The 72,089-nt window shown below is 46.8% G+C and overlaps 1 long non-coding RNA gene across 1 annotated transcript; it reads left to right on the top strand.

The window, feature by feature from the left end:
• Window positions 1-15,482: 15,482 nt before the first annotated feature.
• On the top strand, window positions 15,483-40,543 carry LOC144097370 (uncharacterized). Its single transcript, XR_013306994.1, has 3 exons — window positions 15,483-15,587; window positions 29,224-29,281; window positions 40,260-40,543. It is a non-coding gene; the product is annotated as an uncharacterized LOC144097370 (long non-coding RNA).
• The last annotated feature ends 31,546 nt before the right edge of the window (window positions 40,544-72,089 follow it).

Here is a 72,089-nt window from a genome sequence, read left to right as displayed (position 1 = left end):
TGCCCAAAACGACCGCCGGTTAACTTGCGTTCGCATTAAGTGCCCTGTTCAAGCGCCCATTTCATGCTGTAGATTTCGATTAGGATGGCTTTAGCCAGCGTTTGTTCCCTCACCCACTCTGCCCTCTTCCTGTCACCTTGCCATTACACCTAACAGTTTTCTTTCCGTAGCACGCTGCGTTGTTGATAACTTGAGCTGAAGTCTTTTCGTTAGCCTCCACGTTTCTGCCACAAAGATGAGTACTAGTTAAATAAAGCTGTTGTACACTTTCCCCTTGAGGGAGCATGATCTTATCGAAACTACCAAATTAGCCATATTATTGGCCTGTAACGAAGCCTAATTGTATTATCGTGTTGAGCATTTGGTCTTATATCGTGTTTTGTTAGCCAATGGAAAGATTTTAATAGAAGCCACCTAAAATTAGGCAACATTATAATTAGATGTGGCTGCCAGCATTCAAGTATCGCCAAATAGCTATTCGACTCATCATTGAAGTATCCCGCACAAATGACCTTGCTGACTGTTATCGCATCATTTTATGGCCAAATTTTTCTCAGGGAATTCTTTTATTGGCCAGCGTTATGCTGGTTCTGGCTGCAAAGCAGAAAGCGGAGTGCCCCTCCACTGCTCAGTTATGTTCATATAGCAGTAGATGAACAGCCAAGCAGGCCTAAGAACTTGCCCAGGAGGCTACCGGTAGGTGTACTCGCTACACGAAAAACTGAAGTACCTAGAACATCAACGCTTTCCTCGGCTTCTTGCATTGCTGAAATCTAAAAGGAGAAGCTGGCCCACCTGCCTTACAATGAGACAATTTGGCAAACAGGTGAACAAACCATTCTACTTTTAACACATTACTCAGAGCAAATAACAACCTCCACACCAAAAGGGTAAACTTGTGGTTGCGCTCGGTGCAGGGTGTTTCGATTTTTAATATCACGAAAGGATTTGACATCTTGTGACGAACAAAAGCTATGTCATTCAGGAGTGCCACGTCGGTCGCATAGCCGCATTAGTAATCTGTAAGTACTTGGAACCATGTGAACTGTGAAGTGGATGATGGAGGCTAAAATGAAGTTTAAATATTATCGCATAAGTGATCCGATTTTATGTAATTCTTGGGCAAGGAAGCCCGCTAATACGTCTAAATCTTAGCCAGCTGCCGTGTTGAGCGCATAACATGTCTTAAATTTCAAGAACCGGGTTTATAACTCTGTAGTATTTTCCGCCTAGGTCTTCGTATTTCTCGGCATTTGCTCCAGGGAGAAAACTGGGGATGATTAGAAGTAATAAAAGCACAGATGATCATTGCAACTGATGCGGAAGAGTGTTGCGTTACTGATTCCCCCGTATGAAGGAGGCACTGCAGCTGACGTGTTCAGACCGTGCGAGCGGATGGCTCGACCCAGAGTTCCAACCACCGCGTTACACACCATACTCCCTCAACTCTGCCGACGAAATCCAGCAGCAAATCGCAAACTCCCTCTCGCCTGTCAGCCGTCGCCTCCAACACTCTCTTTGTCTTTCTTATCCTACTTTTCCGCTCCTTCCCACTCTTCTGTGGAAAACGGATGGACGGACGGACAGATTTTTTCAACACTGGTGTTTTAATGCTTAAGGACGATTATGTACCAGCTCTTTCGACGCCTACCAAAAATTTCACCTTGCAATAGGAGCTGTGATTTAAATTTTTATTTAAATTTTGCATCCGTCTTCCAGTGCCACAAAATGGCTGCAGCTTTTATGAGTGGCCATGGCACCATTAACAACTTATCGTAACTGATTTGCCCAAAAATTTTCTTTCGGCCTCTGCCGTGACGCGTTGCCGCTTTATATGCATTTGGGAGGGCATTAAATGATATCTTTTAATGTCAGATCGAAAGCACGCGTCGTTCCTATTATACCGCAGAGGGCGCAAGAGGATATTTGCTAGCTGTAAATTCTTGCTTGTCGACAGATCTATATCGTGTTTTCAGAAGCAACTTCAGTCTCGAAAGCAGCTTTACTTGGAACATGAAAACTGCTCTCTTATGTATGCCGTTTCTGATGGCGTTTCTTTCTTCGGCCCAGGGAGTATATATCGCATCAGTGGTTGTTCGTGTTTAACCTATGGCAACCTTCTATAGGTTTTAATATGGGGAAATTCGTTATAGTAAGGTTGTTTCACTATCCGAAGTGTCCGAATGACGAATAAAATATTTTGATACTAGATACGTTTAACGAATCAGCTAGTGCATGTTAACAATTATTCGAAAAAAGACAATCCATTGCCAAGATCCTAATTGGTCTGAACTTCGAATAGAGCGCGGCATCGTTTTTGTGCACGACTTTATTTTAATAGGGCACACTCCGACACCGCACAAGATGGTTTCACCATCTGTCAGGGAGCAATTAAGCGTTCAGCGCATTGACACGGTCTTCTGTGTGGCGGCATCAATAATGCTAATTAATACGGCTTTTAAGACTCGGGAAGCCTGCTGGGTTGAGCCAGGTTTCGAAAATTTTGTCGTTATGCCTATCGTGGAACCCATGGCTAAAACTCTCACATTTCTCGCTTTAGTTTGTACACTTTATTTATCTGTAGCGATAGGTCATTTTCGTATGCAAATCCCATTATCGGCATTAAGTTAAGATACTGACTTTACGTTGTGTGTCACCTTGTTCACATCAAGCCGCCGTGGTGGCACAGTGGTTATGTTGCTTGGCTGCTGATTTGAAAGACGCAGCATCAATAATTGTGAGGCATGAGGTATTTAATGAAGTGACTGTATTTATGCATTGATCTTCAATTTTTTAAACTTATTGTAAGAGATGTTCCTTAGTTGTAACTGTCATTGACGCTACTCCACCTTGGGAGATTACCCTACACATGTGACCATCGCTGTTCACATTTCGAGTTACTGATCAAATCGCTCACGCCGTACCATTGGCTTGCAGTGCCGGTTAGCTCAGTTGGTAGAGCGACTGCTCGAAATTAGCGGTGGTCCCGGGCTCGAACGCAGGACCAAGAAAAATTTTTCTTCAACTGCGAAATTTTTGAGAAAGCTGTATAGCTTTCATTTGTAGCCGCATAGATCCGCTTGGGTGGATGTCAATGAGTTATTAGGCGCTTGTTACAAATCTTCTGCACCTTGGGGATTCCCTTAAACATATGATCATCACTGCTGCCACTTCGAATTATTAATCAATTAGCTCTTCTCACCATACCGTAAGCTTGCCGTCCCGGTTATTATTTGCAGTATTCATCGATACTCGGTTTTGGTGGTAGCTTGTCGTGCGACGTTACCATCATGATTTTGTGACCGTTGGAGTAGATGCCTGTGTAGTTGACAGCTCTCGCTACCCTTGCATGCTTCTACTTCTTTTCCGCTCGAGAGCAGGGTCTCCTGTCTGTCGTTGACGAGCTCTCCTACGACGCCGCTGCTCGGCTTGCCTGTCTCGCCGCACGTCTTCGATGCTTTTAACGCCGCTCGTTGAAGCTCCTCTTACATGAGGCCCACTAGCAAGCACAGCTCAGTGCCCATAAGACGTCACCGGAAGCTTGAACAGAACCATTTCAACAGAATTGTGGCACATGACGCACATGCAAGCTGCTCTAAGAGCTCTGCGCCTCTTCTAAGCTCAGTTTTACTTCGCCCTTAAGCTTCAATGGTGAGCACCCACTTTGTTGCTCTCGTAGCATCCGCCCTCTGATTGCACATTCCTCCGCCAAAGTCAGAAGTTTCAAACGGTTTCTCCCCTTGGCAGCGACCTTTCGGGCCTACTTTCCCCGCTTTTCAATACAAGTCGAGAGGGGATATTCCTCCCTCCACATTTCTACACTGCCAGCCATAAAATATGACACATGGTTCTCGGAGGCTTAGAGAACTTTGCCGAAGGATACTTTTTTTCTGACATAGGGGTTCTAATGCAAAATATTAAAAATGCAGACTCGAAATTGCTCACAGGCTCAAGAAAACAACTAGCACTGCACACTTTCGTAATCTGGAGAAGTTCGTAACGGACGTTATAGAGTGTTCAGTGGTTCAAATATTTATTGTCATTACTGCATTACTGAAAAAATGTACCTAGCGCAAAATAACGCAGATGATTTTGTTCAGCTGACGTAAGAGAGGCACGTATGGAGTCGTTAATTAATGTTTGTATCTTACTTATATTATGCCTGCTTACAAAAAAAAAGATGAACTTTTTAGATTACCTTGATTACACGGTTGTGGAACCTGGTTGCACGTTTTCGTCGTCATCCTGTTTGCAGACCGTGCTATGGCGGCTTCTCGTCGCCCACATCCGGACCATCCAAAGGACACGTGGTCCTACTGCGCCTCAGCCGCTACAAAGCGCTTATGAAGATGGAGAATATGTAGGGTTGGATATGAACTGAAAAAGTTCCCCGCTCTCTTCATGTCCATTGCTTTCTTCTAGCGGGCGCTCCAAAAATTTGAGCAAAGTTTCATTGTTTTCACGACGCTGTGATAAGCAACCGCATTATGCAGCCCAATGACTTTTTAAGGCGGTGCAAAATAACGTGCACGTGCGGAAGCATTTTTGACCTTTCGTGTTTCCGCGGTAATTAGCAATTCTTGCCTTATGTTCGTCAGCAGACTTTTCAGTTCAGCTACCTGAAAATACAAACATAGAACTGTCATAGTAAGCGTGAAATGCTAGTCGAATATCGGCATTGCAGCGAATCGAAAGCCCCCTGCCGAAGGTTGCTTAAGAGAAGAGTCGCAGTTGCGAAGCGTGCCCTTATCAAATATGAACTAAGGAGCCACATGGATACGGCGCGTCTTTTGTGCTGTCTTTTGACAGATGTGCGCATTGCCAAAAATGTCAGCTACGAATATAGCTATCTAATTGTGCTGCTTGCTGTGAGTTTAAATGTGAACCACTAGCCCGCTTCAACACACACTAAGTGAGCTTCGAAACAATATTTTGGACGCTTCTAAATTCTCTGATTAGTCAGGCTTCGTTAAGAAAGCGTCGAAAGGAGACGCCAAATTTTCTCAAATATAGGTTGTACAGAAGTGCGGCACTGCTATAGCCTAACCATATTCTATACTTCGGCCTGAATCAATAACCATTTAAACAAACATAGGATCCAGACCAGGCACAGAGCTAGACGTTAAAGAAAGGCATAAAAACTTATAATAATGTAACTCGCCGCGGCGGCTTTAGTGACTTTGACATGCGGCTTCTGCTCTTAAGGTCGCGGATTCGACCCCGCTATCGAAGGCTGTATTTCGATGGAAAAAAGTAACAACAGATACGTGTGATTCTCGATGTCAGCGCAGGTTCAAGAACCTCTGGTGGTTGAATTTAATCCGAAGCCCTTCTCTACGGTATCTCAAAGCCCATGTGTCAGTTCGGGATGTTAAACCCTGAACTTTGCGGTTTGATATTCTGAGAATACTACTGGTATCAAAGGAGAGCTATATTTGTGAATAAGTCCGTATTCTACAAGCACACATTTCAATTCTAACGAGGGCTTCTGTCAGCGCTCAGGCGGCGGCAAAACCACGTCAGCGACAGAGTCACTGGTCTGTCCAGGTCAGAAGGATTTCGCTCTGAGCGAGGGCAGTGCGGCTAGGATCGTGCCCTTCTTCTTCACAATGACCCTAGGGAGAAAAGGAGCCATCCTGGCGACTCATGATGCCGACAACACAACCGGGTCGTAGACCGGCTTGAGTCGTTGGACATGCAGAGTCTCGCGACCACGTCGGCGTAGATCGGAAGACGGTGTGAAAGGTTCAATAAGGTATTTGACTGGCGATGTGCGCTCCAGGACTCAGTAGGGGCCATGGTATTTCGAAAGAAGTTTCTTTGAGAGACCGGAAGCAGTGGAAGGGATCCACAGAAAGACGAATGAACCGGGTGGGAGATCCAGATTAAGCTGACCTTCGTCATGGCGGTGCTTTTGGCGCCCCTGAGTGTCTGCCGTAAGTGACCGTACAATCTGGCCGCAGTATTCTGCGTGCAGGGCAGCTTCAGAAACAGTTGTACACTCGGATGAGGCAGTGCGGTATGGGGGAGCTGTGTCGATGGGAGCGGATGGATGTCGGCCGTAGAGCAGAAAAACTGGAGAGAAACCGGTGGTGGACTAAGTAGCAGTGCTGTAAGCGTACGTAATATAGGGTAGAACGAGGTCCCACTTCATGTGGTTGGCAGCAATATACATAACCATCATGTCGCCCAGAGTGCGAATAAATCATTCATTTTTTGGAGTATGGTAGGCTGCTCAAGTCCGATGAATTATATTGCACTCGGCGAGTAGAGCTTTAACGACGGCAGACAAGAAGACGCGTCCTCTGTCGCTGAGGAGTTCACGAGGAGCACCGTGGCGAAGTATAAAGCTCTGCACAATGAAGGACGCCACTTAACGAACTGTATCCGCCGGGAGCGCGGCGGTTTTTGCATACCAGGTCAGGTGGGCAATGGCAGCAATGGCCCAGCGGTTGCCAGCAGCGGTGTACGGCAGAGGGCAGTATAAATCTATGCCAACACGGTCGAAGGGACGAGGCGGACAATGTAGTGGCTGCAACTCTCCAGCAGAGTGACAAGGCAGTTGCTTACGGCGTTGGCATGACGGACAGGAGCGGATGTACTTCAAGATGAAGTTATACATTCCGCGTCAGTAGTACCCGAGACGGATGCGAGTGTACGTCTTGAATACGTCCTCGTGGCCGCATTGCGGGTCAGCGTGAAAACAGGAGCAGATTTGAGACCGCAGATGTCGAGGAATGAGAAGAAGCCATTTCCGTCCACCAGAGCTATAGTTTCGTCGACAAAGCAGATCATCACGAATTGCAAAATGTGAAGCTTGGCGACGAAGGGCGCGGGACGCTGGAGCCGTAGATTGATCGGAGATAAAGTCAGAAGAGAGGCAATCCATTGATCTTTTCACTGCTCAGAAGGCATGTCACAGGTGGTGAGCGAAGGCGCAGTGGATTCGAGGGCGGAGAGGCTGGCAAGCTCGGCCAGTAGCGGTGAGCGGGACATGGCATCAGCGTCCTCATGCTTGCGGCCGGCCGATATACGACACGTATGTGGCATTCTTGTATATGGAGAGCCCATCGAGCCAGGAGACCGGAGGGATCTTTTAGCGAAGGAAGCCAACATAGGGCATAGTGGTTGGTTACCACGTCAAAAGGACGGCCATAGAGATAAGGTCGAAAATTTCCAAGGGCCCAGACAGTGGCCAAACACTTTTTTTTCTGTCACGGAGTTGTTGGATACGGCTTTCACTTTTTAAGTTCAGCTGAAGGCAGTGCTTCAGCCGGGCGGATGAGTCGCAAATTCGGGCGAAAAGATCAAGATGTCGAGATAAAAGAGGAACGGCTTCCATTTCAGGCCGCGCAGAATGGTGTCCACCATGCGCCCGAAAGTATCCGGTGCATTACAGAGGCCAAATGCATGACGTTACATTCATACAGGCCATCAGGTGTCACAAATGCGGTTTTGGGGCGATCGTCTGCTGCATGGGGGCATGACAATACCCAGAGCGTAAATCAAGAGAAGAGAAGAGTTCTGCTCCTTCAGGGCAGTCTAGAGCATCGTCTATGCGAGGAAGAGGGTAAACATCCTTTCACGTGACCTCATTCAGGCGGTGGTAATCAACGTAGTAGAAACGAATAGAGCAATCTTCCTTCTTCACGAGTACCACGGGTGAGGCCCAGGGACTGTGTGAGGCCTGAATCACGCCGCTCTGAAGCATGGTGTCAGCTTGGTCTTGAATAACTTGACGCTCACTGCCGGAGGCACGATATAGGCGCTGACGCATAGTTGCGTGGTCACCTGTGTCGACGTACGGGTCAAAGCGGGTTGTGTGAAATGAAGGAGGAACGAAACTGATAAAGCAGTGAGACAAGTCGAGTGCGTTGAGGCGCAGAGAGAGAGAGGAGTCGATGGAGGGAAATAAAACGTCTGAAGGCGAAGCCTGGCATGCAGGAACTGGTGGACTTAGGGAATCTACCTCGACGGAAGGCGAACCGTCAGTCTCATCGCAAGGAAGAATGAAATCAATAATCTGGACGGTACCGAGGCACTCACCGCAACGCACAGCGGGAGGATATTGGTACTGATTGTTCAGGAACAACGCGCTAAGGCCAGCTGAGAGGGTGAGGACGGCGTAAGGCATGGACAGGTACTTGCGGCGGAAAAAGAGGGGCGATGGTGTACAAAAGTACGTTGCCGTCGCGAACAAGGTCAAAAGTGATGGACAAAAGAACAAAAGAGCACGCAGCCGGGTCAGTGTCTTCGGCAACGACGGCGTTGGGAGGAGCAGCATAAGGGGCATCGGGCGACGAGGAAGCGCTGAGCGAAAAGAACTCGAGTTCAGCACGAGCACAATCGATGACTGCGTTATGGCGCTACAAGAACTCTCCACCCAAGATGATTTCATGAGAACAGGTTGGCAAAATGATGATTTCAATCACGTAGAGGATCTCGTGAATAACGACGCGAGCCGTGGACTTCGCTAACGGCGCAATAGCCTGCGCGCTTGCGGTGCGCACGAGAATCCATAAAGTGGGGTCATCACTTTCGAAAGCAGCGGCAAACGTTTGCGGCCATGACAGAAACAGCAGGACCGGTGGCGACAAGCGCCAGACCTTCACGACACCCTCCACTGAAACGGCGATCATATTTGCGCTAGATAAATGAGCCCTTTTAGATTTCGCTGGAGGCGTATTTCTTGCCTCAGAAACTGCGGCATCTAATTTTCCTCTTGCGAAAATTCCGGGCGCCGACGCATGGGAGAAAGGGAGCGGCGACGAGGAGAAGGTGAGCGCTGGGTGGAGACGGTAGGGCGATCAGATGAAATACGGCGACGCTGTGGTGGCTCGGCTGGTGGTGAGTAGTCAATATAGGAGGAGGCCAGCAGCCGGCAACCTGAGAGATTGGCACACCACGACGGCAAAGCCGGGCCACATGACCAAGCAATCCACAATAGTAACAAATGCGCCGATTGTCACTAGCATGCCATGGATTGCCACGCCATGGAGTGGCTTATTCTATCCCGCTTTCCTGTGGTAAGATGTACATCGGCCAGACAGGCCGCTGTATAAACGAGCGGCTGTTTGAACATTGAAGGTCAGTAAAATGGGCAGTTTCGTCGAACCTTGCTGTGCACTGCCGAAAATGTAAAGACTGTTTCCCCCATTTGGACAGGACAAATATCTTGTTTAGTCACCCAGACCGGACCTGCAGGGAGTTAGTTGAAGCATTTCTGATAAGGCAGGAGTCTGAATCTTGTGTCGCTTCGCCTTCTATCAATCTGGTGGAAAAAGAGATTCACGCTCTTGGGGAATGTGTGGCGACCGGGTGATAGCTGGGTGCATGTCATGTGTTAAGATTGCTGTTGTGCTTTGTTAAAATGAGGCGATTGACGTCCAACTGCGTGCACGTACGGTTTACGGACTATCGGGATTTTATGTGCTGTGTTTTTTGTGTTTTTTCGGTTATTGCTTTGGTGCCTATATATCTAACCTTTCTACAATAAAAGTTCAGTTGTTAGAAAAGCGCTCGTGTCGTCTCATGTTTCTTCCTCGTGTCCTGTGATTCGCGCTGCTTAAAGATGTCCACAAAACTGGGGGTGTAGAATGATAAATAGACCATAACAGCAAAAAAGAGCTACTTTTGTCGATTTCTTAATATCAAATACCACTAAAACTGCGCGCAAATACAAGCTGTGCTGGATATGAATTGCGTAATTGAAATCTGCATTATGATTTTTAATGCAGCATTATGACCATAAAATTTAAGGACGTTTGTTTGCTACAGTCTGCTTTTTCGGGAATTTATATTTGAGCAAGCTTGACGTGTTAAGGCAGCGGAAACTTTAATCTTGCTTTCATTTATACGTTAGAAAAAGGCTGTTTTTGAACTTATCTTTGAGAGCGATGTTCTCTGAGCAGAAAGGAAAAGCAATATTTTTGAAGGCTGCAAGTGAGGTGATGGGGCGCGCATTGGATTTCAAAGCACCATATATGGTTTCTTGGAGTGCGCAGGAAGAACCTCCTCATCACAGTTAACAATGCGACCTAATTGCTGTGCAGCGCCTAGTTCTGAAACTTCCTTCTCGGTAGCCACACAAATTACGCTTCTCGATCATAATCACCTTGCGCTATGTCGTCGTGATTTTAAATAAGCAACAAAAATAGATCTAATTGATCGCGCCTACGGCGCGCAAAACTTAGCGATCGGTTCCTTAGTAATATTTCCCACTAATTATTGCGTAGTCGTATGCATTGTTTTAAAGAACGTCTCGGATATCAATTTTTCTGTAATATATTCTGGCGATACTGTGTTCTTCAGTGCGCTCACGTTGGCTGTCCTCTGTTCAGAACAATCTCATACCGATTAAACAACCATCGTTGATGAAATTCTGCGCCAGATCGCATACGGTATTAACTACGCACAGAAAAGTGCTGCCTGTGCGGTAAGAACGTGAACGTTGCACTGTCCAGCGCCGTAATGATGAATGGCGCGGCGGACTGTAAACGTTTGCAACAGAGCATGATTTTTCCTTGCGAGATGGTTTATGCCGGAAGTATCAAATATTTGTTAACAATCTTTATTGAAAAACGACGTGTTGCAAACCGCAATCGCAATATTTTGCACAAAAAATTGCGGTAGGTGCCAAAGCAATGCAAATTTCTTATCCAGACACTCTCTTCCGGAGTCTCGTCATGGAAAAAAAAATAGAAATCTGGCAGTTTGCATTGTGGCGGGCCCAGCCGCTAGAAACGAAGTAAGTGCATCGCCAAGACGTTGAAAATCTAACGAGGATTGTAACGGGCTGATTATAACGAGGAATTAAAAGGAAGAACCTAAAACGAGGATTAAAATTATAAGGATGCCCTTTAGTAGCATGTCCTTTCATTATATTCCGTTTCAGTTTCTATTAAGCCTCTCTTGCTTTGCATTCTCTACATTTCCCGCTGTGCTGAGCGCAAGAGTTATCCTTGCTTCCCGAATGAAGTACATGCATCACTAGAATTTAATATAGAAAATCTTTAGCCTATTTCATGTCTTCGAATACTATGTTCACAACAATCTCGCAACCCAGCCTTACTAAATGGTCGTGATTTTAAATGCGAGGCCACCGATGTTTCCCAGACTCAGTTTTTTCGTTCATCGTCATAAAAAACTTCGCTTCTTTCAGTCAGAGACCACTGGCCAGTTTTCTCGAACATTTGAAAGGGCATAGGGGGCAAATTCAACTCGGTCTCTATCGCTATATTGTCGCATTATAAGGAAATAAACGCTTCTTTAACTGATAACGGAGTTTCTATAACGTAGAACATGCTAAATATTAAGGATGGGTGCCGCCGTCTGCGGCCTATTTGGGAAGTATAATGCGTTCGCTGACAAAGTCTTCTGTTTGCGGATCGCTCAACTTAAGCCACAGGAATTGCCCACAAAACAGATTTGACGAAATCATGGAGACCCGCCCAGTGGCTCAGTGGTTAGAGCGATCGGCTACTGATCCGGAGTACCCGTGTTCGAAACCGACCGCGGTGGCTGCGTTTTTGTGGAGGAAAAACGCTAAGGCGCCCGTGTGCTGTGCGATTTCAGTGCACGCTAAAGATCCACAGGTGGTCGAAATTATTCCGGAGCCCTCCCCTACGGCACCTCTCTCTTGCTTTCTTCTTTCACTTCCTCCTTTATCCCTTCCATTACGGCGCGGTTCAGGTGTCCGCCGATATATGAGACAGATACTCCGCCATTTCCTTACCCCAGAATAACAAATTATTATTATTAATAATATTATTATTATTATTATTATTATTATTATTATTATTATTATTATTATTATTATTATTATTATTATTATTATTATTATTATTATTATTATTATTATTATTATTATTATTATTATTATTATTATGAAATCATGGAGGCAAAACGCTAAGGCGCCCGTGTGCTGTGCGATGTCAGTGCACGTTAAAGATCCCCAGGTGGTCGAAATTTTTTCGAAGCCCTCCACTACGGCACCGCTTTCTTCCTTTCTTCTTTCCCTCCCTCCTTTATCCCTTGCACTGCGTCCCGGTTCAGGTGTCCAACGATATATGAGACAGATACTACGCCATTTCCTTTCCCCCAAAAACGAATTAATATTATTAAATCATTTTCAGTGCTGGTGTGACAAGTTTAAATCGCTCTGTGCGAATGGCTTAAAATGTATTTTCTCAACAATAAAGGGGCTTTGCTGCTGGACAAACGCCAAAACAACGGAATAAAAAAAAACGATAACAACGTGCAAGTTTATTATCTGTCTAAGGACCGTTCGCCTCAGACGGCAAGGCGTTAAGAGTATAGATTTGTCACCTGCCTTGCACGTCTGTGACTTTGTCCTTCATCGAGCTTATGAAAACAGAAGCGGTAATATATATATATATATATATATATATATATATATATATATATATATATATATATATATATATATATATATATATATATATATATATATTGTCTAAATAAAGCGAACATCAAGCTAAGTAACATATGTCCTGCTTGAGACACCCGCTGCGGTGGCTCAGTGGCTTTTGCGCTCGGCTGCAGATGCCAAGGTCACAAGGTTCGATCCCATTTGTGGTGGCAGTGTTTCAATATATGTGAAATACAAAAACAATGCCCATTTACTGTGCGATGTCTTCGCACGCAAAAGGCTCTGGGGGATCTAAATATTTAGGAACGCTTTAATACTTTGTACTAAACAACCTGAGTGGCTTCGGAATGATAAAACCCCACAATACAAGCTCCCCCCTTGAGATAGGTCAAAGGAAGGCATCGCACAGTGTTTTCTTCTAAATTATCGCCGATTATGGGTTGTACAACTCGTAACAATGAATGGACAGCTTCAGCTTTAAGAGAAGCGTTTGCCGGGTGATCTACTTCCGTGAAATGGAAGGCGAGTAAGGCAGCAGGGACTAGAAAAGCACTACATGAAAACCTTTTTGTAAGCACAGTGAACGTGAGCGCGCCTCATTATGATTTTCAATGCGTGAAGACCACTGTTTGGAAGTGTTCATGAACAAAGGCTGTATTTCGCCTGCGCCAGCCAATACTTCAGCGTAATTTGTTCTAGTGTTAGCATTGCTGTTCACAGTTCCCTTCGCGTTGATGCTGCCATCTGAAGAAATGGTCCCCTGGTGAAAAAGCAGGCTGAGGCTCATTTTCGCACATGTGGCCCCATGTTGCCCCTACGGACGTGGTTTTCCTCATGGGGGCTTGAGCACCTAACTGAGCGCAATTAGTAGCTATACTAGCAGTGGAAGTTTAATGAAACTTTCATTGTGGCTAGTCAGTGCATGGTGTTTTTAAGGTGAAAACGTGAGTGCAAACACAAGGCAAGTCACAAAGAAGAGACAAGAACAAGAGCTACATACTTGTCTTTGCGCTTAGCTTTTGAGTAGCGCTTGTCCTTGACTCTTTTTTTGTGGCTTATCGTCTCTTCGCACTCACGTCTTCACCTTAAGAATAAAAGCGGAACTGACCATCGCTTCACTCCGAGCCTTCACTCGGAATATTATTTTCACTTGAAACCTAACCAGCAATGGAACAATTTAAAATCACCATTGTGAGCTGGTTAGCGAAATACTTTAGAATTGCTTTTCTTTTGGACAGTTACAAGAACGCCATGTCCAAAATCAGTAGAAAGCAGATTTATTCTTAACAACGAAACCGCGCATATAAATCGAGAGATTAAATGAAGAAGACCAGATGTGTGCTCCAAACTTAGCACTCCTTCCTTATTGCACGTGTTTTTCTGTGAATACAAAATATCGCCTACGATTCTGCAAATGTCCTAACAGCCTACAAAAAAAAACGCTATTGTGACAACCCGAATAGAGCACACTCATTTTATTGAAGGCTTGCAACTTGCTTTAGCCTGCAATCAAAGCGACGTTAATACGGAAGGCATCTTCGATTTTCCGTGCAAAAAGTTTCGTGGGGCCAAGAAATAAAAATCTCCAAATTAAAAATAGCTGTTTAGCGGCACGCTTCACACTGGGCAGCGAATTGTGGCGTAGGATAACTTTCAGGAGATTTCTATTATTCCAGACTTTTGTATACGTATCTTCCTGTCGGCCAAAAGTGCTAAATGCTGCAGGATAGCAGGATCTGGTATACCGCGCTAATGTGATACGTCACAGACTCTTGTGTTCGGTTGCACAACGCATGCTTCCCTCGTTGCGACATTTTTCGAACTTACGTATCAATAATGCAGAGGTCATGCTCACTTTGCCCTGTGCGATACAATATACGTAGGTGTAGAACTTCTCTTATGCTTCCGGCTTTGGAGTAGCCTTTAAAGAGAGGGTGATACCGCAGATGTCTAACTCTGTTCGGCCATATCCATTACAACCTTTTTTATTTGCCGTAATCATTCGTTGAAGGAACTTTTTAGAAATGGACTGCTGCAGCATGCAAGATAGCAGCATGAAAAGTTGTCTGCGTTAACTTCGGGAAGACAATAAATATTGTTCTATGCCTCAATGGACGTGACTGAAAGGCAGTTCTTTATTACATGATCGAATAATTGTTGAAAAAATAAAGCATTTTTTTTTAAACAAGGAGCGTAACGCGAGAGTACATGTTGGTTGAACCTGAAATACACGTGGAGCAAATTGAAGATGTTGCTCTTACGCTATGACTTCCATGTACTATGTTTTGCTCGGATAGTCTTTCACGACGTCATTTCCAATCCCATGACACACTTCGGTCCACAGCGTTCTAAAACAGGCATCCACGAAGCTGAAGGCAAAAAACTGCCGCGAAAGATTTTTTCACCGCTGTCCGCTCTCACTTAAAAATGAAGAGATTTATTAAAGATAATCACATAATTAGTATTGCGACTACCTGATCGCTGATCGGATGTGGCAGCTCCGACTCGCCCAGAGAGTAAAATCTTCTACGCTATAAAACTGCGCAGATCCTCCCATGGTCTAGACAGAGAGCGGAAGCAACTGAGGCTGTGTGATTTGTCCTGAAACATATTCATTTTTTTTTACCATTGGGTAAAAAAAAATCACTCATACTTCCAATATATCACAACTTGCTCTTTTACATATAGCTTCGCTCCAGTGTTATCTTCCGAACTATTTCGAGACAAGTGTTTATGAGTTTGAAACGAATATTTTAATATAACCGCCCTTAATTACTTTGCACGTGTTCAGGGCGCAGCGGCTCCGGAATACCATACTAAAGCAGCCGTTGGTTTTCCAAGTGAAATGTGTCAGGCACTCGTGAATAATGTTTGCTTGGAACATTTCTTGCGAGAAATTGATATCTCGTTTGACAGTTAGAAGCTATATATCGGTGACTATTTCGCATAATGCGGAATTCACCCGACCTATTTATCATGTAACTATGCGTTTGCTGATAGATTGAATTTCTGTTCGCCCTCTACGCTGATATTTCGTTGCTTAACCGCGTTCGTAAGGTATAAATTATAGACTTTCAGCGCAACTAAGACATGGGCTAGAACGAGCGCTTGTCGACTGAGTTTGCTTGCACGCCTACAGAATGAGATGTGTTCTCTTGTTGCTACTCCTTCTGAATGGGGTTTTGAGTCCTTCACAGTAAGTATTAGACCGGCTGAATTCTGCGCACGCTGCCTATCTTTCCGTTGTGTATGGGTAGACAAGCTTTCCAGTGAAAAATCGAATTTGAAATTTCAAATCGATGAGGAACAAAGATTACCCACGCTCTGCAGTGAATATGAATACCAGCGCGATTTCAGAAACGCAAAATCGTTGTTATTGAATTACATTCCCTTGCGCATACCTTGCACAAATTTAACCGTGAAAGCCAACAATGCAGTAACGAACATCATTCTCTCGGTGCTTCAGATGCCGGGAATTTGAAACCAAATGCGTATTGCTTGCATGCCGCCTCCATAGCACAGGCTTCGGGCCAACGCCGTTAGTGGTTGACAGTTTTCGAAGAGACTGAAATCTACGACGGCGAGCTCGCACTAGCGCGTCTCCCTGTTCCGCTCCTCAGCCCTCTGCACTAGCGGCGGACTCTCCAATTGGCAGTTTACGTTGTGGCGTGCTTGTGTTGTTACGTAACGTCCCGTTCCACTGCTACAGCGCTCGTGAGCCCGCTTGATACGCCTTCTTCAATCCTACTCCATTCATACTACACTACTGTGATAGTGATCACCTAAACACAGACACACCAACGCATACGTGGGTGTAGACATCGCAAAATCAGCAGCTTGACCTGTAAAGAGTGGAATTGAAAGAGTTGCCCGTCGACTTGGTTTCGCATCGGCTTGGGGGAGCGCGAATCGAAATGAGGTTTGTACACGACTACACACAATCTCCCAACTTTAAGTTTACTTTGAGAATCACCGAACGACTGAAGAATGATCATGAAGAGACGTCCACCAGGAGTACACATCAAGACATGTGGGGAAGGAAATGACACAAGCCGACTTTACGTCTACTTTGAGAATCACCGAACGACTGCAGAATGATCATGAAGAAACGTCCACCAGGAGTACACATCAAGACATGTGGGGAAGGAAATGACACAAGCCGAATGTGAAGAAAAAGAATTGCTCCGCCTTAATTGTGTGCGAATAGAGGAAACACACCAGGCCTGCGTATCATTTAGAAGAAGTAACGAAGTCCCAAACAAAGCCTAGTCACAACATAGGAGATGCCGCATCCTATAAACAGCGACAGCTTTTCTTGGCAACACTGCCAGAGTTACGCAATACAGAAACGCTATTTCGTTCTCCGCCCTGGAATAGAGCCCCCAGCCAGAGTTAATAGTGTCCTCTTATAACACAGTAGACTGTAACGCTTGGAATTTGTCATTTTTCGATTCTATTTACACATTATTTTCCTTAGACTACCAGACAAAGGCACTTTTCCATTACAAGTTTTTTCCCGTATGTCCAGTTACACTAGGTTTCATACATCGCGCCAGCTATACCATCAGCGAAGCGAAGCAACCGCCCTGCGAGTAACCTGCAAGGCGGCCGTCCTGCCGCTCAGCTATAAGAGGAGTGAGAAGACACAGATACTCCAGCTTTTTCTACATTGCCAATAAAAGTAGTAACCGAGTACAAAAAGGACGCAAAGAAAACGCGGCCACATTTACGGGACATTTTGTCAGGATAGTCTATTAGAATAATGCGCAGAAAGCACGCTGGAGAATAAGACGCAGAAAACAACCGAGAAATACAGTATTCTGAACCTATATAAACCTGAGCGGAACGAATATGTGTGCCCCGAAGAGAGGAAGATGCGTTGTAATTGACCGAACAAACAAAACAAAAGTGTTGAGCGCAGTCATGAAAGCAAAAGGAAACAAGACAGCTGAACGCAACATCGCAAAAGGTAATGAAAGCAAGGCGTCTAAAAGTTGTAGGCAGAGAGAACAAATAACCATTAGGAAAAGGGAACGAACTAAAAGACAGAATGTCGAGGCATGTGAACTTTTTCCCTTCGTAGAAATGAACGTCAGTTCAGAAAAAAAAAACAAAGAAGAATGCAGTGCCTTAAGTCGGAGGGTAAGAAGAAGGGATCGAAATCATCGCGGTTTGCACTGCTGAGCGTGTGATCTTATTGTGGCCTTTTTTTAAAACTATTATCTCCCTGAATAAAAGGTAACATCGTCGGTCATTGTCTCATGTTGCAGAGTGAGCAGGCAAGCATCTTCATGATGACCCTGTTAAAGGGTCACGACTTTATTTTGGCCTTCCTTTCATACAGCGACCTGTTTAGGCGATGTAAGCGTTGCCACGGGGAAGTGGAATGGAATAGGCCTAGACCTCCATGCATTTGATGAACTCGTTTTTGTGGAGGAGAATGGTGAACGGGCTGAGTTAGAGGGACAGCATGTTTGTAAAAATCTGCGCGAAACAGGACGAAAACGAAAAGCGCATATTATTTGTCTACTTTGACGCCCAGCTTTCCAAACATGCATGTTGTTGTGAGATCTGGTAGAAATTAACATTTACATTTTGGATACAACCTAGACAGCCTTTGAAGTATTCAAAAGAGCACTTCTACTGCAGCTTTTTCGGTGATTTTGTTAAGATCACGAGTTTTGTGCATCTCTGGAACAACGGCCACGTAATTGTTCCGGTAATACAGTTCAGCTGAGGTGCTGTTTTTATATGCGTTGTCCTTTTTGCAGTTCGGCAAAAAGAAAGCAAAATTCTTACGTTTCACGTTATTCCTCAAGCTTGCACTCTTGCTTTCAAAAAGGCTTCTTCTAGTTTACACTTCCATGGTATTTTAACTCGACAGCGATAAGGAGCTCGTGTTGCAGAAAAGCCGTGTCGCAGTGTCGGCATAGTGGGCGTTGGCGTTGTAACTCGACAACCCCTAATAAAAAATCTTGTAGAGATACGGCGAATCGAACGCAGATATTTCAGTTTGTGTGGCGAGCATGCGCACAACACGCTGCGAAGGCTATTTTTTTTTTGCTCGAACTGAATAAAAAGTGGATCTAGGGATTGCGCTGTGGACTTTGACTTTATTAAGTGTCTTTGTGTACTGGTGCGTACTTGAATAATTAAAAGTATGAAACGGCACCTGATAACAATCCCATTCTGCTCTTTAAGGAAACACTGAGGAGAAACCTATCAAATTTATTTGTTAGCAAAATCTGATAGTTCGGCATTTCAAGGCTTTGTTGCCGCTTTTCCGGGAGCGAAAGATGCATATATTTCAAAGAAATTTGGATTTGAAGTTGAAAAAGTTTTTCCCGCCGCTCCGATTCAAACTCGAGAACTCTTATGGCGTCACGGAAAACTCTTATGACGTCACAGGACAGAGTGACGCGAAACGTGACGTAAACGGAGACTCCGTGATTTCTGGCAGCTAGCGGTGCGGTCTAGCAGCTGCCGAAATGAAATCTACCGCCGCCGCACGTTGAAGGCATCTATCGGGGGTCGCTACCGTCACTTCGTTTACGTTTGCACCGGCGTCTTGCCAGCGTGACGATGGATCCCGTTCCCGAACCCGACAACGTACTTCTCGCAAAATCTCCGGCCGGCATTTCAGCGACCTCAGCCCCACAGAGCGTGTGAGACTTCTGAGGGAGCACGGTTAAGTTAGGCGCCAGTGGGTCGTTTCCCCCTTCTGCCGTGAGCAGCGGTTGCAAATTAAATATCATAACCCCAGTGCGGGGAGTCGCGAGGGGCCAGGACAAGGTCGGCGCGTTGCGCCCATCGGTGGCTGGCCGGGGCTTTGGGGCAACGGATTGTGATTCCTTGAACGGCGCGGTTGCGCGGTGCAGCAGGCGGCGTCGAGGTCTCCCATGGTTGCAAGGGCAACCATGGTTGCAAGGTTGTTTATTTATTTTTTTGCCACAAAAACGGATGAGTGCTCAAGGGCGCTCGCGTTTAAAGTTGGCGGCTTGAAACTTAAGCCGACGCACGACTCTTCAACGGCTTCTGCTGGATCCAACGGGTCCACTGGATCGGGCTCTCTCGCCCACTTGCATGTACCTTCAGATGTGTACTGTGAACGAATCAAATTAGGCGAGAGCTCGAAAAGAACGGCTCCGCCCAACTGCCGAAGCTATTGAATTACGTCAGAACGCGCACCTCACCGCGGAGCCGAATCGGGCCGGGCCGGCGGCGGCTGGCGCACTCAGCGCAAAATAGGCATGCTCCAAGTCTCCGCCAGTGCGGTCAGAGCGCGCCGAAGCCGCCGAACGCTTCGGCGGTCAAGCGCATTTGGAGTATCGTGGGTCTCGCTTTGGACGATGTGACGTCGCCGTGCAGCGCGCGCGCGTTACGCCGGCGTATAAACGCGCCTTAACAGAGCCTGCGCTTAACCGGTAACCTACGTATTCGGTGGCGGCATCTATGGGAGCCACTGAAACCCCCGCCCACTCACTAAATAAAAAACAAATCCTGTTCTGAGGCTAGGAATCGAGCCAGGGGCTTTGGCGCTTAAGGCGGAGACGCTACCACTACGCCTCGACGGCTAAAGGAATAACCATCAGTAAAGGCGCATCTAGTGGATGCGCTCTTCCGATGCAGATGTCTCCGTGCTTTCGCTACGTATATCCTTGCCTAATAGAGCTAGGCCATCAGCAATTTTTCTTAACTGCGTTGTACCTTGTCTCCCGTCTCTAATAAACGATTTCCGTTAAGTAGTTTGAAGTTGACTGCACAGCCGGGAATGTTTCGCCGGGCGAGCGTCCGAAGACACGTGTCTTTATACTGCGAACTACCTTGTACGATCACAGACCATCGTGATATCATAGTTTTTCATCGACCGTGACCATCATCTGACCAGCCTTAACAGGTTACTTCAAAGGTTAACTAGCACTTGAAGCAGCACTTGGAGTTCCTCTCTGTTCGGCGGTTGTAAATCGAGGCGCGTCAAAAACAAAACCACGGGGCACGCAAAGCTCATTGACGAGAAGCGCCATAAAAAAATCGAAACTCTCCTGACCGCCTGTGGCGCCGCCAAGCATCGGTTTTCTTTGCTTCCAACATTCAGGTTGTCTTTTGTCTGTCTTACTTGTGTGATAAAAGTGCACTATCGGTTTTAAAACAAAACTTACTTCAATATTGAACCGCGAAACCTTCCTTTTTTTCAGCCTCAGAGATTCGCGAAACCACGTAGAAAGTAACATTTCTCCAAGGTGGCGTCTCTTGCCCTATCACGTCATCACGCTTGCACTTGCGAGATTGGCCTGTGGCAGCGATACCGTTATTTTGCTTCTTGCTATTTTCTACCTTACAAGAGCTTTGTTTTCAGTAAGAATGGCGATATTGTGATCAGGAGTTGGTATCGTATCGATACAAGACAACTTGAATTTCTCCTTTAAAGCATTTCAATTCTGTGCCATCATCTGTGGCAACACAGCGCCATCCGTGCTGTAGTTTTAAAAGTAAATGCGAATAGCTTGCGCTGAGGTAGGATAGTGGGCGATTGACTATGCTCGATTTTTAGCTTGGGTTTATGGAGTCCCACGTTCCAAAACGACTCATACTATGAGTGACGCTGTAAAGGAGATCTTCGGTAATTTCGATGAACTGGAGTTCTTTAACGTGCACTGACATCGCACAGGGGTTGTGGATTTGAATTTGGAGGTCCAGCAGACGAAACCTTTGAAGACGTCAACTAGTCCCAACGCGGAGTCCGCGGATAACACAACGGTTTCACTCCTGTGGGCAGCAGCTTTGGTGCAACTCTTCGCGACCTCTTCGGGCTTCAGACGGCCATGCAGCGGTGACCAAACCTTTGTGCGTCATGTTTTGTGCGGGTGTCTACCATTCAGTTGTCATGGAAACCGTAGCGCCCGAGCGCTTGTGATTTATGGATCTGTGTGCTGTTGTGGTCAATGAATGCGACGCCAACGACGACTCAGACCTTCACTACGTCCTCTCTTTCTGTCTTTTCTCATTCACTAAAAACTTTCTTCCTTCCCTCACGGCGTGGTTGAGGTGTCCACCGACATAAGAAATGTTACTGCGCCTTTCCTTTCCTCCAAGATCACATCACAACAGAGCCGCACAACAGCCATTTAAGGAGGTAACATTACTGCAGCCCGTTCGTGATCGCTTCGTGTGGCGGATAGGTTGCTCTGAGAGGCTTCCAATAGAGTCTGAGCGATTCTTCCATCGGGAAAGGCGTCGCGCCAAACACACGACGGCATTCCGTGGACTCCCTTGCACCGCTGCAACACGCGTCGCGTTCCGCTTGTAAAGGCGAAACTTAAGTGTCCTCCAAATTTTAGCATCAATATATGACGATCGTAAGTTTATTTCCACTACCTTTGGATGAGGCTTTTTAAATGCCAGATTAAGCTTGTTGCACCTTTAATTGAATGCTGAACAAGCGCGAATAGGCACGGGAAATGGCTTGCCGCAATAAGTGCATCGATTTATAGTGCCACATTTCTCAGGGCATAGAATTAATGTCATTGCCTTTGTAAAGAAACTAATAACCTGAGGCAATTCCAGGGAATTTAGGAAGTCAGGAAGTTAGGGAAGTTAGGAAGTTAGATTAAGCCAACCGAAGTTATTCACAAATAATGTTGTAATCTTTTGTACACATCAGGCCACTGTATGGGTGACAGGGCCCTCGTCAGGCAGAGAGCATCTGCCTTTTGGTCTGTTATCTTTGACCGTTTCTGCCTGAAAGAATGTTACAAATAAATAAAAAAAAATAAAAAATATGAAAATCTTTAATTACCTCAGCCTATGCAGTTACTCAGAATTCTGTCGAGCATAGTAAGGTCAAGTTAAACGCTCATGTACTTTTATGTACTACAGCTCCCTTGTCTTTGAAAGGAACCGGTATCATTCCACTCTTCTCTTTCATCTTTCCGCTCTGTAAAGGTTGAGTCGAAATAAACCCGAAGTAATTCCAGTAGTCCGCCAACATAGGTGCCCCACTAGTTTTCTAAAGCTACCGTGCCGTGCTCGCCGATACACGCATTTTTTTAAATTTATAATACACCTCGAAGTTGTTAGGTATGGGGTGTTACATCAGAGATAGCGGTATTACATGAAAAAAGCAGCTGTTACATGAGTAATCTCGCAGTATAGTATTGCATACTGTCAGATCGATGGAGAATCGAAGAAAATGATTGGTTCTTCACTTGAAAGAGGTCGCCATCACAGGTCAGTCAAGTTTCTCATGCAGAAAATTTGCAAAGTGTTTTCCATGATTTCTTTTCCAAAACTATACCCCGCAGAACACCGAATCTTCTGCTAATTTGCCGAACAGCTGCCCAACAGGTCCTTTTGTTGCCGTCATTTGTTCGTGCAGGTATTGCCAGTTTAAGCTGTTTCCAAATACATTTTGCGGTACTTCCTTCATGCGTCACGGGCACGTCGGGTAATAAAAAATTTGGAGGACGCTCAAGCTTCGCCTTTAAGAGCAGGACGCGACAGCGTGTTGCAGCATTGCCAAGGAATCCACAGAACACCATCGTCCTTCGGTGCGAGCCCTTTCCCGGACAAGTTTATAAAATGAAACATATCTTGGTGGACACCTGAACCGCGCCGTAAGGCAAGAAAAATGAAAATAAATTTTTTTCAGCAACGGAAGGATTTCTTTCCAAGCCACTGAGCGGTGCGGACGTTTCCACGAACGCTCCCGCTTTGCAGCCGTTTTCGGCGCTACGCGCCATCACGATTGACTCGTGTTCAACATCGCCAGATTCGACAAGGTGAGCCGCATCGACCAACGCAAAATTTGCCCGGGTGGGCCACCATCCGGCCGAATTTCGGGCAGTTCTGACTTCAACGCGTGCGAGAACGGGTTAGGCGCAAACCCGACATCGGACGCCGGAGGACCGCCGTGGTGCACGCGGGCCCCCACAACTGCTACAATGGAGGTATACGCCGTGGAAGGCGAGTCGATCACCCCCGCAGCCCTCTCCGAGGAAGGATGGAGTACCATCAGCGGAAAATATGAAGGAGCACGCCAAATCAGGATCCGCGAAAGAGCGGAGCAGCTTGGCCTAACGCAGCAGCACGCCGGATCGCCCAACGCCGGACGCGCCCGAAACACAGGCAAGTCCTCAGTTGTGACCGATCATAAAAAGTCGTCAACGAGACGTAGGAGGCCACCACTCCCACGCCTACCGGAATATGACCGCAATGTCGTTGTCAGGCCGAGGAACTTAAACCTTCGCACAACTACCCCGGGGCAGTTGCTCAAAACGATCTGCCAGCAGCTCAACCTCCCACCTCAAGAAATCTTCACGAGCGACAGGTTGCGGATCAGCCCGTACAACAACACCCTCACGATCAGCACCCCCGTGAAAGAACGAGCAGACGCCTACCGGAGCATGCCAGGATTCACAATGAACAACGAATATTTCCTAGTAATGGCGCAATTCCCCACGCCAGAGCGATCCGTAAGAGCAGTGATTTACGGAGCCCTTGGCAACGAGACGCCGGATGAAATTCTTCATTATTACATCAATGAAAACCCACAACTCCCCATCGTCAACGCACGCCGCATGGGACGCTCCAGAGCGGCCGTTATCACCTTCGAGGGCACCAAACCGCCGAAGGAAATGATTTTCCAAACAGGCATTTTCACCTGCTATCCGTGTAAAGAAAGGGTAGAAACGTGTCTCAACTGTCGCAGGGTCGGGCATTGAGCCGATGTGTGCTACAGACCGAAAAGCCAACGTTGCCGTCGCTGCGTGGAGGAGCACCCGCCACCGGAGGAAGGCGAGTCCCCCAGCTGCGAGGCCAAATGCATACTTTGCGAGGGTGCGCATGCTACGGGAAGCCGCAACTGCAAGCACCGTTTCATCGAGAAACCGAAGAAACTCCAGGCCAAGAAGCCATCGAACGGAAATCGGTACCCCCTGCTCTCGTCGGAAAACGACGACAACTACGGACGACGCTCGAGATCCAGACAACGGTCGTCGAGCCGACGCCGCAGCGAAAGTCAGTCGAGGGACAGGTTTACCTTCTGCCCGCCCCTGGACGACCGCGGATCAAGCATGCCGAGGAGCAAGAGCAACGAGCGCAAGAAACCTCCCCTCTCAGAAAGCAGCAGCACCACCCAGAACGCCGACAAACAGGTGAGCTGGGCGGACATTGTCTCCCAAGCGGACACTATGGTGCGCGCGCCTCTGGAGCAAAATAGAAAGCTAAAGGAGGAGGATGCTGCACTCCGTAGGCGTCTAGATGGGCTTGAAAACCTCGTCAAAACAGGTCCCAATTATATACCCCTCAACAATCCGGTGCTGCGACACCTACTCGACACCATACATACCAAATCGGCTGAACGCAATAGACTTTCTCAAGTAGCACACAAATATGCAGGTAACACAGAAGAATTGATCAAATAACTCAAGGATAGATACCTAAACACAACGCAATCCACCAAACCCCTTCCCTGGTATAAGGGCGAGCCGAACCCAGAATTAGACCAGGAATTCAGCACGGCGGTAGAATGGCAAGTCATGAGCCAACTAAAAACGACATCAGCCGCAGGACCCGATGGCGTCACTAACAAAATGTTGAGAAATCTAGACCTTAAGTCAGTGACTGCTCTAACTGACCTAATCAACAAACTCTGGCAGGAGGGTGAAATCCCTCAAGAATGGAAACACGCCAGAATCATCTTTATACCTAAACCAGGCAAGAAGTTAAACAGCCGAAAACATAAGACCGATCTCCCTTACATCTTGTTTAGGGAAACTAATGGAACACGTGGTTCTAAACAGACTCCAGGGATACACGGAGGATAACTGCCTACCCCCTCCATGCTAGGCTTTAGAGCCCAATTGTCCACGCAGGACGTCATGATTCAACTTAGTGAAAATGTAATCCCCAAACGCAAGAACCCGAGAGCTATCCTCGGATTAGACTTAAACAAGGCCTTTGACAACGTGTCACACGAGGCCATCCTCACTAACCTATCGAGGCTAAATGCAGGATTCAGAACCTTCAATTACATAAGATCGTTTCTGGAACAAAGGACGGCAGAGATATCGCTCGATGGGGTGATCTCGGATCCTATATGCATGTGCTGTCAGGGGACCCCGCAGGGCTCAGTACTCTCGCCGTTCTTATTGGCCCTCGTAGAACTACCGAAACACCTCGAGGCCATCCCTAATCTCAGAAACACTATCTATGCCGACGATATTGCTCTCTGGATAACGAAGGGAAATGATGGGGAGATAGAAGAGACCCTACAAAGGGCCGTCGGTACCACAGAACCCTACGTTAAACGGTAGGACTAGAATGTTCTCATCCCAAATCGGACCTCCTAATTAAAAGAGACATTCCGAGAGGACAGCAATCCAGCCTCCCGCCATCAAACATAAGCATACAAGTTCAAGGCAAAGTAATTAGACAGGAGAGTTCCATCCGAATCCTTAGAATGATAATACAAGAGAACCGCCAAAACACCAAAATAATCGAAAAATTAAACGCCTCAGTTCACCAAACCATTAAACTGATCCGACGCATAGCGAACAGGAGAACAGGACTTAAGGAAAAAGATCTATGTCGGTTGGTGCAAGCCTTTGTCATCACCAGGATGAATTACGCCCTCCCCTATCTACAGTTATACAACGCTGAGAAACTCAAAATTGAAGGACTCATCAGGCAGGCCTACAAGGCAGCCCTAGGTCTACCAGTCAACACCTCCACTGAGAACTTACTGCAACTCGGCCTACACAACACGCTAGACGAATTGACTGAGGCCCATCGTAGAATGCAAGAGCTCAGGCTCACTAGAACCAATGCGGGTAGCGCAATCCTAGAAAGGTTCGGAATAAACGCGGAAGCGTTCAACGCGGATATTCAAAAAATCTCGTCCAACCTCCGAAGGACAACCACGGTAAAACCATTACCGAAAAATATGCACCCCGTCCATCACGAAGGCAGACGCAAGGCCAGAGCAAAAGCCCTAGCTAAGAAACTTGAACGCCGACAGGACGTAGTCTACATAGACGCGGCAGCTTACCCAACACCCGAGAAAGCATTCACGATAGCCGCGGTGACCGAGGAAGGCCAACTCATAGCAAATGCGACAGTACGCACCAACTCGTCAGAAATAGCCGAAGAAGCGGCAATCGCCTTGGCGTTGACAAACCCGCGGGCAGAAGTGATTGTGAGCAATTCAAAAGCAGCCATTGACAATTTCGCCAAGGGCAGAATATCTTCCATCTCCTTGGGAATTCTCAGGAATTACCCGAAAGGCAGGCCAGACATGGAATTGGTTTGGGTACCAGCTCACTCGTCAAACCCGGGGAACGAGGCAGCCCACGATAAAGTTTGAGGATCTATCGGCCGAGCTGTGGACGCTAACTCGGACGTCTAAATGACGAGAGACGGCCTTCATACCTACCATGACATTACTCAGCATTACAGGCTAGAAAGGCTAACCTTCCCTGCTCCGCATAAAAGCCTGAACAAAGAACAGGAGGTACTGTGGAGACAACTTCAAACAAAAATTGTCCCTAATCCAGCTGTCCTAAGCCATGTGTACCCGGATAGATTTAAGCCGGCATGCAGCAAATGCGGTGGCAAAGCCACCGTAGACCGACCACATCTTCTAGGACTGTCCAAGAGATCCCCCAACAATATCGCTCAAGAGGTTCGCGCTCCCGGGCCCGTGGGAGACCTTGTTGCTCAGCTCCGACCTGGAAACCCAAGTACAGGTGGTGACGAGAGCCGAAGAGGTCGCCGCTAGTCTTCACTGACGGCCACCTAACAAGAACAACAAACCCATTTATAACTCAAGCCGATAATAAACGTTTTCCAATGCAAAAAAATTAGCAACGGAAAGGACGCCTCTCTCACATATCTCGGTGGACAACCGAACCGGGCTGTAAGGGAAAAAAATTGAAATGAAAATTTTTTTTAAGGAAGGAAATGATGCCTGTCTCACAATTCTCGCTGGACACTTGTACCGCGCCGTAAGGGAACGAAAATCCCTTCCCTTATGGCGCGGTTCAGGTGTCCACTGAGATGAGCCATTTTTCGCTCACGGCCAAAGACGCCGACGACACCGGATTTTCTGTGACACGAGCTCCTTAACGTTGTCACGTTAAAAGGCGGACTCAACAACTTCAGCAGTCTCATACAAGTGCACAAGCTCTCATAGAATCGCAGAACCTCCTTTCGTATATACAGCTAGCTCGGCAATTTTTTCTTCGTAAAACTCGAGATCATTTTTTGCTAACGGGAGCGTCTTATATTCTGTTTTACATTTCAAGAGCATGTATACGCTATCTGCTGTATATCGATTGCTTTCCGTCATGGGCCAATAATGGAGGTTGACCGACTACGGTGAGCATTTCCGGCGCTCCTCCTCCTTAAATTCACGGTAAACTTTCGTCCACGTCTAAAACATTTGAACTGTCTCTCAGACATCCGTAGCACCTCCAGTGAGATGAGGTGCATTTACGGTCTATGTCTTCCTGGTAGACAAGAGCGCACGGAAAATTTGGAGTAATTACTGTGGTCTGGTCAGCAATGATGGAAAGCTCACGCGAGTTCTTTGTGGAAGTTTGCGTTGGCGAGCAGAAGAGCACGAGTGCCATGACGTGTTGCCGGTAAAGAGGTGCTTCATGCTTCCATTCAGAACATACAATATTCAACAGGCGGGTACAGTGCAGTCTGTGCAACCAGCCCTCAAAGAAGTCCACAGCTCAGGAAGAAGTAATTTGCAACGTATGCGGGGACCGAGTAGACATGCATTACAAAACGACGTTACATTGAATAGAACTTTATGGCAGGTTCTAGCGCAAGGCGAGAAAAAACTCCCACTGCTATTTCGTCCGCCGGATCTTTCAATAACAACGGCGACCTCCACGAAAGCCACGCCAAGCAGCTAGCGAGCACATTAGCGCTCAGTAAAATACTGTTTAGAGTTGAATATCGCAATTCAACTCATCATAAAACAGCAGATCGAGGTTGCGCTTCCGATGTGATACAGGACCATCCTCAACTTTCCTATACACGCGCCCACTGAGCGCCTGTGGTCCACGGGGCTCTGCTTATGCCTAGAAGACTTTCTACAACTGCATGGAAACCGGCAGGCGGCCGGTCTTTCCAGCGCCAAACATGGCTATGGATCTTTCAGCACGCTGCACATAATCCGCATTGATCTTCTAATCCTACGTCCCCTGGCAGACGACCTTCGTAAGTACTCCAATTCAAACCACACTGTGGCCGATTGCTACCCGAGCACACCTCCTACCCCTGTTACCCACCACATTCATCCTCTTCGTCCAGTCATTGTCGATCAGACGCTCCAGAACCGCTACTCAGAGCTTCTGGTTACCACAATGCGCATTAGAGCCAGATTGTGAAATAAACGCTGGGACCTTGCAGAGATCCGCCACTTACCGCTGCTCCTAGAATCTCTCCCGATAATCACCAGCACACATGACTTGTCGCAAGAAGCATCTAAATCCCATCGCATATACAGTGTACACTGAATTGAAGCAATCTGCATTCGCAGATACTATAGGCCGCATTTGATCCAGTCAGAGGTGATCTACAACAAGCTGCCAGCAAACATCGCGTAGACACAGTAACACTAAGGTTGACTGCTGGTCATGTTATGCATATTTCTGTGGAGAACGTTTCAACTGGAACGGCCTACCAAACTACGCAAGCTCTCATGGCCTAGCGTTTGATGTATTGTACGTTCATATCTAGCACATACGGGTTTAATAAATTGCCTATAGCACGGCCAAACGACAGACACCAAATAACGAATTTTACATTCAACATTTCAGGGCATGCAATGGATGTGATCGGAACGCTAAAGAACCTTACGAGGGTTGTTTAGGAACGGTGAGTAAAAACTGTCCTTAGTGCCAAACTGCAATCAGACGAGAGACATCATAATAATACATAATTGTATAGAAAGCTGAAAAAATTGAGGCGCCACACAAGCTCCGCATTTAGGGTATGATGCGATAGACTAATTAATTTATTCGCATATATGCAGAAGGTCACTGTATACGTTACATTCATTGATTCCTGGAAGTCCTCATACCCTTCCTGGCGCAGTGGTGCAGGGGTTAAGCGATGCGTCACTACCCTGAGAAGGCAGGTTCTCCCAGCCATGGTTCTTGTGCGGTTCACGTTAGTTTTCCCGAGCGACTGATCAGTAATTTATCTGTCACCTGCCACGATGAGACCTTTGTTCACTTTCTGGTGGGCAAGTTGTGATGACCATAGGTGGGCAACCTCATGATGTTTCGGCCTCATGAGGTCGACTTCAACCTGAAAATGGCCTCAACCTCACGTCGTGAGGTGAGGTCGGCGACGGCTAGATATTTCGTGAGTGAGGTCAGCAAATCATACCTTAACCTCTCGCGTGAGTTTGAGTTTGAGTGAGGTCGTCGTTCAGTGAGGTCGAAATTTTGAGGCGAGATTTTTGCAGCTGCCATGTCTTACTACGACGAGTGCCTCTTCCGAAGCTGAGTTGCAGAGCATCACCGCAGTGTTCATGCAATGACGCTTGATGATCGGTTTCCCCTGTTTGAACAACCGGAGGACACAGTTCCTTCTTAGCTTTCGGTGCTGTGCCGTAATATCCGTACAGTTCAAGCCTACAGGAAGACGCACCCCTCCCTTGCCCCACTGGCGTAGTACTCGTATCTGCCTGCCGGTCGGCTCAAACTCCCGAGAGCGAGCAAAGCACGTAACTTACGTTGACCCGCGGTAGCTTTGTTTAGTGCCGCAAACAAATAAGTTCAGTCCAACAAGCACGCAATAAGTTTGTCGCAGCGCGGTTAGCCCCAAGCAAGACTGCTTCGTGTTCATGCTCGTTGCCGGCGCTGACGCCATGGCTCTTGCCTTGCAGCCGAATAACAGGGATCCTGCTGTACATTACAGCTGGCTTAACAGAAACTGGAGTAGTCGGCATAGGCGAGAAAATGTGATTAGGGCGGTTCCAAGCAATGACACCTGCTGATTAGATTCAAAATGCAAGAAGCCAGAAAAACCTGTATAACACCGTCGAAGCTTTTTATTGGTGCCATCCCATTTAGAATCTCACAGTAATTCTTTATATTCCCGTTCCGTATGCAAGCAGATGCATATATAGTTTAACTTTTTTGTTCTTCCTGTTTTGCCTCCGGTTCTTTTTCCTTCTCGCAAATTCGCTTGTTATGCCGAAACACTGCAACATGAGGCGAAGGCAGAGGCATAGCGGTGTTACAGCGGCGAAAAAATGCAAAAAGTATAATGAGTGTACGGTGATGTGGTACCTGATTCCTTTTCCTTTTTTTTTAGTGAAGATGTGTGAATAGAACTGATTACATGCTCGCGCTGTGCTGCTGAGTCGCTGTTTAAAATCTGATATGACGTTTAATGGGGAACACTGTTGTTCGCTTCTTTGTTTAGTGTGCGATTTTTGTGTGCATGTTTCTAATCATTCTCTTTTTTTCTTTTCTCGTATGTGATCAGTTAGGCTGGCGGCCTGCCTTGCAGACGACCAGGCACTACATGTTATCTTTCCTTTAGCTATTGTGCAGCGACCCATCATTCACGTTAAACGGCTTCGCAGAATGCTTGCGCGGTGCTCGTGTTCTTGTATGTAAAAAAACGTCGAGCATGCTGGCGTACAATTGATTATTTCAGTTTTGAAGGAAAACAACTGATTAACATAAAGCAGCTTGTCTCGGACTGGTTGTCGAAATGGTACCCAGAATTCTGTGGAGCCGTATGAGCATTTACGCGTTTTTTCCCCTGGGTGGGCGGGGCTCGGAAAATGATTTTCCTGCGGGGAAATTTGAGCGTAGGGACGTGGTGCTCTTTACAGAGAGAGCGGATCACGATGCCCACTATAGGCCCCTTGTTTTGACCACTGTGATTTTTATAGTTGACACAGTGTTCGAAGACGTAATCTTGCCCTTCCTTGCAAAATGCCGCGGGATCAAAGAGCCATCGGAGAATTCTCAGGATTTCGAAACCATTACCATCGCCAACTGGAGGGAAGTGGCAGAAACGGGGGAGGTTATTGACCTCCTAGGAACATGAACATCATCATCCTTAAGCTTCATGTATTCCTATTTTCCCGCACAATAATTGTCTTCGGTTGCTGGGTAATGTACAATATTTAATCAATATGGGTAATGTACAATATTTAATCAATATGCTGGCAACTTTTAATTTGTTAGCGGTATATCAGACTTCCCCGCGCTCATAAGGATACACTGTTGGCATCATCATCATCTCCATCATCTCGAGAGTGAAAGGCATGTGTCGTTGCATGATCTTTGGAGTATGTCACACATGACAACTGGCGCTTTTACCTGCTGCACAATCCGAATGTCATTAATGTGAACCAGGTTGTGGGCACTTTTTGTAATGCGTCATGCGCGCATGTGCAGTAACGTGGTATTCATATGGATCTTGGAATGGGGGTGGATGGGGGCCTGGTATGACGACAAATTACACCGTCGTCACGTGAGTAGGTGTGATGTCATATTACAGCGTCGTCACGTGACTAGGTTTGATGGTACGTTACATCGTTGTCACGTGAGCTGGTATGACGTCACACTCACATGGTGTAACCGCTAATTATACTAACTTTTCTTAGCGTTACCTAATTACAAAAATTACCAATAATAATTATGTGGCGTCAGCATCTTCGTCGCGTGACTTGTCGGCTCATGACGTCACATGGTGCCGTTTCTTCCGGACACTTTTCTTTGGATATGACCTTGAAAGTGAGCCATCTAATGCTTTCGTATTAGTAAAAGAAGCCGCTCGCTTCTACACAGACATAAATACAACGTGCCTCTGTTGGTATACTACAGTCGCAGCTTGTTAAGTGTTTTCGAAGGCAACATACATAGGACTGAAAAGAGCATTTTTGCTATGCCGGATAGAGCTAGAAAATCGAAATATACTGATAGCGTCTGCATAACCGTCGCATTGGAAAGTACACCGACGTCCAGTTTGCTTATATTCGGTAATTATTCTCAAGCCTGAAAAGAATATCGTGAATACGTTCCCCCTCCTCTCAATTTCTGGTAGATGGTGTAGAAGGTCTGTGTTCGTCAATTGCCGGTTCGTGCATGAATGAGCGAGAGGCTTTTAATACGAACAAGTATACACGAAGCAGGTTGCCAAATATTAACACTTATAAAGTACTCACTGACGTACTGGTGGTAACCGCGTATGGACACCCCTGTTTGCCAGCCATATACTCTCTGAGGGTTCATCCCGAATTATAAACTTCTCCTATTGCGTGCACATCAATAGTGTCTGTATACACCCAGTTAAATAATACCAACATCATTTTGGCTTTCATGTCTCGCAGGATTCTCAGAATTGTTTTAACTGAAAAAATTTCTTAGTCGCTTTTTGTTTTCTTTTTCGTTTGTTTTCTGAGGTTGAGCAGCCGACCTCAACCTCACAACCTGAGGTTGAGGTGAGGTTTAGTGAGGTCAGCAGTGGCCTAAGAAAGAGTGAGGTGAGGGCGCCTAAGGTGACCTTAACCTCAACTGATGAGGCATAGGTTGAGTGTGGTCGGCAAATTCTTTTGGAGGTTGAGGTTAAGTCCAGATTTTTGAGGTCAAATCCCCACCTCTGCTGATGACGCTGCAAGGTCACGTGACCTATGACGCCCACCTTCGTCCTTGGTTTCTCTCTGGGCACCACTTTCCAGTGTCATGCTCGTAAATTTTCGAAGTGAAAGCTGGCAACGCGGACGCCAATTTTTCTGGGTAAGGGAGTCTTTAACGCGACAAAAAAACGCGTTAAAAAACATCACATGCGTTAACGCGTTAAAAAACATCACAAGCTGGTGTTGGGATTCAAACCCATAGCCTCGGAATTTTACATCGAGTGCTCTACGATCTGAGGTACGGCTGTGGCTGTTCATTGCTCTTTTTCGGCATGGTTTTATTCCATGCGTTTATATGCATCAAACAGCTATATACAATATTTACAAAGTAATCAGCCAGTAGCAGAGCAAGTTAAATAGAAAAAGAGCACAACTAAAACAGACGTCATAACGCAACTTAACTGAAACGGCGGCAAAAAAAGACAAGACACCAATAACGGGAACCAGTACGGCTGATTGTCGCTGTATGTGTAAGTGTCTTTCAGCTGGTGCACCATCTGGCCGAAATGTGTGCTGCAAGAGACGACAGGCTCAGCACTCCGGTCCAACATGAGCGTTTTCCACAGGACCGTCCGAGCAGGAAAATCCAAGTCAAAGGGTTTGCGGTCATAATGGGTGGTCATTAGAAGACGCACACTGTGAGAATTCAAAACAAAGTCTTTCTTCAGCGTCCTTTTTAGAATGTCCAACAATATTATCACGTCTTTGCAGCCAATAGAGCAGTGCGCGATGGTTTCGGGTCAATCACATTGGCGTCCATTAACAGAAGGAACAAAAATATTTTTTGTGAAGCCACATTTTAACAGGTAGAATTCTGTGTGAAGTTTAAACAAAAACGTTCTAGCAAAAGGTAAAATCGGCATTTTACGTTCTCCTTTCAGCAAATTATTACCAATAGATTAAGATGAGAGAGAGCGATACAATGGAGGCGGAAAGACCATAGATATTATTCCTTTGCAAAACTTTTTGCGTGAGGCAGAGAATAAGTACTCTTAAGAAAAGCGAACTGCCAGAACACGCACTGAGTCATAAACTTCATTCATAAAACCAAATAACATGGGCCGCTCGTTCATTCACAAAAGTAGTGCGCTGGGATGCTTTGATGATAGGATGGGAGCTGTCACAGCTCCCATCCAAATATCAGAGCATCCCAGAAGCTTCCATCTAGAGCTGCAACTAACTCTCTCACATAGATAAGTGTCAAACCTAATTCGCAAGCAGAAACAGGCGTGAATAAGGAATCGCGACCCATAAGCTCAAAACTGGAGGCCCATATGAACGTCGCCAATGTTTGGTGAAAACATGGGTCGTAGTGCCTCCGGCAATAACTGCAAAACGTAATACAACCTTTCTCCGTAAAGTTTCCACACTGCTTTATTTTGTTCTCTAGAAATGGTTCCCCAGAACAAATGTTTGTGGTTATGTGTAGCGCCATCTTTTTGGGCTGACCAGAGCTATTTATGTAAATTGCTGCGACAGCCACCAGATGGCACTACATGTAGAAAAATACGTTGTCACTAGTCGTCTGCGCACTCTGAGTGAATGTGGAGAGATGGACGTCCACCTCGAACAGCGTGTAAACATAAAATTCAGCATGAAGCTTGGCAAGACCGCCACACAGACGTATGAGCTCCTTCGTGACGCTTATGGAAACGAGGCATTATCGACGGCGCGAGTTTTCAGTGGCACAAGAGGTTTGTTTTTGGAAGAACGTCGGTGGAAGACGACACAAGGCAGGGGCGCCTTTCAACCTCACAGAATGAAAACAACGCGGTTCGGATCAGAAAAATCGCACAAAGCAAGACCGCATAATTACAGTCTGCATGCTATCAGATGCTATCGACATTAGTAAGACAACATGCCACCAAATTTTGCGTGACAACTTGAGGATACGAAAACTGAATGCCAGACTTGTGCCACGCACCCTCACACAGGACCAGAAGGACACGCGGGCATCAGTAAGATTTGCTTTCCGAGGCAGAGAAGGATGCTGCATTCGTCGACAGCGTTATTGCTGAAGACGAAGCAAGGTGTTTTCAATACGATCCCCAAACAAAAAGGCAGAGCGCCGAATGGCGGTCCAAGAGCTCTCCGGCGTCGAGAAAGGTGCGGCGACACACGACCAAAACAGAGCCGATGCTGATAGTTTTTTTCGATGCCAGAGGTGTCATACACCACGAGGTAGTCCCACAAGGGCAGACGGTTAGTCAACAGTTTTATATCCGCGTGTTCCAACACATTCGTGATGCACTGCTATGCCGTCGCCCTGACTGATATGTATCTGAACAATAGAGCGTTCTCCACGATAACGCAAGGCCGCACACTGCTCTCAGCGTTAGAAAATTTCTCGCTAAGCACAGCATTACTGCACTTCCCCATCCGCCACACTCGCCTGACCTCTCCCCATGCGATGTTTTACTATTTCTTTGTGTAGGGAGCCCTAAAAGGTCGCTGGATGGGAAGCGTGGAGTCTATTCAATACTCCACGACAAAGGAGCTTGACAGCCCTGCCAAAAGAAGCCTTTTCCAACTGTTTACAAGACCTCAAGAAGCGTTGGAAGCTGTGTGTAGACTACAAGGGAAACTATTACGAAGGGGTGCTGCACAAATGATTTCAATGTTAAACGAATTTTTTTTAATAGACTCAGTATCGGAACTTTACGCACAAAGGTTGTAACTTTTTGTTGCCAGAAACATGTTGCAGGCCTGCGCTTGACCAAAAATTGATAGGCGGAGGGGAACAAAAGTCTAAGCGTAGGTTTAAAGGCCCGTGACCCGCTCCCTGCAGTAATGCTCACTAGAATTGAATGCATGGGGGGGGAACTCAAGGTATTTGACCATTCAATGCGAGCATAATGAGTCGGCGTTGATCATGATGAACCGAACCACACACCCGAACATTTAAAGCTATTCATTTCAGCGCCTGAGACAATGGAAAACTGTTGAATCATGGTATAGTTTTGTCAATACTGGGTTTATCAATGAAGAAAAACGCCAAATCATCGGCGTTCGCAAGGACGTTGATTTTATTGCCAATGGTAACAAAAGCACAGATAGTGTTGTTTGGCAGCACACTTAAACAAAGTGGCCCTAGGTAGAGGGAAAAGAGTAGCGGTTACTTAGGACATCCTTGGTTCACGGATGACCGAATTGGTACAGGCTCTGAAAGTTGACCGTTAACAATGAAGCCAGTGGAACAGTTGTCGTAAAAAAGTTGCACCGCTTTTGGTACAGATGATACAGCATTGGCGCGCGAGAAGAGAATACAGAAACGAGTGCTAGACACGATCAAAAGTCTTCGCAAGGTCTATCTGCAGTAAAGCAAGCTACTCATAAGATCCATTTTGCTTTCGGAGGTAATAATGCGGCGTGTGACCTAACCTTTAGAGCGTTCACCAGCGTCCCCCTGGCTCAAAAATTTGTATACGTTGTACGTCCTGCATTACCGCGAGTGCGACGCGCGACGTGATCGAACAGGGAAGGCGGAAGCTGTGCGAGAACAGTCCTATGCTACCACGGGAACCAAGACAGCCAGAACCGAGGCACCATTCAGCAGACAAGGATGAGGAAATGAGGGGTTCTTTATGACATTTATACGAGGGAAGCCAACAGTTGCCTAAACCAAAAATCAGAAAGGAACGTTTCACAACGCAGGTGTAAGAAACATTTCCCTTCGCTAACACATAAAACGCGTCATAATTCCCTTGAAGTGTAAATAAACGGTGAATCAGCCGGGCTAAGCCCGCTTGAGAACCATCACGAGATAGAAGGTTTAATTAGAAACGTGGGCCTCACAAATGAAGTTTTCAATTTTTTTGTACAGATATTACAATTTTCAGAGCTGACATCGTCTCCCTTTCTGCAAATATTTGTTGTTCTAAGGTTTCATGTCTGTTACAAAATAAGAATGTCAAAATATATGAAAAACTGATCTAGAGCACAGCATTAGGAAAACAAAATTTCTCCTAACGACAGACTTCGTATCATCGGTTAAAAACTAGGCAGCGAGAATTCCGTCAAGTATTGATCGAACGGGAGAATTTTCTCATCTTTACTAGTTTATAAGCATTTCACTAAACAGTCTCCTATTAATAAGAACCCGCGTTTTTGGCAAAAAAGACATCTAGAGACGAGAAATTGCCAGACGAATTTGTGAAGCAAGGCTCACTTTGACAGCAAGGCCGAATATTTATTGTTAGAATGTATTAGAGAGTTAGCTTTATTAGCTCCCTGTTGCGCCGAAATTGCACGAATGCAGAGATATACACTAAAAAGGGCAATTGTATTTGAAAAATTTCCTTTCGGGAAACACATTTGAAATTCTTCAAAATTTTAGCTCAACGTGACCTTCTCAACCTAATCTTCGGTTAAGAGCTTGAAATTCAGTGGGTTTCGAATTCTCTCTTACATGCCACGCATCATATTATCAAAAGACGCACGCATAATGCTGAGGGCAGGAAACACCACTACCAAAGTAAAAGTTCACATCCTTATCAGATAGCGTCGAGCGATGCAAGGGCTCTCCAGGAAGTTTGGCTACGCCAATTACCTTTTCATGACGTACGCCACATGTGCTTCTTGCAACAAAAAGTTTATTTCGTCATGTAGACTGGAGTGAAGCCCTGTGGACTGATTCTTGAGTACCTTCCCAGTCAACTCATATAACACTAAAGGCTTGTTGTAAAGGGCGGGGGGGGGGGGGGGGGTACGGCAGTTAGACTCGAACACCGAGACACTGAAGCGCTTGCTAGGCACCTGGCCGTAAAGCGAGAATTTAGGGCGCACTTTTAATCTTTTGAGCGGATAATTGCAATTGATTGCGCAGAGTTCAACACATTCTCTTGAAACTACACAAAATACCAAGGAAAAAAGACTTAAAATATAATATCAGCACCACGATAACGGAAGACGCATGCGGGAACAGAGGTGGTGCTTTGCGTGACGCAGCACATCGGCACAGACAAGTGCGAGAAATCGAAAAAAAGATTAGCACTCTGGCGCGTTACTGGAGCAGGCAGACAGCAACGCTCGGCGTTGCGGGTACAAACATGCCAATCACAAAAGTGCCAGGCATGTTCGCGAGGCTTGGCGCTGCACCAGCCGCACGGTGCGATTTTTGTCGCTTTTGAATAGTTTTGGTTTTTGAATACCTCAATACTGCTCTCTTGTAACACAGACTGCATTTGTAAAATATCTGAAATGAACGTGTACAGTCGTACAATTTTTAATTCGCTACTGTAGAGCCGCTATCAAAGTTCTGTGCATATGTTTTATGCCGAACAACAGTGTTTCGGGTAAAAAACATCAATGAATTGTGGACAGAAAAACAGCTTGCATTAAAAGTGATTGTAGAGGCCACGAAACTACCTAGCTGGCGGAAATTATCAGGAGGAGAAGATGAGCAGCAGTAAAATCTCATTAGTGCGCATAAGTCATATAAAGGATTTAGAGTGACGAACTTTATAGTGGTTTCTTTATTAAATCTTATTCCTAGTATACATTTTGTAAACCGAGTACAAATAAGACATTCTATGAAGAACTTGCCGCTCTTGGTTTGTGGCTATTGTCTGGCGATTCTCACCTTGAGGTGAGCAGTGACATCGCGGTACCGGCAAGCACATTTAGATGAATGTAACATGCACCATAGCCCACATATGTCTACATATCGCATGAGATCACTTAGCGCAAAAAGCAGGGACAAAACAGAACAAAAACGCTAGCCACACTAGCCCGAACAATCACGCTTCTACATATCAGTATGGTTATCTTATAGAATAAGAATAGCCAAAATCTCTGAGAAGGGCTGCCACCGTTAGGACCTGTTTCATCATCCATATGGATGGTTTGGCAAATTGCAGCACATCGCAAAGACGATATTTCGTGAAAGCGTTGTTTTGATACCTACAAGCCATAAGTGAAAGCTCTGCTATATTCGTCACAAAACAATGTGATCCAGATAAGAACTCTCAATGAAGCTAATGAAGCATCCATATCGAAACTACAGTGAAAGCATTTTTTATGGTTAAGTTTACTGGGTTTAACGTCTTATATCGACTCAGGCTCTGAGAAACGGCGTTGTGGAGAGCTACGGATAATTTCCACCACATGCGGTTCTTTACTGTGCATGGACACCGCACATTACACTGGTCTTTAGCATTTCGCCTCCATCAAAACGCGACCGCTGAGGCACAGTGAAAGGTATTTCTGCGTTGAGGAGAATAAAGATGAGTGGCGGAAAGGGTGGCGAAACGGCGATTGTTGCTGCCTGCCTTCCAGTCGAAAAGGTATGCCGCGGATGCTTTCATAGTTTTCAACTGATGTTCGTTGAGTCTTGCCAGATCACCTCAGGAGTTTTTCAAAATAATAGCGAAAAAAAAGAATATTTGGACTAGCAATCATAGCACAACGATACCGACACCAGGTTGCGTGGCTGGAAGCGCTGCCTTTTTTAAGATAGCAGTGCACCAATGAAGCAGTGTCTGCGTGACGCAGGCGTCTTCAGTGTGCCTAATTTAGTGACTCTTAACAAAGACTCTGTATTATGTTTGAACTAAAGAAATGCAAGCATAAGAATTCGCATTCACTATGGGCACAGTGGGTATCAAGGTGTAGGGGATGTTTCTAGTGTCCAGTCTTAGTGAACCCATAAAAATCACGCCACGGCAATAAATGGTTTCATGGCTGACCCGTTTTGTGAAAACAATCAGCAGGGGCAGGATCCAGCAAAACTCTCAATATTATTCGTAAACACGATACAAAATGAGCGCATGCTCTTTCACGGGTTAAGCTTAAGGATGTTAACACCAATGTTTATGACTTAATCCTGATCATAATATAAACAGTTAACACAAAACGCACGTCTCACAAAAAACTCTCTGTTGTGGTCTATGGCGTGTATCATCACAGTGCGAGTCCACAGGTGGAATCGAAGCAGGGCAGCGGCATAAAAAAAATTGAACGGTGTAAAGCATGCAGAATCGAACGGTGTATGTGGTATGTACACTGACACGAATTGGGTGCGCATTGAATACACAACAGCGTGAAAATAAATACCTGGCCACCCTTCCGCACTTATTACGCGATATCCCATGACATTCCATTATTCAGACAAATAAATTTGTGTGCAAATAAACTTTCCTATGACCTTTTCTAACTGAATATCTGCTCGTTCATTTTCCTCCCGAACAGTGCGATCCAGATGAGCCTTTTAAAGGATGCTCACCAGGCTGCCTCTGCTACGACGGGGGAACATATCCTGATGGGAGGCCTTGGGGCGGAATCTGCTATGAGGCTCCAGAGGGTGGTATTGAATATGAAGACTACAAGACTGCAGAAACAGCTGTCGCGGCTACGGCATTCACGCTGCAGGGCGCTGCTACACTGGGAACAGTTCGCCGTGTCTCATTTGGAGGTTCCGCTGCGAGGAAAGCGGCGTCTCGTGTATTATCAAAAGTCAAGGTGCGAGTGCCGAGAATTAAGTTAAGAATTCCAAAATTTAAATTATCGCGAGGTTGAAATTACTGTTCCGAAAACAATAAAGCTATGGTGTTTGTTCTGAACTTCCCTGCTAATCGCTACAGAAGTCGGCCAAGTTACATGTGCAACATTTTCGTCACCTTTCTTTGTTCGTGTGCATTGCTCTGTCGCTATAAAAAAAATTTTGAGCACTCAATAGTGTCTCAATAGTTTTTTTCTGTAATCAGGATGATGACAGTTCTCTAAATTAATTTCGGGCAGGGGTTGTCGCTTATCACAGCATTAAACATCAAATTAATCTCCTAACCTAGCTACTTTAAATTACTTTAAATTATTGAATATATCTGTTTGTTTAAACTGAGCCATACGGTGTCTCTTTGCCTCTCCGTCCCGTGTGGACCTGCGCATTATGGGGGGGGAGGGGGGGGGGTCGTCACACTGGTGCCAGAAGTGGGGTCTCAAAAGCAAATGTCCTCTGAATGCTGCGACATTCATGACTTCAAAATTGTAATCAAAAGGGAATCACGGGACTGATTGTGGGACTTTTACCCGCATTTGAGAGGCTTGAGGCACCGGAGGGCTTGAGCGAAAAAAAAAATGTCTGTATCTGAGGGAGCTCTCACTCCACAGCCGTCGCTCGGAGCAAGCATGCTGGCATTAGGAAGCGTCAATCCGACGTTTACGGGAGATAAGATAGGGGTTCCAATCTGCGATTTCTTTTCCATGCTAGAAGAGATTGGGAAAATGGGGGGATGGTCCGATGCTCAAATGCTGGGAATGGCGAGATGTAAGATGGCAGGAGCTGCGCATGATTTTGCATGGCGAGACGAAAAAGTAAAATCCACAAAATCATTTGCGGAATATAAGAAGCTCGCGTTTGAGCATTTCGATACTGAACCACGTCACGTGCGGGTACAGAGGTTCCGTGACGCCGGACAGATGGTAGGGGAGGACGTGCGAACGTTTGCGTCGCGGCTTCAGCGCCTAGCACGCGATACGTTAAGCAGGGAGGAGGAAGGAGGCCAGCTAAAGAAGAAATACGTGGAGGATCTACTTAAAAAGGAAATGACCGCTTTGTACATGGCTGGTCTGCAAGACCCCGTGCGCCGGTTCGTGCTCTCGCGCAAGCCGAGCAATTTCGACCAAGCCGTGGCGGCCGCATTGGATGAGGAACGAAATGAGGCGTTCACGACAGCCGCAGCGAGAGTACGCGTCATAGAGAGAGCGGTGCTCAACCCTGAGGTTGCTCTCTTGACAGAGCGGTTAGATCGCTTAGAACAGCTGCTAGCTCAGCAGGCGGAACGCGAGGTCGAAGCGCGCGCTCAACAGCGCCCATTCGCTGGAAACCGGAGAACGCCACAAAGCTGCAGGCGCGGTATGCGAGATTTTGAAGAAATCGTATGCTTCGCTTGCCAGGGTCGCGGACACATCGCCAGATTCTGCCAAAACGTGCGCCGTGGGGAGCCACAAAGAGAAGCAGGCGAGACACGCCCTAAGCAAGCCTACAGCGGGGCTCCAGATACCCAGACAAAAAACTAGATAGTCCTCCCCATCCTGAGGAGCGTGGGGAGGGAGCAGTGTATGAAGAGGTGGTGGTGGTTTGTGTGGCCGACGAGGCATGCCCTGTTGTGCGTTGCAAGTTAAATGGTTGTTGCATGGAATTGTTGATTGATACGGGGTCAAAGGTGACATTGCTTAAGGAGAGCAGTTTTAACACGCTTCGAAGGAAGGGGGACCGCGAGGTGTTGGAAGCGTCTGGTGGTATGGCAACCAAATTTGTAGGCATAACGGGGGATCCTCTTGGCATAAGTGGACTCTACACTGGTTACACTTCTCACTCGGCGGAATTGCATTGGAGCACCCCTGCTACGTATGCCCGGACACGGTGTCTCTGCCAAACGGAGTGTCAGGTATATTAGGGCAGAATTTTTTTAGATAAGGGAAGGTAGTAGTCTCATTCTCTGAGGAAGTGGTTAATGCGGGCGGCTCAAAAGTTCCGTTTTTGAACACGAGAGGGGCTGAGATTCGCATTACCGATATTGACACCCGTCAAACAGTCGGATCATTGGAGAAGGTATATTCGCGGGTTGCCGTCAGGCTGGTCGATGAGGCGGTCGTCCTTCCTTGGTCGGAACATATTTTGTACGCGTGTGTGCCTTCAGATGTAGAGAGCGGCGCCGTGGGAGTGCATGAGCCGGTCGACTCTCTCAGCAATGACCTGAAGGCAGCCGCGTGCCTCTTGACAGTTAATGACGCCCACAGAGTGCCCCTACGGGTGGTTAACTGTAGCCAGCAGCCACTGAGCCTTCCCAAGAACAAAACATTGGCTTTCTTCACCTCTGCGATAGAGAAACGTGAGCCCACCGATACGGTACTCGCAACTGTAGAGCATGCTAGTCCTTCGGCTGCTCCAAAGGCGTCGTTCGATCTTTCTCACGTAAAATCCAGGGAGAGGGAGGCTCTGGCTGGTTTGCTGAACGACTACCTGGAGGTATTCGCCGCGTCCAACCTGGATTTGGACTGCTGTGGCGTTATAAACATATATTCGGCTTTAACTGAAGAAGATGATCTTGATGTTCATTCAATGCACGATAACCTGACATCAATAATTACGGAGTGCGCAGTAGAAGTAGGCGGTAGGACAGTTCGAAAAGATACCGGGAAGCTATCTCAGGTGACGAAAGATCTGATTAAGAAGCGCCAAAACATGAAGGCATCTAACACTACCGATAGAATAGAACTAACGGAGCTATCAAAGTTAATAAATAAGCGCAAGGTAGCCGACATAAGCAAGTTTATTATGGAGAGAATCGAGCATGCTATAAAGAACGGAGGTAGCCTAAAAACAGTGAAGAGGAAACTAGGCATAGGTAAAAACCAGATGTATGCATTAAGAGACAAGCAGGGCAATGTCATTAGCAATATGGATAAGATAGTTAACGTAGCCGAAGAGTTCTACACAGACCTGTACAGTAGTCAATGTAATCAGAGCGCTAATGAGAAAGACAGCAGTGCACAGCAATGCGTCATCCCACCAGTAACGAAAGATGAAGTACAGAAAGCCTTAGAAGCAATGAAAAGGGGGAAAGCAGCTGGGGAGGATCAGGTAACAGCAGATCTGTTAAAGGATGGAGGGGACGTCGTGCTAGAAAAACTAGCCACCCTGTATACGCAATGCCTTATGACCTCAACTGTACCAGAAGCTTGGAAGAATGCAAACATTATCTTAATTCATAAGAAGGGAGACGCCAAGGACTTGAAAAATTACAGGCCGATCAGCTTACTATCCGTTGCCTACAAAGTATTTACTAAGGTAATCGCTAATAGAGTCAGGGCAACGTTTGACTTTAATCAACCAAATGATCAGGCAGGCTTTCGTAAAGGATATTCCACAATAGATCATATTCACACTATCAATCAGGTGATAGAGAAATGCGCAGAATATAACCAACCTCTATATATAGCTTTCATTGATTACGAGAAAGCATTCGACTCAGTGGAAACCTCAGCAGTCATACAGGCATTGCGTAATCAGGGGGTAGAAGAGCCTTATGTCAAAATACTGGAAGATATATATAGCAACTGCACAGCTACTATAGTCCTCCATAAAGTCAGCAATAAAATTCCAATAAGGAAGGGCGTCAGGCAAGGAGACACGATGTCGCCAATGCTGGTCACCGCATGTTTGCAGAAGGTATTTCGAAGCCTGAATTGGGAACAGTTGGGAATAAGAATAAATGGAGAATACCTAAATATACTGCGATTTGCTGATGACATTGCCTTGCTGAGTCACTCAGGAGGTGAACTGCAAATCATGATCAATGAGTTAGACAGGCAGAGCAGATCGATGGGTCTAAAAATTAACATGCAGAAAACCAAGGTAATGTTCAACAGCTTAGCAAGGGAACAACAGTTCACAATTGGCAGCGAGAGCCTAGAAATTGTGCCGGAATACGTCTACTTAGGGCAGGTAGTGACAGCTGATCCAGATCATGAGAGGGAGATAACTAGAAGGATAAGAATGGGCTGGAGCGCATATGGCAAATTCTCGCAGATCATGAGTGGCAGTTTACCAATTTCCCTCAAGAGGAAAGTGTACAACAGCATAATCTTACCGGTACTCACCTACGGGGCAGAAACGTGGAGGCTAACGAAAAGAGTTCAGCTTAGGTTAAGGACAACGCAGCGAGCCATGGAAAGAAAAATGATAGGTGTAACGTTAAGAGATCGGAAGCGGGCAGAGTGGGTGAGGGAACAAACACGGGTTAATGACATCCTAGTCGAAATCAAGAGAAAGAAATGGCTTGGGCAGGGCATGTAATGCGAAGGCAAGATAACCGCTGGTCCTTAAGGGTAACGGAGTGGGTTCCAAGAGAAAGTAAGCGTAGCTGGGGGCGGCAGAAGGTTAGGTGGGCGGATGAGATAAAGAAGTTTGCAGGCAAAGAGTGGATGCAGCTGGCAAAGGATAGGGTTAATTGGAGAGACATGGGAGAGGCCTTTGCCCTGCAGTGGGTGTAGTAAGGCTGATGATGATGATGATGATGGCGTTATAAAGCACAGGATAGAAACCGGCACTTCATCGGCCATTTACCAGCGTGCGTACAGGATTCCTTACTCCCAACGTGAGGAGATGGAGCGGCAGGTGCAGGACCTGATTGATCGCGGCATTGTCGAACACTCAAAGTCACCCTGGGGAGCACCAGCACTATTGGTGGAAAAGCCAGATGGCTCGTATCGATTGGTAGTGGACAACCGCAAACTAAATGCCGTAACTCGCATCGATCCATACCCCATCCCCAATATACAGGAGACGCTTTCTCAGCTGGGCTCTGCCAGGTACTTCACGGTAGTGGACATGGCGGCGGGATTCTGGCAGATAGTAATGGATCCGGCAGATGCCGAGAAAACGGCATTCAACACGCCCTCAGGGCACTATGAATGGAAAAGAATGCCGATCGGTCTGGCCAACAGCCCTGCTGTCTGGCAGAGAACCGCTAATGTTATCCTGGCAGGTCTTCTGGGGAGGCTGTGCTTCGTGTATATGGATGACATAATCATATACAGTGACAGTTTTGAGAACCATTTGCGCGATATTGAGCAGGTTTTGGTGCGACTAAGAGGAGCGGGTCTCAAGCTGAAGTCCTCTAAGTGCCAATTCCTCAAAAACGAGGTGAAATACCACGGGCACGTTGTTTCAGCTGACGGCGTGCGACCGGACCCTGAGAAACTAAGGTGCGTCTCGGATGTTTCATGCCCGACTAGCGTCCGCCAGGTCCGGCAGTTCCTTGGCCTGATCGGTTACTACCGCTAATCTCGCTAAGCAGCTCACCGCCTTAACAACCAAAAATGTCGCCTTTCGCTGGGACGAAAACGCGGAGGACGCTTTTGGGGCCCTGAAAAGGAAGCTAATGAGTGCACCGGTGTTGCGCCACCCGGATTTTAATTTGCCCTTCGTTGTGGCCACAGATGCGTCAAAGTTCGCAGTTGGTGCCGTGCTATCTCAGGTTATCGAGGGCAAAGAACATCCCGTTGCTTTTGCTAGCCGACAGCTGAGCACCACAGAGCAAAAGTATGGAGCTACGGAAAGGGAGTGCCTCGCCGTTTTCTGGGCAGTAAAGCACTTCAGATGCTACCTTTACGGCCGCAAATTCAAGCTAGTCACAGACTGCCATCCTCTGAAACGGGTGATGAGTGTCAGGGACCCTAGCTCGCGACTCGCTAGATGGAATCTACACCTGCAGGAATACTGCTTTGAAGTTAAGCACAAGTCAGGAAAGACACATCTGAATGCTGATGCACTCAGCCGCACAGCTGCCGTGGCAGCTATAGATGAGTTTGTCCCCGTAGTCGACCCCGCCGAATTACGCACAGAGCAGTGCAAAGATCCTGACCTGAAGCTAATAATCGAAAGCTTAGAGGGCGCACCGTCTCACCCCGAACAGCTAGGTTATTTCATTGGCAAAGACGGCACCCTGTGTCGGCGCACGAGGCCAACCAGGAAAGGGAGACCAGAGAAAACCGCTTGGGAGAGAGTCGTCATACCTCGGTCGTGGACAGAAAGGGTTCTTCGCGCGTTTCACGATGCGCCATGCGCCGGTCATTTTGGCGTAGCGAAGACACGCAGGCGTGTGGAGCGTTTGTACTTTTGGAGTGGCATGCGACAGGATGTTAGAGACTACTGTGCGAAGTGTCATTCCTGCCTCGAAAGAAAGACACCCAAGGGACGAAGACCAGCTCCAATTCAGCCGCTCCCTGAGGTTTCGGCTCCCTTCGAGCGGACAGGTATGGACATAATGGGCCCATTGCCCACGACCACTTCCGGAAACAGGTACATTTTAGTATTTGTCGATCACCTTTCAAAATACGCGGAAGCGGTAGCACTCCCAGATCAGAAGGCAGACACGGTTGCAAGAGCATTTGTCGAACAGATCGTGCTCCGACATGGACCCCCGAGGCAACTCTTGACAGATCGGGGAACAAACTTCGTGTCGCAGCTAATGAGGAGAGTTTGCGAGCTGCTTAAGATCGCCAAGAAGCAGACAACACCGTACCATCCGGCTTGCAACGGAGCGGTGGAGCGACTGATAGACACCGTGGCCGGGGTCCTGTCGCATTTTGTTTCGCGCGACCAGTGGGACTGAGACTTGTGGCTCCCGTATGCAATGTTTGCCTACAATTCCGCAGCACACGAGAGCACGGGCGAATCGCCATTCCTTCTTCTCTACGGCCGAGACCCGGACCAGCCTAGTGAAGTGCCAGAGGGCCCCCGTCGTGTCCCATACTCTTCACTGGACGACTATAAGGTTGAGCTAGAATCGCGCTTGCAAGTGGCGAGGGACATCGCAAAGGAGGCCTTAAAGAAAGCGGCGAAGCGCAGGAAGGAGGTGCACGATCGCAGTGCTAGAGACGCGCCGTTTGATGTGGGGGACAGCGTGTACATTGAAAACTGCCAAAGGCAGATTGGGCTAGCTCGTAAGTTCCAGACGAAGTGGAGAGGACCGTGCGAGGTTGTCGAGAAGCTTTCTCCGGTAAACTTCAGAGTCCGAGACGTGAACCGGCGCTTGATAAGGATACACGCAAATCGCCTCAAGTCGGCACCGGTTCAGTATTCACGAAATGAGGAAACAGAAAGCGCGGATTTTGATGGGGACAGAAGTGAAGCGGAGCGCGCAGATAGTTTGCAAGAAACGCCCTCTCCTGCATTTGTTCGGCAGGCGCCAGAGGTGACGGCCGGAATGCCACCGGATTTACTTCATGCATTGCTAGAAGAAGAAGAAGCGCGCGAGGTTGCCGCGCAGATAACGCCAGGAGAGGCTCCTGCCACGAGCCCTCGCGAGTCTCAAAGCAGACAAAGGGTCACAGAATTGGTACGACTCATGAAGGCCGATATCCGCTGCGAAATCGGAAAGCTAAGTCGGACTAATGGCGTAAACAGAGCGGAGTTGTGAACTGGTTTGAATTGTGTAATGCCGCAGCTCATAACATTGCTATGTGCTTATGTGTTAAGATATCGGAGTTGGTAGTTAAACCTTTCTGCCATTAAGTAACACCTTCACAGGAGAGCATGCGGAGCGCATGCAGAACCTGCCCTACTTCCTTTCGTTATCTATATTTTTGTCTGTGCCGTGATCGTGCTAGAAGTGGGAGCTCCTTTGTAACGGTGGTAAATTTATTTCGTCCAGTTTGGACTAGAAAGGAGAGGCTTGGGTGCTGAGTTTCATGTTTATCTGTAAAAGAAGATCAGTGCTGCCCCTGGAGACGCCAGTTATGACAGCTGAGGCATATGGTGTTGTGCAGTGGTGTTGAGTGCAGCGAAAAGTGTTTTGTCGGACGCACTGTGCGAGGCGATTCAGAAAGCGAAGGGGAGCTGCATGGACTCAAATGTTCGGAGAGCATTCTTCTGGAGGGTGAGCGAGTGTGACGTTCCTTGTGAGTGCTACGAGGGTCCGCGTTCGACGGCGCGGCGTAGACGGAGCTCCCAGTGGCGGCAAAATCACTCAAGGGAAAACAATTCAGCTGGAAGAGAGGAGATCGGCGACAGCTGGTCTCGTTTTGGAAGCAGCCAGCACACATGGTTCTACTGTATATGGCTGCAAGCAACTTGAGTGGGATTGCTTCCGGGCCTGCGGCCATGGACCGCACGGAAAAGACCCAGGTGACAGCTGCGTCCAATTATCGAGCCATACTCGTTGAGAGTGAACGACCAAAACGAAGGGGTTTAAGCACAACCGGACCCCCTTTCCATAGTGTCGGCACGTGTCGAACGCCGCCGCCGCCGCCGCGGGGAGACGGGCGTTATCTTCCCCAATTGCCGTGACCGTGCCGGGGACAAAGGGGCCTCGTTTCGGCGGGTCTGGCCCCGTGACAAGACGGCGGGCATCATCACCAACCCCCCCGATCACATCCCAGCACAAGGGACCACTTTCCCGGCCTTTTAGTGACCTCGCGTTCCGGCCTTGAGTGGCGAGTGTCATTTGATGGAGAACGGAGGTCGGTGACCCGCGGGAACCGTCAGCGGGCCATAGACCGTCTACCACAGCCGACGCTACCTCGACGACAACCTTCTTTCCCTCGGACTCAACACGTGACGGGGGCGAGACCACAAGTACGGTGGTGTGTTTGTGCGCCCAAGTGAAAGCCCTAGGCCCCTCCCACTCCGGCGTGGGTGTCCTCAACCTAGGGAATGTGGGGATAAGAGGATATAAAAATCGACAAGGAGTACGGAAGAAAGAACGCTGAGGACGAAATCATTCGCCAAGGGGCCTTCAGCGCCGAAGCCCAACGGCGTGCAGCTTCTGCCAGCAACCGTTCGAGCTCAATTCCGGAGACCCTCCATCGTCCCCATGAAGTCGTCGGCATGTAAGCTCGGACACCCCAGCCTCTGATGTATAATCATAATCATGTATAATTATTGAATATATCTGTTTGTTTAAACTGAGCCATACGGTGTCTCTTTGCCTCTCCGTCCCGTGTGGACCTGCGAATTATGGGGGGGGGGGGTCGTCACACAGGGAGAAAGAACGAGAAGTAGGCCGTAAGATATTTCGGCTGTGCTGTGGGCAAGGAAAGCACTGACGTAAGCGTGGACACAGGGTCCGACATGAATGGAGCAGAGAGCGTCCAGAATGGTGGTGTGATGTACATTGTCGAATGCTTTGGTGAGGTGCAGCGCCAGGACAGCTCAAGAGCATTTTTGGTGTGAGGGGTTTGAGACATCTTTAGAAAGCTGGAGCGTGACATCCTGGTTGGACAATCGGTACAAAAGCCGAGCATGGAGTCCGGATACATATCGTGGTCATCCAGATAAGTCTACAGGCGGGCGAGACAGGAGGTAAGAGGGATAGGGCGTAGGTGTTCTAGGGCAATATGTTTGCCGGCTTTGGGGATGAAAGAGGCACGTGCAGGGGGAAGAGTGCCAGCCGGCTATTGTGTATTGATAAGGTTATTAAGGGCTTCAAGGGAATGGGCGCGTCTTGGTTGCGGAGTGCTTTGTTAGTGATGCGGCCCGCCCCAGAGGCCGAGGTGGAGAGGAGCGTGACTAGCGCCGCACGAACCTCGCTCAAAGAGATATCCGCATCAAGAACGGGGTCGCGGGAGCCGGAGTAGGTTAGAAGAGTGAGGGGTCGGTGCAGAGGTAGCGGTTCGGAAGGGCCGCCAAGATGTCATGATCAGTGAGTGGGGAGGAGTGAATGAGATGGGAATATCCTTGCGCTGGAAAGCTTTGGTGTGCGTAGGGTCTAGAAGCACACTGAGAAGCGCCACGTGTCGCGGAGGCCCAGGTTGCCGGCCATGCGATCGCAGGTCTGGCCCCACTGTTGCCGTAGAAGAGAGGAGCAGTGCTCCTCCATGTTTGACGCCAAACGGATCAAAGGGAGGCGGAGGCGGCGATTGTGTTTCCGGGTGTGCCAGCGGCAGTGGACAGCGTGATAAGCCTCCCAAAGGTGCAGCAGACGGCTGTCTGCCGTAGCGCAGTGTGGCGCTGCATGGAGTGTGGATGTGGCAGTGCGGACTCTGCCAATAGGGTTTCAGTCCACGCAGTGATATCGGTGATAGGAGCAGAAGAGGAAGTAGATAGGCGAGTGGATCGGAAGCGGTCCCAGTCAACTACCTAGCTGAGACGAGTAGAAGTGCGAGCAAAAGAGGGGAGAGGGAAAGTGGTGCAGCGGCCGTAGTGATCGCTACCGAGGTAGACCCCTAGCTGTATTAATCCATGTGGGATCGGCAACATTATGGCAAGGGCATGGTCTGGATTGGTGTCTCGTTGGACCCTAGATCCAGTCCTGATGGGGCGAGGGAAGTCATTCAGGACAGAAAGAGGTTCGTTCTGAACGAAAGTCAAAAGTGAGTGGCCCATGCGGATGTTCTGGGAGTAGCCCCAGCTGGTATGGGGTGCACTGAAGTCGCCGAGAATGACTGTCTCATCCTCCAAGTCTACAAGTCGGCTCTCGCGCTCCCCACCTTGGCCCCAACTTCTCGTCGGCTCACAATAATTTCTCAGAACTTGTGGAGGCCCATCGCACGGTGCAACTCGACCGCCTAACTCGTACTCCCTTGGCGGAGCCCTTCTCTCCTCCCTCCGCTTGACTCCTACGTCCCTTGTCTGTAACCCACCCCATACCCTCCTCTACCTTCTCTATGCTCGTTGTCACCCCCCTTTCCAAGAACATGCACATTGAGCATAACGCCGCTCGCCGATCTCCCTACTCCTCCACCCCCTGGCGCCAGAACACCACACAGCCCGACGCTGTGTATGTCAATGCAGCACCATATCTTTCCCACCCTGCTTGCGCCCTCGCCACCGCCACTATCCCGGCTCTCGCCTCCACTGTCACATAAGGACCAGCCATATTGCAAATCATTGCCGCCACCCCAGCCTGTTTCATATTCAGAGACTCCAAAATCGCAGTCAGCAAATTGTCAAATAGTCGAACTTCTTCCTCCGCGCCCAGACTTCTTGAGCTCTCCTCCCCCCCCTCTCCCCGTCCTTTCGAACGCTCCCGGGTTCCGGCTTATGCGGGGCACTTTGGAAATGAGACGCAAAATTTAATCACTAAGAAGATCACAGATCGAGCTGGCCCCTTCCACTCCGGGATGAACACGTGTGACTCCCTCCTCAGCTTCCATTTCTTCACCCTTCATCACCGAAATTCCTTCCTATCTCTCCCTTCCCATCACAAGTCACTGTCTGAGCAACAACACTGCCCGTGGCGCCATTTACAGGCCCACACTGTCTACACAGTCCACAGCTGTGAGAGTCTGCTTTGCCCAACTCGGAGCCGTATGTTCGGCTACGGCTTACGACCGCAGCTGGCAAGCGCCGCAGTCGGCAAAGTACAGGGTTAATTGAAGAGACATGGGAGAGGCCTTTGTCCTGCAGTGGGTGCAGTCGGGCTTATGATGATAATGATAATGATGATAATGACGGTGACGACCTGAGCAGTGGAAGTCGCTGCCTGGCATGACGTGGAGGCTACGACCAGCAGCCGGAATGCAACGCGCAGAGCGGCAGCATCAACAATTTCCTTTTCTTTTTGGCCTTATCTAAATAAATTTTTCATCACCATCATTGCACACCTTAGAGTGTACTCCAGAAACATCTTTACCTTTTTTTTTTGGTCGGTGCGCCACATTAACCCCGCGTGAACCATTGTTACCCTTACATTACTAATGTTCCTATAGTTTTTCCCTTCATGTTTTTGAATTCTATGATTTCACGAAACTCCTGTAGTCGGGTTGAAGGTTCATGTCAAATTGAAAAGGAACGCCGACCAAAGGTTGTTGTTGCAAAGGTTTCTCGCCTGTAGTGCAGCTTGCGGAATTGTTTTCTTTTTGCCATTCATTCTAAAGGGCGCAAGTGAGCGGAGACCACGACATCCATTTGTGTGCGTCTTTACTGCCTCCTTCAAACCATTGTCCTGGTTTTTGTTTTTTTAAACGTAATCTAGGGGAACAACATTTACTCCTGACCATACTTTAGCGCCTGTCTGCTCACACACTAATTCTAACAAATTCAGTATAAACCTATATGCAAAAAATGCGGTGTACGTCTAGTGCCCCCGTCGTGTCTAATGAGGTTTTTCAATACATCGCCAAATTTGCTTTACTAACTGCAATAAACAAACTAAAACACAAGCGCATCTCAGTTTTTTCCGAAGGGCGACATTTGGATCACGAAGTAAAAGCGTACCACATAAGCGCACAATACTTCGTAATTAGAAGTATTTTCTCCCAATGACATTTATTTCTTCTGTTGACAATGTTCGTTTGTGCGTAAAGTGAAGCCGCATCGTTATACTTGAGCCAATAACGCTGAATGCGTGATGATGCGTTGATTTTAGACTACATAATAAAAACCAACATCAATCTGTTAGCGAATGCATTACCATCTAAAAGTCAGTATGTTAACTTTTTGTTATTGGAGATAAAATTTTGGTATTAGGTTTGTCACCAGATAGTTGCAGTTAGCATTTCGTGGTTTTTGTGAATCCAGTCCGACTTTTGTGAGAGCAAATAAAATATCACAACCCAGCTCAGGAGATCATAAAGAGTAAAAAATTTGTAATACACCTTATTCCTTTGTATTTATCAGTATAAACTAAAAGAAAGGGAGAATAAGAATTATTAGACGCTGACTGGAAGTTACACCTTCGAACTGAATAGATCTCACAAATTGCAAGCGTGAGCGCAGCAGAGCGGATCACAAACCTTTCCAGCACTAAGTTGTTGTTAGTATGTATAAGAAACAGCGAGGAAGGTATCTCGGGCATTCGGAAATTCACAACAAAAAGTTAGCAGACATTCTTTGAAAAGGTAACCGTTCCAATAAGGACACTTTTAAGCAAGAAAATGGAACGAGAAGGATTCGCATCTTCACGCATAAAGTACTCCCCAGTATACATCAGTTCTTTCTACTACCGGGAGAAAACATTCGAGCATCTAAAATTGATATTTATATTTCAAAAGGTGTGTTTAAATGATCCGTAATGAATGAACTGCAAAAGATGGCCAAGTCTTTTTCACGTATAAAAAAGCCGTCGCGAAAATTTTCCCTCAAAGCCCTTAAGTACTTAGTAATTCAAGAGTAGCATTTAAGTGTCCTACTACTTTGTTTACAGCACCGAGATAAAAATGTGTAACAAAGACTACCATTTGTTTATTTATTTATTTATTTATTTATTTATTTATTTGTGATACCCTCAAGGTACAAAGTACATTTCAGAGGGGAAGGGCAGTTGTTAACAAGAAAAATAAACAAAGCACAATTCATACAAAACTATAGAACAACGGAGGCAGGATAAAAAGAAGTGAGCAAAATGAACACGGAACAGATTAATAAAATAGTTTAAGAACAATACTAATACGTGGAGAACACAACACTCCAATCAAATATAAAAGCGATCATTATGTAATCAGAGTGGTAAGTATTCTAAATTGAGTTGAATCAGTGATGCTAGTTAATGATGCGGGTAGGGAATTCCATTCTTTAGAAGTTAGCGGAAAGTATGATTGCGCACATGTCACTGTGTTACAATGAGGCACTGTGACCTTGTGTTGATGATCACGACGGTGAGAAATGAACGGTGCTGGTTGAATCCATCGAGAGCGAAGTTGAAAATTGGAGTAGAAAATCTTATGGAATAGGCAGATGCGGAAGTGCTTACGGCGGGTAGCTAGGGGCAGGAGGTTTAAAGACTTTTTCATTTGGGTGACGCTAGATGTACGAAGGTAATTGCCTAAAATGAATCTAGTTGCACGATTCCGGACAGTTTCCAGAACCTGTGTCAGTGAGACCTGTCCAGGGTCCCATATAGATGAAGCGTATTCCATTTGCGGTCGTACGTAGGTCATGTATAATAATGATTTTAATGAAGATGAAGCAAGTGTAAAATTTCTTCGAAGATAACCAAGCGTTTTGTTTGCTTTAGATGCTATATGTTCTATATGAAGTTTCCAGGACAGGGTGTTAGTTATATGTATGCCAAGATACCGGTACGATCTTACGCTTTCAAGGGGATGACTGTGAAGAAAATAAGGAGGACAAGTAGTATTTGAACGTGAAACTCTCATAGATTTGCATTTTTTAATATTTAGTTCCATTTTCCAATTATGACACCAGTCTAGTATGTTATTAGGATCGACCTGGAGAGAGCGAATATCGGAATTCGAATATCGAATATCGAATATCGAATATCGGAAAGCGAATATCGGAATATCGAATATTTAACACTACGGCCTGGTCAGGAGAGATAAGTCAGCATTATGAGATTTTTATCACCGTCTCGTGCTATAGGCTGAAGTTCACAAATATATATACAAAATAAATTTTTCAAGTCTAGAACGGGAGCCTCAGTACGTTGCGAATTTTCCACAAGTGGTAAAACAAAGCCTTAAGTAGAGAAAGCAACCGAACACATTAGCAGTTCCAGTGTTTCTTCATGAACGGCGCCCGTGAATGATTTCTGGTGGTATTGTTTAAATGCATACCAGGCTCAACCGGTACACTACAGTGGCTCATATCGGAGGCCGTCGTAGTCCAACTAATCCTCTATATTTTCTCAGTGTGAGCGAGAAAGCGAGGAGAGCACAGAGGGAATTTTGCCTGCTGCACAATGGAGGCTGTCATCGAAGATGAGATCCAGTCGAGAGAACAGTCCTCTGAGAGAGAAAGCGAACCTAGGGGTCACAGTATTGCGGTCGGCGATTGAGCGATAGGGTGGTGTCACGTCCTCTGGAGGCGGACTTAGATGGCTTTTGTCAGGACTTGTCGGAAATGCGCAGAACATAGACACCCCTCCCTATTTTTGATTTGTCGCCATGTCGGTGTGACCTTGAGCATGATCTAGACCGGCAGAGAGTCGAGCTTCTGTGGGCGACTACTTTTCTTTGTGCGAAATCGGGCCCATAATGAAAAAAAATGAGTCGCCGTCGGCGATATCAACCTGTAGGGTAGGCGGGCGCCGAACTGAGACTGTCGGCCGCTTGACGCTGCGATTTAAGTTGAAGTGAACTTCTGAGACAAGAATCTTAACATACTAATTGCAATTTCTTACATTTTAGAAACTCAGGCGCACAGCCACGACACTTCTAGAGCCGCTCGAAGGCTCAGTTGTTATGGCGCTCGGTTAGTGAAGCGAAAGAGCGAGTTCAATCTTGGCTGTGGCGACCGCATTTCAGTGGACGTGAAATGCTAGAGGCCCGCTTATTCTGCAATGTGAGTGATGTTGGAAAGGTACAGGTGCTTCAAAAAATCCGGAGCTCTCGAACACGGCGTCCCTCATAGGCTGAGTGGCTTTTGGGGCATAGTAACTAAAAAAAAATTATCGTACCGTGGATTTCACAACATTTACAAAAACACAATTTGTCTGTAGCATCAGCATTCTTTTTAAAACACAATCTCTTTACCCAGCATCAAAATCGCAGAAACTGCTTTTTCTGATGCAATAATTCTCTAAAAAAAAAACGACGCAAGCAGGTACTTCGACCAGGAGTATTGTTGTGTGCACTACGTTTTTTTGTAAATTCACACACACCAAGAGCTATTGCTATTAACTGCTCACTTTTCCCACATGCCTTAGTACGTCTATGAAAATTTCAGGTGAGCACCTTAGACACGGCTGACGTGAAAAATATTAGTGTGTGAAATTGGGCCCTAAGTGCCTAATGAGGTAATCGGCCCCCTGTGAGGACCATGTGCCTGAGCCCAATTTGAGCTTTCTCAAGTAGAACTGGCAGCTGTCCCATTTCGGTATTTGATAGCCTAACTGAGATGAAAAATAAAGTTTCGTCCTCAGGGGTTACCGACATCAGTGGTAAAGTGCGCCCTATGCGAAAACTGGGTAGCCTGCTGCCTTGCGAAATGCAGGCCGAATGCGGGCAGCCCGGCAAGGGCTGGCTACATCGGTTCCAAACAGGAATGATCAGAGAACTTGTGGGCAGCTATGTGAGCCCCATTGCAAAATCCACATTATTCCCCCGCAGGGGCTAGGGAGCGCTGCCCACATAGGACCCACGGGTAGCCCGACTTCCATCCGCCTTACCACGACGTGAAGAAACTTTGCTACGTCGCCTGTGGCTTGGCGTAGCTTTCATCAACGATTACTCTTTCTTAATCGGCATGGCTGATAGCCCTCCATGCATCATTTACGGGTGTGACGAGACTATAACGCACATTCTTTATAAAAGCCCTACCTACAGCGCAGAAAGGCAGGCTCTCTGCCGTGTGCTGGAGCGTCTAGACCGACGCGCACTGATGGAAATTACGATTCTCGGCCACTCGCCGCGGCGATCTTCGGCGATGAAGGCCTCCAAGGCACCGCTCCGCTTCTTGAGAACTTCTGGTCTGCATGACAGGCTGTGACTTACCGAACGCTTGCTGACTTTTCATGGTGACTTCAAGTTCCTGCTACTCTCTTTTCTCCTTATTTTTCTTTATCCCCCACTACCTTCCTCCTGTGCATGGCAGCAAACAGATTATTCTTCCGGCTAACCTCCCTGCATTTCCTTTTCTCTCTCCTCCTCCTCCTGTTCCCACCTTTACAGCCCACTTTGCGCTACACGGGTCTCATGGAGAAAATATGCGTAGTGGTAATTAGAGGCCTGACATTTTTTTTTCGAACCACGTAAACGCTACCCGCGCAGCACACTCGAGCAATCTCTCTTCGTCGCCTTCTTTACTCATGCGTGCTACCTTGTTGTGCTTACCATCACAAAATAGTCCGATGTAGAGAACAACTTTTGATGCCTAAATGAATGCTGATGGAAAAGTCTTGTGCAGTGAAGACGAAAAGAAAGAAAAAAGATAAAGAAAAGGCAGGGAGGTAAACTAGAAGCTTGTTCCGATTGGCGGCCCTCCACTGGGGGAGAAGTAGGAGATGCCTTGCATGGGGTTGCTACACACGGCCCGCTAGCAGCTTCATTTTAGGGATAAGAGAGCGATCGCAGAAACATTACGCTTCATTATTAAGTGGTAAGCACACCACACAGTCAGCGTCTGTAAAGTTTAATTCGCGGGATTCCGAATCTCGGAAGCTTAATTCTTATCATGCGAGACATTGCTTCCCATTTAGACGACGCTCGTGTAGATTTTGAATTCGGCCATAGGATAGTGCTACACAACCGGCCTGCACCGATGTCGCAGCAATATGTGCCATCAATTCCGGAGTCAGGTCACCGTAGTTCGGATCAGTAGTATCGGCGTCAAGAGCTTCACAGCTGATTCCTCCCATATCGTAGCCTTCGACGGGATGTATGCTGCCATTGTAGCGAAGGTGATCTTTTCCGCATCGTTTCAAAGGTTTATCTCGATCGCACGGTTAGGGTTAAAAATAAATGACAAAAAGTTCAAGAAACGAAAAAAATTGTTGTTTTTATAGCCGCCATTTAACAACAACTGGGCGATGAGATACTCCGTAATGGCGGAGTTAGGAATATTTTATATTATGTAGCTGGCATTTTGTGCGCATTAAATGGTCGCTACAATTGCGTGTTTGCATTGCTATGCGGCCGTCGCCGGTGCTTTCGAACTCACGATGTTTTGCCCAGTGTCCGAACGCCATAATCGCGAAAACAAATACACACTCTAACCGTTATGCAGTGGAAATAAGCAGACGTTCAACCGTCAGTATGGCTTTATATTTTACAGCACCACGGAGTCTCATTCAGAATACACTGAGTACCTAACACCGAGTACCTTGAATGAGTATCTCCTGTAATTGAAAGAGTGAGGGCTGGAAAGACATCCGGTGATATTTGTTCAGTACAGCTGTCCTGGTATGCGAAGCTTTGCTCCCCATTTTGACAGCGTTCGGGCAAGTCTTCTCTTGGACAGTGCTCTAAGGAATAAGGCTTCAGCGCCGGTATGCAGCGAGGTTGCCACATTCGGTGACATCGAGAACGACAAACTTTACGCGCCATTCATTCCATGCAACGTCTAAAATAGTCTGTCTCTAGTCAGAAGGTTTTAATCATGGAGGGGAGGTGGATACATTCATGCTCCTTGTTAAGGGTGGGACGTGAGAGCATTAATGGGTAATCGTGCATTTTGGCGGTTGTTCTCTACATTCATGGATAACTGGGAATCCTCACCCCCTCATAGGCCACCGCTGTCGCTGAGTGATTATGGCGCTCACGTGCTGGCCGGAACGACGCGGTTTCTATTCCAGCCGTGGCAGTCGCATTTCGGTGAAGGCGAAATTCTAGAGGCCCCTCTACTGCGCGATGTCAGTGCACGTTAAAGAACCCCAGGCGGGACAAATTTCCGGAGCTCTTCAGTATGGCGTCCCTCATAGCCTGAGTCGCTTTGGGATGTTAAACACCCATAAACCATAAACCTGCTCAGTGGTTAAGTGACGCGCCACTGCTCCGATAGGCGGGCCTTGCGAGACCCAGTTTGGTCTTGCCAACGAACTTGTCACGGCCGATCATTAATTTAACCCGCCACCTGCCACACCGGGCAGTTCTCTCGCTCTCCGGCGCGCAGGCTGCCACCTGTCAACGTTCACAAGTTGTGATGACGTCACAAGGTGATGTGACCTAGAGGGCAGGTAGGCCGCGATTCTCTGGGGATTTTTCACTGACACCGCCAACGATAACGATGACGACGCCTGGTTTTCCGCCGAAGGGACCTTTAAACTATTCTCTTTGCAAACATAGGAGCACAAATTCACGTGTAAAACTGCACTTCACGAGGCTACTCCAAAGTGCTCTAACCTTACCTTCAGAACATGCTGGCGTGCTTCCTTTTCATCTTACTTACCTTTAGCTAGAAGTGCAGTAAGCTGGAAAAACAGTATATTAAAGAAATAATAACATTCCTTGGTTCTAACTCACGAGTGGACAACTAAAGCGGAGAGGAAAGGGATTGATACGGAGGAATTTTAATGAGTGTTTCTTAATCGAGCGCCTTTTCTGTCCTGTTGATTCTCATTAAACTTGAAAGCTTGTGGCTTTTTTCTTGCGCGCAAATTTCTACAAATGCGCTTTATTTAGTTATTGATCAGTTAATGAATGGTCGTTCAACTATTCCCAGAGGTTGCTCCGGAAGATCAACCTGGGTCTCACAAGACCCGCCATGAACAGCGCCTACCATAGCAGGGCAGTTACGCGTCGTTTAATCATTCCACCTGTGCGCCAGCAGTGGTGTGAGGACAGTGAGTAGAGAATGGCCAATTCCGCATATCTGTGCAATGACCTATAAGCCCTATCGCGTCATGCGATAAAAGTGGACCTTGAGTGCCCCTCAGTTTAGAGCGCTAGCAAAAATGGCTTCCACTGACTGATTTCCTCGATCTATGCCTGAAGCCTTATTGACCTTGAAAACTGAACCTCAAATCAAAACCCAAGTGAAAACCGAAGTGCCTTGAATCGAAGCGATTTGAACTAACCGTGGTAAATCGTCTAGCAATTTACTTTTGCCTTTCGGTCCGTAAACGACTTTGTGTAGCAGATATGTGGCGTACTCATCTTCGGATATACCTCAACTGTGAGTTGGTTGCATAACTACCGTGATGAAGTTTGGTGGAATTTAAAACTCTGAAACGAGCAAAATTGCATTTGCATTTAAATAAAGCTATCACCGCTGATTTTCTTTAGATGCTTATTGAAACACCTTTAGTACGTGGTATTTCTGGAGCAGAAACAACGTTTTGCATTATGTTGTTTGGTGATGCAATGAGTGCCTAATGCAGAATATATCTCTTTATGTTACAGTGCTGATTATTGTGCGTTGGATCAACTGATACCCAGGAATTTGACAACGAACGTCATGAGTGCATATAGTCGCATTTTAGTTAACATAAGACCGAATGTGAAAAAAATAATCTGGATGCGTGCTTTGCTTGCTTGCATTGTAGTAATGTGGAACGTACGTTTCTACCGCGGCGCTTCCGTAGTTCCTGCTTATGGGGGCGTGAATTTCTGTACTTCTATAATTTTTCAATGTAATTAGATTCTGGAGAAGCTTATAAGACAATTAGTCCAAACTTAGGCATACTTTCAATTAAACACGTAAAGGCGCAGCGCAAGTAAAGCAGGAAGAAAGGAGTAGACTGACACAGCGCTGTTTCGGTCTAAGCCTTCCTTTCCACCGCAGTTGCACTGTGCCTTTCCCCGTAAACATGAACGGACTGATTCAACAACGTAGCGTTTTGCGTTTAATCAAAAACTGGCTCTTTAATGAAACTTTGACTATCGCTGCACAAAATTCTATATTGGTGCTTCGAGCATAAGGCACTCCAATATGCACCGAGAAACTTCCCTAAGGTCAGAGTTACGAATATTAGCCTGATCGTCGACAATGATCTCTCTTGGAACCGAAAACTTTCTTTTCTTTGCCAAAGACTTCGCGCTGTATCGTGTATGCTGCAGAATATTAAATACTTTATTCCTTTTTCTGTCCGTAAATGTGTTACACATGTTCTAGCCTAAAGCGTTGTTAGATATGGCATCACTGTTTATGGTCACTGCAAGGTTCGCTGGCAGCACAGGGTGAATTCACTTCTGCGTTCCCTTCTAAAGAATATTGCCTACGACTTGTCTATTGATAATGACATTGATATTTTCAGAAGACTAAAGCTTCCAAGTTTTAACGCCTGGTTAACAGAAACTATTGCGTTAAAACATTTCTGGTATAGTCAGTTCACCATTTCCTATGTACCTGCACGTGATTTAGAACCAAAGTACCGTTACTGCATTCCTCGCTCCTCAACTCGGTACTGAAAGCGCACACATCAATGCTTTGTACCTGCCTGCTTCAATAGTTTGCCACCTAGTGCATTCCGCATGATAATTAAATACAACCTGGAAAAAATTTTGCGGTATGTCTCTGCTTTGCTTCCTGCCCCCTAAAGACTTAATCTAATGTTACTGTCTTATTTTGCAAATTACTGTCATACCCCTTGCTAACGTAATAAGTTATGTCTCTATATTTGTCGCTCTGTGTTGTTAGGTTTCTTTTTTTAGTTGTTGCCAAGTTAGTTGCAATGTTTCTACTCTTTTCCAATCTTCTCTGTCTGCCAGGCGATGCCACTCAAGCCCTTTGAGGCTTTGGTAGGCCTTATTCATGCTGTGTGAAAACGGACAAGAATAAAAGCGCTATGTATCTATCTATTTAAACATAGCAAGAAATATGCATAATGATTTAAGCAGATGATACCTGCATCTGGAACGCGTCACCTTCGCGCTATATTACCCAGGTATGTTTTCAGAGAGCGTTAGTGCACACCTGGTTTACCTGGCTCGCCGAGGTCTTCGTATCACGCCAGAACAGTGTTACCATAGCTTTGACCAGAACAGCGATGACTCGACATCCGATCTTCATAGGTGGGCTGTCGCCACCTGATGTACGACCTCAGCGATCTAGGTCTTGTGAAGGTAATCTCTCGTGGTCGCCGCAGATAAAAAAAACTCCGCGAGAGGATCACTGCAGCACCACATGTTTTCAGCTTCATGGCGAGAACACGGCGCGATAGCAACCGCTAACCAACGGTTCTGCTTGAAAAAGCCTCCGTTGAAGGAATGTTGCGCTTCTTTCTACCGCTGCTTCAAAGAATATGTCCAACAAGAAAGAAGATTTTTGAGGCCGCCTGGAACAATTCCCTGCGGATATGCCTTGGCGTTCCAAAGGGCTCTTCCGTATCAGGAACCGTAGCGGAAGCAGGCTGTCTACCGCCAGATGTTATTGCCGCCCACAAAACTATGCGTACAAATGTTCTTTATGTGCTTCATGGGAAGAATCGCTTCCTAAACCATGTCCACCTAATTCGTTGTAATTCTTTGGACACGCTGTGCAGCTCCTGCCCCTGCTACTATTAATCAGCCACAGAAAGTGTAACCTCTGACCTCTCCCTCCTGGACAAACTCGCCGTTAGAGGTGAAGAAGTTTCTTTCACGTGTGAATGCAAAGACCCGCATGCCACAGGCAGCGCTTCTGCAAACTACTCTCGCCTATATAAACGATGAATATACGCAGCGCACCCACATCTTCACCGACGGTTCAACTACTCAAGAAACCTCTTCCTGTGGCCTTTATGTGTCCTCAACAGGCCATGCCCTTTTTTACCGGCTGCAGCGGAAGACATGCTCAACGCTGCCGAGTTTCACGGCATTGAAGAAGCTGTTTACTATACGCTACATTTCCGATATGCTGGGTTATATTTACCGACTCCACAGCACCTCTGCATATCCTGTCTAACCTGCTGAAGAAAACCAATTGTCCGCCCGTTTCCTCTCATGTCGAGTATCTGCATCATTTGGCTATTGCCGCAGGCCACTGCATAACTTTCCTCGTTTGAGTAGATACCAGCAGACTGTTGTACTCTTGCCAACTAAAAACTAGATGAAGCTGCCCGTAAAGGTCAGCAAAATCAGAGATACATTCGGACTTTCTTCACGAAATGTGATGCGTCCCAAATGGCTAAATGATTTGCCTCCAAATAAATGTATCGGCTCTGGAGCTTGTACAAATAACCAATTTCTTTACTCACTCGACCTAAATCGCAGATAAAGACTCCCACGGTCCCATCCAGAACTCCCTGCCATGTGGAAACATTTTATCATCGACTTCGCCTGAACGATGCATTTACAAACGAATTTCGATAGAGTTTCGGTCAAATGAACAGCCCTGTTTGTGACAGTTGCGGCTCAGTCGAAACTGTGGACCGAATCTTGATTTAATGCCCTGCTTTTCTTGACGAACGTGCGTAGTGCGAAAATTTCATGGAGAAGCTCTCCCCAGTGCTTCTAACAATGTACAATGTTATAGGTCCTTTAGCCTGCCTAAGACAACAGAGACCTGCAATGAACTTTTTTTTGCATATCTCGATGCCATTGGACATGTTGACAAGATCTAATTCCAACTCACATGTTACCATCATGCATTCTACACGCACTGAATTTTTCCAGCCAATTTGTCGACTAGTATGTACTTCACTTCATATTAGCCATCGCGGCGGCACAGTGGTTATAGCGCTGGGCTTCTGACCTGGAAGACACGGGTTCAATTGCGACCGTGCCGGTCGATTTTTGATGGAGGCGAAACTGTAGAGGCCCGTGTACTGTGCGATGTCAGTGCTCGTCAAAAAAACCCAGGTGGTCGAAATTTCCGCAGCCCTTCACTACGTCATCCCTCATAGCCTGAGTCTCTTGGGGACGTTACACCCCCATAAACCATCATTACTAGCCGATGTGTCTTAGTACGCATCAACGTTTGGAAGCTTCACTAACAAACTGATTTCATCAACAGTGGCCCACCAATCGTTTTCTATCAACGGGACCCATGTGACCACAACCATGTCTACTTAAACCCGCGGGGATTTGACTACGTCGGAGTTGGAGCCGGCTCGCTTTCCGACATACACCTCACGCTACTGTTTGATATGCAGGTTAGTTTCATTTATCCTGTTAACATACGTGAGCTACTGCATGTTTTGCCGCTCCACTCATGCCAAGTGCTTTTGTTTGTCATGGTAGAGGAGTACATGTCCCAGTATGTTGCAAGCGTTTTCGCTTTATTGTGAATTGTACGCTGTACCTGATGCCCTACTGCTTCTTTCCAGAGATATCGATACCAGTTCTGGCGCTCTCATTTAATGTGACGTGGATTTGCACGAGAGGTTACGTAATGGTCAGGCAGCAATCATCGCTAAGCTATATGCCATTGACAGAAGGATCGCTAAGCATGAAGCCACAATAGGGATAAGAGTATTAAACTCGATATTGCCAGAGGACCGGTGAAGCTGTGGGAAAATTGGTTATTGAAAAAAGAAATGTTATTAAACATTTAACAGAAGAAGTAAAGCGTCTGCAGACCAAGGATAGCGGCCATGAACATCGAAGCCGTAGGTACACCTTGCATTCCGTGGCGTTGAAGACAACAACCATTCAGTTATATGCGAAAAATCTGAGATCCTAATCAAATGCATCTGTCAGTTAGACAAAAGGTCGACCTGAAAACGGAACAAGGGATACACCGTATTGGTCGTTATAAGGATGAGGCTGCGAGACCTACAATTGCAAATCTCGCCTCCTATAAGGTAAAGAAGGAAGTCTTGGGTACAGCGAAAAAAGTTCAAGATGTTCCTCCTTAAGTATGAGTCAAGATTATTCCCTAGAGACACGAAATATTAGGAAGTGGTTGTAGAAGTTTGCAAAAACTCAAGGGTCAAAGGAAATTAACGAGATAAAACTAAAATACGATGACCTGTTTTTAAACGGAAAAGCATGATCGAGCGACAAAGAAAAGCAGGTGCTTGTTCCCGCTGTGAAACGATGACACCCTTTTGTGACAAGGAAAAGCCTCCGACGAGAATTTGTTGCCGTAGGGATAATTTGCAGAAGCATTGTAAATAAAGTTGATGAGTATGAGAGTCTTCTGGAGTCCGCAAAGGCAGGCTGACAGAGTATTGGTACAACATTATTGTTCGATGCACCAATTCGTGATAGCGAGGTGTTTCCTAAAGAATTCACTGTTTATCGAAAGGACTGATCCCGCTTTGGGGGAGGGGGGAGGGTGTCTTTCTGCTGGTGCATTCTTCATTAAGATCACCGTTTCTAAATATCGATTGCAACAATGCTGAATAAATACGGTGTACACTCACGCTAGATGACAAAACCTCATACGCTGTGGAATAATTTTATCGCCCACGAAATTCGTATCTGAGCATGTCGCGATCGCTTTACGAAATCATTTCCGAGATTTCCCAACAACCTATATTGCACGCGGGTGATTTCAATTTGCCGTATTTGCATTCATGTGATGGCATATGTGTAACCAAAACAGGTAGTGGCGTAAATATAGGAATGAAGAGCATCATAGATACTTTTGGCTTACTAGAGTACGTTCAGTAACTCTCTAGGAATAAAAACGTTTTAGATCTTTTCTTTTCCAACTTTCCGGATCGAATAAATGCGTTTCATGTTGTTCCACGCATCAGTGATCACCATATGATAATTGCATGTATAAAAACTTTGCATAATAGGGAAAAGAAATGAGTCGAGGCGTTTTCTTCAATGAGAAAGGTGACTATACTAGAATGTCTTAAAAACTGTTTGAAATTATATATATACACGTCCTAAGCACAGACTCGACTAGACTGAAGAAACGCAAAAAGTGATGGCGACTTTCAGTGCTGTAAGAATGATAAGGAAAAGAAGACGTGCGTATCAAAATGTAAGAGAACGAAACCTGACGATCACTTAAGAAGATTATATGAATTAACACATGAACAGAACTTAAAACTCAAAAGAGCGAAAAAGCAGTAGTACTTTCGAAGGTTTGACATTAATATGAAGAAAAACTCTGAAGTTTTCTGGCACCACTTAAAGGAGCGCGCATCGGATTTAGCTGAAATGGGCGAAATTACATGCATTCAGCAGATCATCTCACATGTAGATGAAAAGACAAGTCTTTTCAATAATTACTTTCAATCTGTTTTCTCTCCTAACGATATAAGCAGCGAGCAACAGCGCACAAATTATGCAACCCTAATGCAGCCAGTTTAGAGTTTTGTAAGAGGGATTTAGCGCTCCTACAGAATATAAACGAATCAAACCCATGTGGTACGGACGGCATATAACCATGTTTACTAAAGCGCTGCGCTGATACATTTCACGGTATCTATGCCTTATTTAAAAAAATCTTTGCATATAGGTCATTTACGAGACTGCTGGAGAATATCTCATGTGGTTCCAATTAATAAACGTGCGTCAACAAAAGATGTTGGAATTACAAGCCTACTTCCTTAACATCAGTTTCCTGAAAAAGATTTCAACCCGTCTTCAATAAAAGGTAATAAGATGAGGACGCTCCACACAGCCGCATCTCCTCGTCATCGCTGGTGGCTAGAGCGCGAGTCTCTGGTTGACGCTGCTGCCTCCGGCTGGCTTTCCTGTCCTGTTGCGACTTGACTGCGGCCTGCGTTATTCGCCGTGACCCATCAATAAATCTGCTCGTCACTTGGTGGAGGTGCCACGATCCTCACCTCCGACGTCTTCCTGGAATTCAGCAGTTTCACGATGTCAGTTTCAATAGGAAAACAAGCCAGCAGCCCTCGGCACCGCTTCTGCCTGTCATCTGTTCTGGCGCATTACGTCAACGAGACTCCGCTACCTTCAGTGGCAGCTGCCACCAGGACGTCGAGGGCTGGTTGGCAGTTTATGAACGGGTGAGCCGGAAACAATGGGATGATGCCGTCGAGCTTAACAACTTAATATCCTACCTTGCTCACGTAGCCAATCTGTGGCATCTGAACCACGAGTTATACATCACCAACTGGCCTGCATACAAGACCACTTTTGCTGAGGTATTCGGTCTGTCGTTCGCGACCTTCGTGCTGAGCAGCGTCTATGCTCGCGAGCGCTGAAAGCAGGAGAAAGCTTCACAAGTTATATCGAGGACGTCGTGGAGGATGGCGGAGGAAGATAAGATTCGGCACGTCTTGAAGGGCATAGATGACGGCGTCGTCAACATGCTCATGGCAAAGAGTCCGACTGCTATCGGGACAGTCTACGAACTGTGCCAGAACTTTGACGAGCTACACAAGCAGCATGTTTTGGTTCGCCACCCGGCAGACGCGTCGCTCGCAGGACTGGCCCCGGACATCGAGCATTTTTGCCCCTGTGCCGAAATCAAGGAGTAATGCGCGAGCAAGTCGCCCGTCAGCTGCCTCTGCTGCCCCGTCCACGTTAGCCGTCTCAAGCCGTACTACAACTCTCTGGCCGTCCCTTCGCCCTAATTCGCCAGGATGGCTACACCATCCCGCTGGAGCCATTGTAATAAGACAAGTAGAACTCAGCCCTTCCGCGCTTCGTCGTCTTCACTGGTGGCTTGAGCGCGAGTCTCGGGCGGAAGCTGCTTCCTCTGGCTGGCTGTCCTGTCCTGCTGCTACCTGACTACTGCGTGCGTTGGTCGCCGTGAGTCCTACTTCGAACACCCCCGCCCCGTCACGGGGCCGCGGATGTTCTTTTCGGTGCGCGGACGTTCTCTTTCCTCCGCCAAAGGAATTTTTTTAATACTTACACAAGAAAACTTGTCTGGGTCCTATCATATTGGATTATAATATGCCCGGCTTTACCACTACGGGGAGCGCGCCTGTGCTAAATGTCATCCTACAGGCTCGTTTTACTCGTCGTCGCTCGATGAGGCTTCTGGGTTGTAGACGAATCTCTAGTCCATGGTCATTTCGATATCTGAATGATATAATCGTTACTACCACTGCCACTTTCCCACTGTAACTGTCGATCGGCTTCATGTTTCCATGCTGCCAACTATGAACTTCTAGGCGCGACAGCTGAACCGATGTCAGAGCGGTGCGACTGGAGCATTCCTCCGCGATTCGTGTGACGTCACGCATGCCACCCGCCTGTGCGGGCGGGAAATGGCGCACGCACACAAAGCCTACAAAATAACGCCATCCGCGCAAAAATAAATTAAATAAAGACGGAAACTTTAGATAATCGCAACTTATGAAACCAATTTCGTCGATTTTACAGAAAGCCGTAATTTAATGTAGAATCCCTTTAAAGATTTTCTCTACCTCTCTTTCTCTGTCTCACTGCCTGACACCCTTCCTTATTGCAGCTTTATTGCTGACTTTAGGGAGGACAATGGAAGCTATGTAGCCGTTATGTATATGTTTCAGTATTTTTACACAAAGCTCTTCTACACCCTGATAGCGGCTTTTTTTTTAGAAGGTCCAACACTACAAAAACAGGTAAGTTGATTTTAATTTTTTTAAGCCTTGGGGTTGTATTGTGCGTTAAGGCTGGCACCAGGTAAGAGGCAGAATCCTTCTTTGAATAGTTCGCTAGTTTACTATTTTTGGTTTTATTTAACATGGTATCTTGTATTAGCAGAATTAGAGATCATCCTCCAAAAAGTGTGGCCAAGAAAAACAAATGATTGCAGGAAAAGGATGTCTAAGGTGGGCCCGCTGGGAATCCTGGCTGACTGTGACTCATAACGCGCCCAGAACACATGGCACCGTTTTTATAGCGCCTTTTCTTTTTGTTTTCCACTTTTCTTAGGGGTTCTAACTCAGGCGCATTGTAGCTGTATCTTTGTAACCACAATTAATACTAGTCAAGAATAGCAATGCACCCCTCTGACGAAGACTGTTTCCCAGTCGAAATGTCAGTAAAGTGTTATGTTTTTAAGTGTCAGTCTACATTGCGTGTGTGTATGTGTGCGTATTTTTCGTTTACACAGTGCTGAGTAATGAGTAATTACTCCCTTCTTACAAATTGATTTTATTTATTTATTTCTTTCCAAATACTGCAGGCAGCAGTGCTGCCCAGGCAGAAGAGCGTTACAAAAGGTAAGTTTGCAAAGAACGCTCAAAGGTATCTATTTTACTATATTAAATAACCAAAACAGGCCGGCGATTCAATTTATCGATTGTGCATGGGAAAAAGATTTTTGGAGCTACTTAGTCCTGGCATTGTGTGGCCTCATCACTTTTGTGTGGTTCAGCCTTGATGATCTTGCAGTGCAGAAAGTAAATACTATTGGTGTGGCAATCCTGTTTTGTTATGATATAGCAAGTGCACAGTTTTTAACCTGGCAATTTGTCTGCGCAACTGGAGCGGCTGTAACTTATGCTGCCTCAGCATATTATTAACGGGTGAACGCTGGCGGCACTCGGATGAGATGAATCTGGCTGCATGTATTTGGATGCGCTCCATCTGCTCAATGTTTTTTACTTGGTACGAATCCCACAAAACAGAGGCGTACTCTTGAGCTGGTCGAATCAAAGTGCGATATGCCACAAGTTTTACGCTGGACGCACACCCTTCTATTTTTTTGCGTACGTAGCCTCATTTCCTGAATGATTAGAGCATATATCATTAAGATGCATACCCAATATAAGATTGGTAGTAACTGTCAGGCCTAGGTATTTAATGGATGTAACTGTATTTATGCATTAATCTCCAATTTTGTGAACTCATTGCAAGGGATGTTTCTTAGTTGTAATTGCCATTGACGATCCTCCCCCTTGGGAGATTCCCTAAACATGTTACCATCACTGTTCCCACTTCGAGTTATTGATCAATCCGCTCTCGCCTTTCCATAAGCTTGTCGTGCCGGTTAGCTCAGTTTGTAGAGCGACTGCTCCGCTTTAGCGGTGGTCCCGGGTTCGAGACCAGGACGAATTTTTCTCCAACTGCGAAGTTTCAGAGAAAGCTGTATAGCTTTCCTTTGTAGCCGTATGGCTGCACTTGGGTGGATGCCAATGAGTTATTACTCGCTTATTCCAAATCTACTCCAGCTTGGTGGATTCCGCTAAACATTTGACCATCACTGTTCCCACTTCGAGTTCTTGTAGCGATAGCTACACTACGCCGGCCACTTCGCGAGGTCAGCGTGGCTGTGCGCCGAGCTGTGGCACCACCGCTCGGCCAACGGTGCGCATGCACGGATTGATGTCATAGCTCGCAGATGGTATGCACGCCGCGCGCCTCGCGGCTGCTCCGACGGCGGAGCATACGCCGTTCGCCTCGTCAGTTGAGCGCATGCGCGTAGTGACGCCATAGCACGCAGCTGGTGTGCGCACTGCGCGCCTACATTACGCTAGCATTTCGAGCCTTCAGCGTGGCGTCGCCGCGCCCACCGTGGCAGCTCCAGGCGGCGCAGCGCGCCGGCGAAACCGAGTGGGGGAGGAGTGGAGAGGGGGAGAGGGGACAGAAAGTGAATCCATGTCCAGGGACGAAGATGAAGAAGGAACGGCCAGGCAAACGCAGGGGCGAAATGCCGACTTTGCAATTCAACTGAGCGAGTTCCACTCGGCCAGCTGTAGCCATCGCGTCACTCCAGGTTTAACCAGAGCTGAGCCACAGCTATTCTGGATCAATTCGCTATTCTCACCCTACCACAGGCTTGCCGTCCCGGTTAGGGTCTCTAGTATTCATCAATACTCGGTTCTGTTGGTAGCTTATCGTGCGACGTTACCACCATACTTTTGTGACCGTTTGAGTAGCTGCCTATGTATTGGACAGGTCTCCGTTCACTTGCATGCTTCTATTTTTTTCCTCTCGACAGCAGGGTCTCCTGACTGTCGTTGACGAGCTCTCCTACGACACTGCTGTTCGGCTTGCCGGTCTCGCCGCACGTCTTCGATGCTTTTGACGCACTTCGTTGAAGCTCCCGCTTCCATGAGGCTCACTCGCAAGCACAGCACAGTGCCCATAAGACGTTAACGGAAGCTTGAACAGAACCTTTTCAACAGAATTGTGGCACGCGACGCACATGCATGCTGCTCTAAGAGCTCTGCGCCTCTTCTCAGCTCAGTTTTTCTTTCACCCTTTAGCTTCAATGGTGCGCACCCACTGGGTTGCTCCCGTAGCATCCACCCTTTGATTGCGGATTCCTCCGCCCAAGTCAGAAGCTTCAAAGGGTTTCTCCCCTTGGCAGCGAGCTTTCGGGCTTACTTTCCCCGCTTTTCCCTACAAGTGGAGAGGGGATATTCCTCCCTGCACATTTCCAGACTGCCAGCCGTGGAAGATGACACGTTTGTTCTCTGAGGTTTAGAGAACTTTGCCGACGGACACTATTTTTCTGACAAAGAGGTTCTAATGCAAAATGTTAAAAATTCAGACTCGAGATTGCTCACAGGCTCCAGAAAACAACTAGCACTGCAGACTTTCGTAATGTGGAGAAGTTGGTAATGGACGTTATAAAGTGTTCAGCGGTTCAAATGTTTATTCAGCCATTGCTGCGTTACTGAAAAATATGTACCTAGCGCCAAATAAAGCTGACGATTCTTTTCAGCGGACGTAAGAGAGGCACGTATGGAGTCTTTAATTAATGTTTTTATCTTACCGATATATAATGCCTGCCTACGAAAAAAGGTGAAATTTTTAGATTACCTTGATTACGCGGTTGTGGAACCCGGTTGCACGTTTTCCTTAGCACGTCATCTCCCTCGTAACTTCTCACATGAGCCCGATAGACCTCTCCGTCATCCTGTTTGCAGCCCGTCCTATGGCGGCTTCTCGTCGCCCACATCCGGACCATCCCAAGGACATGTGGTCCTACTGCGCCTCAGCCGCTACAAAGCGCTCATCAAGATGGTGTATATGTAGGGTTGGACATGAACTAAAAAAGTTGCCAGCTCTCTTTATGTCCATTGCTTTCTTCTCGCGGGCGTTCGAAAAATTTGAGCAAAGTTTCAAATGTTTGCACGACGCTGTGATAAGCAACCGCATTATGCAGCCCAATGACTTTTTCAGGCGGTGCAAAATAATGTGCACGTGCGGAAGTATTTTTGACATTTCGTGTTTCCGCGGTAATTAGCATTTCTTGCCTAGTGGTCGTCAGCAGACTTTTCAGTGCCGCTACTTGAAAATACAAACATAAAACTGTGCCACAGTAAGCGTGAAATGCTGGTCGAATATCGGTATTGCAGCGAATCGAAACCCCCTGCCGCAGGTTGCAAAAGAGAAGAGTCGCAATCACGAAGCCTGCCATTATCATATATGAACTAAGGAGTCGCATAGATACGGCGCGTGTTTTGTGCGGCCTTTTGACAGATGTGCGCATTGCCAATAAAT

Source organism: Amblyomma americanum, chromosome 7, assembly GCF_052857255.1.
Source record: "Amblyomma americanum isolate KBUSLIRL-KWMA chromosome 7, ASM5285725v1, whole genome shotgun sequence".
Taxonomy (NCBI): Eukaryota; Metazoa; Arthropoda; class Arachnida; order Ixodida; family Ixodidae; genus Amblyomma; species Amblyomma americanum.
This window is presented reverse-complemented; position numbering and strand designations above follow the sequence as displayed.